We start from the raw sequence: 59,386 nt of genomic DNA, 5'->3' as shown, positions 1-59,386 counted from the left end.
CCAGGAGAGCTGGAGAGAGATTTGGGACAAGAGATGGAGGGACAGGACAAGGGGGAATGGCTTCCCACTGCCAGAGGGCAGGGAGAGATGGGATATTGGGAAGGAATTCCTGGCTGTGAGGGTGGGGAGGCCCTGGCACAGGGTGCCCGGAGAAGCTGTGGCTGCCCCATCCCTGGAAGTGTCCAAGGCCAGTTTGGAAGGGGCTTGGAGCAACCTGGGCTAGTGGAAGGTGTCCCTGACAATGGCAGGGCGTGGCACTGGATGATTTTTTTAAGGTCTCTTCCAACCCAAACCAGTCTGTCATCCCATGATTTTTTTTAGCCTTTCTCCCCATGCTGGTACAAGGAGGGTTTTCCTGCCTCTCACTCCTGTGTTGGGAGACAGAGGCTTTGCTTTCCTGGGTTCTCATTTGCTATTTAGGGATCCTTGTTCCCCTCAAGTATGTTTCTACTTTTGTGCAATCATACAATTTCTTAATCTGCTGTGTTGCTGTTTTTTGTTCTCATTCCCCATCTGTAGTGATTACACACTTCTGCTTTCTGTTGCCAAATTTGTAATGCCCACAGACCATTTATTCCCTTGCTCTATTGCTGAGGTGTACGATGTTGATATTTCAATAATCAATTACTAATCTGAGAGGTAACAAAAGTTAACAAGGATGAGTGAGAGAACACCCAGACCTGCTCTCACCTTTTTTTTTTTTTTTTTTTTTTTATTTTAAGCTGAGTTGGCTCTTTGTTTCAAATGAGTGGGATTTGTGAACGTAATGGAATAGGGAAGAGAACTACACACTAATTGCCTGAAATTCTTGCCTTGAAGTTTTAAATGAACAAATTTTGTTCCTCTCTCCTGGTAGTTGAATTACAAGACGACGCTTTCCTGGAATAGAAAGCAGAAATCATGTTGCACATGTTAAATTTGTACAAATCAGAGTGTGAAATGCTGTGTGTGGATATTGGTGCTGGTGGTGTTTGCATTCTGGGAAAGGCCACGGGCACAGCTCCCTTTCCCTTTGCTCTCCAGGCTCTGCTCCAGCCATCCAACAGCAAGGACAGGTCACTGATCCCAGGCAAATGGCTTGGGGGCAGCTTTATTGAATATTTTATATAACAAAGACATCCTTGGGAATAGCCACCTGCTGATGTTTATTCCATGGAGAGAAACCAAAGGGTGCATCCAGCAGGTAAAAATCTTCAGGGAAAGCGTGGATTTCTCCTGACAATGTGTGGGACCAGGATGTGGTGCCCTGAGGGCAGCCAATAAATGGGAACTGATCTGCACACTGAGATGAAATCCATGCATTAAATATCCAAGATCTCACTAGTTAGGAGGCAGAATATGCTCACACCTCTGCTGAGATGTATCCTTTTAACTTGTTCCTTATCAATATTCCAGCTGCTTAATGTACTTGTGTTGGAATTCTCCTTAAACCCAGATTTTTGACTGGAATCACTGATGTTATATCAATCCTCAGCCTGCCTGGGCTCTGGGTGCCCACGAGGCTCCCCAGTTCCCTGCAGCACCAGGTTATTTCTGTGTCCCCGTGGCCTGTGATGTGCTGACAAACCCCGCGTGATGGCTTGGGGTTTTCCAGGGTTTCCTGTTCCTGCTGCCCGCAATAGCTGCGGGTGGGATCCTTCCCAGAAGGGGAAGTGGGATGAGTGGTTTGGAGGTTTTCAGGGTAAGCTGAAAACAAAAGGTTTACTTCTAAAAAGGGACCAAAAAAAAAGAAAAAGCAGTAACACTAAAACATCACCTGGGTGCTCCCAAATATTATCTGGCTGATCTCTGTCCCAGAGTTCAGCATGGAGCACTGAAGGCTTTCCCTAGGGAAAGCCAAGAGCTCCCTCACGGATAATCCACCATGGTACTTGTGGGGCTGCCTGTGGTCAGGAGGTGAGTGTTCCCTGGGGAAAAAGGTGTGGAAATGTCACATTTTTATTGCAGGAGCCTGAATTTTGGTCACTGGTATCACATCCCACAATAACTCTGTTCTTCTCCCAGTCTTCCTCATCCTACCAGGAGCAAGGTGCCTGTCAGCACAATTGTGGAGATCAAAATCCAGCCTGGAGACCAAAAAATGTGGGCAAGAGCATTACATTAGGGAAAAAATGAAAGCCTGTCCATAGACATCAGATCAAATGGTGCTCACATGAAAAAGTGGATCAATAATATCAATAGCCATTACCAGAGGAACAGCACGAATCCTGTTGTAATAGAACTTTGGGAAAACATTTTGTCTTTGGCTTTTGGCTTATTCATAGGTACTATATAATGAACTTGATGATCTTAGAGGTCTTTTCCAACCTTAATGATTCTCTGATTTTATAAGGCTTTTTCTTTGAAAAACAGCATATTTAAAAATTATCTTCCCTGCTGACCTTCCTCTAATTCTGTCCCAGCTCTGTTGTTTTTTTTTTTTTTTTTTCTGGTTTCATTATTAAATAAATATAGATTCTACACACAAAACCAGTTTCCAGGATGCTGCTGAGCTCCCTAATGCAAGGCTTTTTTTCCCCCTCCAATATGCAAATATTTCATTTTTGGCTTAAGGGAAATGTAGGTGAGCATTAACTTTCTTGCTTTTTTTTCCTGAGAATAGCAAAAGACAAAATAGATCATTTGGGGATGGAGGGGAATGGGGGGTTGGCAGAACTCCTTTTCCATGCTGCCAAATGGAACAAGTCCTCAAACTCTTAACACCAAATATTTCAACAGAAAGAGGGAAATATGATGGCTTGGGATGTGAGCCCAGGCTCAGAGCTGCTTCCATTGTTCTTCCTCTGGCTAAATAATTTCTTAATTATTTCTTAATTGCTGTTAAGAGTACTGCTCTCCCTTCTTGAGAGTAATGAGTGATTTCTTGTTAGATACTAGGAATAAATTCCTCCCTGTGAGTGTGGGGAGGCCCTGGCACAGGTTTTCCGGAGAAGCTGTGGCTGCCCCATCCCTGGAAGTGTCCAAGGCCAAGGCTGGATGGAGCTTGGAGCAACCTGGGATCGTGGGATGTGTCCCATGGAGAGTGGGTTGGAATGAGATGAGTTTTAAGGTCCTTTCCAATCCAAACCATTGCATGATTCCATGAAATTCAAATGAACCCTGGTAAAGCAGAAAGCAGTCGCTCCTCGAGTGTATTGCTGCATCCCTCCTGTCTTCCAAAATTTATGCCCCTCTTGCCTTACAAATGGGATGAGGAAGAGGGAACTCATGTGGTACTGAAGCCCAGGATCTGTGTCCTGGGCCTCCACAGCTCGGAAGTGGGTCACCAGCCTGTCACTGGCACTTGATTTTGGTGTCACTTAGGCGGCTGAAGGGAACAAATAGGCCATCGATCCGTCTGGCAGTAGCCCTGGGCCTCAGATTTTAATTACCAGTGTTCTTTGGGCTAAATATGTGTCTCTTGAAACGTCATCAACCTAAATGAAGCTTCACAATGGAGGAATTTGACCCAATACATTTTTTTTTTGTGTTATTAAAATCGGTTAAACACTGTTGCAGCTACCTTTGTTTTTCAATTTTTCCAACTATTCTGAGCAACTCGGGTTTTGATGCTGTTTTCAAGAGAGATGAAGAGAACTTTTCCTGTAAGTCTTTTTTATAGGAAGCTTTAAGCAATTGTAGAGCCTTATTTGTCCCACATGGGTGCCCTCCATTCCTGCAGGTCTGTATTTAGCCCAACAAACTGTGTGATCTGCTTGTTTTACCAAATGAAAACTGATTTCCAGTAATGTTTGTGTTGTGTTCTCCATGTGGGCACTGCAGAAGTCCAGGGAAGTCCTCTGTGGGATGGAGCTGTTTTGGGATGGGGTTTTTATGGGACCTGTTCTGTCAAGTCTGTCTGCTCTAACAGCAGTGAAGGTTATTTTTTTCCCCTCCAAGAAGGCTTTATGAGGGACTGGGACCCAAAATACATCAAGAGTTGGGATTAAATGTGAGTTGTGCCATTGGTCTGAGGGCACATGATGCGTTTCCTCAAGGAAGCATCCACAGGAGGAGCCCCTATTTGAGCAGGTGGCACCAAAACCCACCAGTCTCCAGTGGGATCTCCAAACTGGAAACTGATGGACCGGGGAGGGAAAACAGCCTGAGGTGGAGCATTTGCTCCTCCCTTTGCAGCCGCCCCCACCAGTGCCGGTATCTCCAGCAGCGCTTCCAACCTTCCAACCGCTCACCCACCGCAGCGGGAGCAGCCAGCGACTTCCAGGGACATGGAGAGCCAAGGACACAGAGCTGCATCTGTCCTGGCTGGCTCCTGGCTCTCCTGCATCCTCCAAGCCCCCAGGGTGGGAGCCCTGCAGGAGCCAGACATGATCCTGGAGAACATCAGCTGGGCTGCCGAGGAAGCCCAGGGCAACGACTCCTCGGAGCACGCGTTCTTCTCTCTGGATTACCAGCACGTCCAGGTGCCCTTTGAAATCACGCTCTGGATCATGCTGGCATCCTTGGCTAAGATAGGTAAGGCCTCCTGAGAGGATGAGGTGGGATGGGAATCTCTGTGGGGGTGGTGTGGGCAGGGGTGGCCTTTGCTTCACCTCCTCTCCAGTCTTGGAGCCTGAGGTTACACGCCAAACCCTCAGGATTCACACACTGTGTGCCAGACACGCTGCACAGGTGGAAAACAAGTAGCATTTTAGGCTGGAAATGGTGTTTTTCCATCTAGAAATTCACACCTGGGAATGCTGTTGCTGTTAGGAGGAAAAATACCAGGTTTCCAGGAGGAGGAATTTGATTTAACTGCAGGACACACCAAGGTGTGTGTTCAGCTTGATTTTCTTGCCAGCCACGCTCTGTGCATGTTGTCCACTGACATCTTTATCTTAAAATGAGGATTCCTTATTCTTCTAAAAGTGCCCAGTGTCTGGCCAAGGAATAATTCCATCCGTGTTCAGTTACACAGCCTCAAATAAAATCTCTTTGCACAAATTGTCTGTGCAATGACATCTAAGAAAAGTTTAAGCGATGCAAAATACCTGATCTTTTCTTTGTTTCCCTGCAAAACTAGGCACAGGAAAGTGAAAATATTTTTCTCCAGGAATTGTCTTCAATTCTGTTAAATTACTGCTATAAAAGTTATCTTACAGCATTTTTTTTAAATTTCTTTTTCTCAGAATAGAGAAGTCTCTAAGATTGAGTTAGATGAGAATTTTTCAGATAGAAATGGTCTTTTTGTCTCATTTGTGTTACATAATGAGACTCCAATTCTAGTCATATGCATGAAGACATAATAATGATCAGAGATTTTAAAAAAATTATTTCTATTCAAATTAGCTTTGTTTCGATGACTTGTTCTTTTAATAACTCACTTTGTACTTGTGGTGGTTGTTCTGATGTTGGGCATTGCACAAGACTGGCTTGATTGGGCATTTTTTAGCTTTTTAGCTTTAAATGCTAATGATTAAATAATATTAAAAGTGGACCTATGTGTAATTATTGGGAAGGCTTTTTGTGATTTTTTTTTTTTAGTGTATAGAATCTGTATTGTGTTTAAAATTAGCAGTTGCTATTTCTGTTAGTGCTGAAGATGGGCTGCTGACAAGTTTACATAATTAATAATCCCAAACACTGTTTTATTTATGCAGATTATTACTTTTTGTTTATTACCTCAATATGTCTCTCTAACCTTATGCAATGATGAAATCAGGTCTGAACAGACATTAATTTGAGAAATTTTGGTATTTTCCGTAATTTTTAGATTTTCTATCCTATTCCTGAGCGACTTCACCCTCACTGTGTGAATTTATTTGTGCTACTCTGAGGTGTAACCTGCTGTCAGTGGGAGCGTGGGCACCTTCTGAGGGTTTGGGCTGGCGAGATAACACCAGTTTTATCTGTCCATGCCCTCCAGGGTTCCATCTCTACAACAAGCTGCCTTCTGTCGTTCCTGAAAGCTGTTTGTTGATATTTGTGGGACTCATCATGGGGGGAATCATCTATGGATTAAATGATAGATCACCACCAGTGATGGACAGCGACATCTTTTTCCTCTACCTCCTGCCCCCCATCGTGCTGGACGCCGGCTACTTCATGCCCAGCCGCCCCTTTTTCGAGAACATCGGCACCATCCTGCTCTACGCGGTGGTGGGCACCATCTGGAACGTGTTTGGGATTGGCTTTTCCCTGTATGGGATCTGCCAGGTGAAAGCCTTCCAGCTGCAGGACGTGTCCCTGCTGCACAACCTCCTGTTCGGCAGCCTCATTGCCGCCGTGGACCCCGTGGCCGTGCTGGCCGTCTTTGAGGAGATTCACGTCAACGAGAAGCTGCACATCCTGGTTTTTGGGGAATCGCTCCTCAACGACGCTGTGACCGTGGTAAGGACCAGCCTGAATTGGGGTATTTAACCTGCAGAGGATGCTGCTGAGGAGGTTCAGAGAATGGTGGGATGGGAGATCTCAGCCTGCAGGTAAGGAGGCTCAGGAAAGACTTGATTTCCCTCTACATCTCCTTGATATGAGGTTGTAGCTGGGGGAGGTTGGTCTTTTCTCCCAGGGAGCGAGTAACACGATGAGAGGAAATGGCCTCAAGTTTCACCAGGGGAGGTTTAGATTGGAGACGGGGGAAAATTTCTTCATGGAAAGGGCGGTCAAGCACTGGAGTCACCACACCTAGAAGTGATTAAAAACCATGTGGATGTGGCACCTGGGGACATGGTTTAGTGGTGAACATGGCAGTGCTGGATTAATGGTTGGACTTGATGATTTTGGAGGGCTTTTCCAACCTCAGTGATTCTGTGATTTGTTGAGGGAAAAGGCATCAACAACCCCTTTTGGCAGAGGATTCCTTGTTCAATTCTCTGGCCTGAGGTCCTGGGCAGCACTCATGTGAACTTAGAAGTTTTCAGGTTTCTCTTTGACTCCATGTCTGGGGACAGAAGTGTCCATGGGGACCACCGCAGTGCCCTGGTGGGAGCCAGACCTCCAGGGCAGGATGTGACGCTGCACTGGCAGAAATCCCAGCAGTGGATTTAGTGTCATGACCACATCTGGTGGACATCCTGTTAATAGCTGTTTCCCTCTTTCCTTTCCACCCCAAGGTGCTCTACAAGCTCTTCCGCTCTTTCTGTGAGATGCCGACCATCAAAAGTGTGGATGTTTTTGCCGGAGTTGGAAAATTCTTTGTGGTTGGGCTGGGAGGAGTTTTAGTGGGGCTGAGTTTTGGGTTCACCGCCGCCTTCACCACGCGCTTCACCAAGGACATCCGCGTCATCGAGCCCCTCTTCGTGTTCCTGTACAGCTACCTGTCCTACCTCACTGCAGAGATGTTCCACCTCTCTGGGATCGTGGCGTAAGTGTGGCCCAGCGGCTCCTCTCTCCAGGAGAACTTCCTGCCTATATTCACTGAAAAACACCCAGAATGTTTTTAAGTTTGGAAATCTGTGTATGACGAGAAGCAGGGCTCTCTCCAAGTGTAACTCTGTTTCCTAAATTGCACACTGATGGCTGCTGATGGATTTATGTGGGTTTTTGAGGAATGTTTGTTTGAGCTCCATGGTTTTTGTTTGGAAAGGCTGAATGTTCCAACAGTGGGATGTCTGGTAGGTTTGGCAGAGCCAGAAGAAGTTTCTTGGCTTATTTTGTTATTTTCCGTGTGGCCTAGTCAAAACCAACATGAGAAGAGTTACAAGGAGGATTTAGTCAGCTCCTTGGAATGGTTTGGTCTTGGTTTGCAGCAGGTCTGTTCTCACATCCACTTCCCCATCCGCGTGTCCTGCCTGGCAGCCCTTGGTGTGACAGAGCAGAGAGTGATGGGATGGGAACTGAAGCCTGAAAGATTCTTGCTTTTTGGGAGCAGAGGATTCGAATGGAAACCTCTGCTTAGGAGATTCTGACTTGGCTCTAGAAGCTCGGACACAGCTCATGGGCTCAGGTGCCACACAATGTCTCTGTCTCTGGTACCACTGGAAATCTGCTGGTGAATTTCAGCCAAAGCTGCCAGAGATCATTCAGTTCATTTATTTTTCTTTTAACTGGGTAGGTCTTTCAATAAAATGAATAGTTTTGGGCCAGATCCTTCAGTTTTAAGAGACTGATTAAGCTCTGTGCTTACCTTGTTGGGAATCTCACTGGCAGAGCAGATGCTGAGACAAAAATAGCCAGAATGACCCCAATGTTGACCAAAATCCCACCTTGGAAAGCAGAGAGGGAGGAAAACCAGAGCAATCCAGCCCTTCTGGATTCTGTGGGCTGGTGTTTGTTGAGTGTGGTTGTCCTACCCAAACTGAGTCAGCTGGTGCTGAGGATCACAACCACTTAACTTTCCCCAAGGACTCCAGAGTGCACCTACCCTGCATCCGTGGCTGCAGTGTAAACAACTGTGCAGTTGATGAGAAGAAAAATAAAAAGAAAATAAAAATATGAAGTGGGCTCCCAGCTCGGCACAGGAGTATCTGGGAGATCTATTTTAAAACTAATGATGTTGCTTTGGATATAAACCATTCCTGCATCTTGCAGATTTTGTTTCCTCGGCTGGTTAATAGGAGCAATATTTGAGTGTTACTGAAAACAATTCCAGCTCTGGGAATAGGTAGGAAAAGCCTATTTATAGGAGTGCAAGGCAGAACAGTGAAATAAATATGCTGCATAATCATCGTGGAGCAGAAAACATTCAATCCTAATGGTGTCTCCTTCTATCAATCACAATCTGCTGTACCCATTATGGAACCCATTTGCTGTTCTTTTGAATAATGCATTTTTTTCTAAAGCAAAACAATGGCAAAGGCAGCTGATTCCTGCACTGTGCCCTCCTAATTGCCAAATTATAAATGCTTCTCTTATAGATCTGGAGTTCAAACAATTCATTCTGCTGTGGCCAGGGAATACTGTATTATAAGGAGCAGCTTTTGGCAGTTTTTTTTCTTTGAAAAATAATTTGATTGCCAAAAAAATCAATTCTGCATAGTCCAGAAAAATATTAAAAATCTGCATACGGCTCAGTCTGTGAAACTGTTCTGCAAATGGGTTTTAGTTTGATTTTTTCCTTTCTTTTTCTCTTTTTTTTTTTTTCCTGCTCCTTGCCTTGGTGGCAATGTCCGTCTTTAGCCAGGACAAGACACGTTTATTCCCTTTCCGTGACCCTGCTGTGATCCCATGTCCATTCTGCAATAAGCATTCCCAAACCACAGCTCTGGAAGTTACTTGCCCATAAATACTTGATTTCTTAGTTTTTAACTGGAGCTGTATTCCTCACTATTTATTGAGGCAGACACAGAAATCAAAGAATTTATTTATTTTTTTTGGCTTGTGGTTCAATCCCTGTTGCTCTTTCTGGCAAAGCAGGTCAGACCTAAAAAGGATAAATCAAACCAGACCACTTTTAAAATATTTTTATGTATTGGTAGATTTTCTTAGGAGATGAAATAAGTGAACTCAAACATTTGGTGAAAAAAGGATTTGAATCTTGGTCTCCTGCTGCTGGATAACAGAGGATCCCATTCCTCAGCAAAAGCATGGCAGCTTTCCCAATTCTGACCTTTCCTATACTCTGCTTTTGCCACAAATCCTCTCCCTAAAGCCCAGTTTTAAATTCGGACAGACCCAAATGTTTGTGTCTTCAAAATAATATGAAGAGTTTGTGAAATTCTGGGGTTAAATGGGGTATTTTCAGTGTAAAGCAGTAATTGCCTGGCAGTTCTCTGAGCAGCTCTTGGTTGATAGTTCTGGGTGAGCCACCACCTCTCTCAACACCTTTGTTTGGGTCACTTACCTGTCCTGGTCACAGCAGGTGTGACCAGATCTCAACCAGAGCCAGGGACAAGCCACGGATCTGCTTCTCTGTTGGCTTTTCTGTGATCCAACATCGTGATGTTCCCCGTGGAAGCCATTTTCAATGCAATAAAAATACGGATGGCCTTACCAAGCAGCAATGGAAGTCAGATCTTGGAAATCTAAAGCCCTTTGTCTATTGCTGCCGCAATATTTAGAACAAAATGTTTTGGTCCAGATTAAAATATAAAAAATGGAGCTTCAGCGCTTGGAGCACTCAATTGTTTTGACCATCTAGGATTGCTGGCCTGAAAATGTATTGATTTGAAAAGGTGATGAATTAGGCTAACTCCATGTTCCCTGCAACTTGAAAAACCAATTATCCATGAAACATTGCCAGGCAATTGCAAGGTCGGAGTTTGGTGAAGTAAGGAACTGGCAACTCTGTGTTGGGATGGGAGGAGTTGGATGTTAGTTGGAGGTGTTGCTTTGTGGTCTGATAAAATGCAACAGGTGATGAATTGTTTATCTGTTAAACACCAGATTTGGACAGTTTGGGCAATCTATAAAGTATTTTATTGCCCTGGTGGTCCTGATACTCTTGGCCTGATGGAGGAAGCGAATCACCCCTCAGTGAAATGTCTGCAAACATCCAAGACTTGATGAAACCCGCTTTTTTCAAAACTGATGTGTTGATTTTCTGTTTTAAAGCAGAAAAACATATTGTTTCTTTTCCATTGTTTGTTTTTCACTTCCTCAGCATCATTTCCTGTGCCATGGGCATGAAGCGTTACGTGGAGGCCAACATCTCCCTCAAATCCCACACCACAGTTAAGTACTTCATGAAGATGTGGAGCAGCGTGAGCGACACCCTCATCTTCATCTTCCTTGGAGTTTCCACCATCGGAGAAAACCACGAGTGGAACTGGCCCTACATTTGCTTCACGGTCATTTTCTGTCTCATTTGGAGAGCACTTGGTAGGGGAAATTGTAGATACTGATTTTTTCATGTATATTATTGTTTATGGGAGTGAGGAATGGGATTCCATTCGATGAGAGGATGCTCTGCCCCTCCATCATCCTTTCCTGCTTGCTCTGCATGTGTGATTATTCCAGAGGGGAATGCTAGGACTGATCTGAGACATCTCAGCTAGTGCTTCCCTACTCCTCCTCTTACTCAATTCCAGGTCTTGCATCTTGCTGCAGTTCCCTGCTCTGGGGACTCACTGGTGGTAGCTAGAAGCTCTCATGAGATCTATTTTATCAATGCTTCTGTCTTTTTGACCTCTTTTCCATTGCCATGATCTCTTCCATTGCCATGACCTCCTCTTCCATTTCAGTGTCTCTTAGTCCCTTGATATTCTCCCAACAGGAGGGAATTTGTAGGCACATACCTTGGGATCAGAGATCCGTGAAAAAGCACGGAGCCTCTGACCCATATTCTGAATTGTGGCAGTTTAAGGGATTTAATTCATAACAAGCTTGTGTACTGCAGCATCCTTCACTGGGAAACTGGAGGAACATTCCAATAGCTGTCCTGAGTAGATGAGGTTTGGGACCTCAACTGTGAGGATACTTCTGCTCCTACTCAAGAATTTCAGGTCGGGGCTGAAAGTGACAGAATTGGGGGATTGTTGAAGTTGGCAGGAATCTGTGGAGATCATCTGGTCCAACCCTCTGCCTGAGCAGGGTCAGGCAGGCAGGACTGTGTCCGGATGGCTTTTGATTATCTCCATGGATTGGGACTCTACAGCGTCCCTGGAAAACCTGTCAGGGTGTTTGACCAACCTCACAGCAAAAAAGTGACCAAAAGTTGGTGATAATGAGGAGCAAGGCATGAAAACACTCTCTTGATAACTGATCTCTGCAGTTTCTTTAGCCACAATTACGATGAAAACCCAAGTCCTGGTCCCAGAATTCCCTGGGATCCCATTTTCATGCATTGTAAATGACCAGAAAAAATAGATGTGCTGTTTTTCCGTTCTCCTCAGTTGCCTCTTGTGCTGATTCCGTGTTGGGAGAAGCTGGACCTCCATTCCTCCCTCAGTGTTTGGCACCTAATGAGTGCAGAGTGCCTCAGTTATGGGTATTTTTATATATTAACAATATTTATGAGTATAACGGCACACATTTTTGGCAAGAATTTGAGAGCTAAAAGACGTAGAACAGGATTTATGTTTACAAACCAGTGAGTCAAGCAGTGAACTCGAATTTGACAGACACATCAAGAAATTGTTTAAATAGGTTAGGCCATGATTAGCAAGGCAGAGCAGAACGGGGTTTATTAGCTGTTAGGACATGCCAAAATTTGTTTTAATAACTGTGCACCATACTTGGAAATGTGCTCATTAGTCAGTTTTTTTGTACATTCAAGTGTTTTATTATCATTAAGTGGTTTCTCTTAAATTATTTGCCCAGATAAAAGGAGTTCTGAGTGAATTTGGCTTTTCTTAGTTCAAAAATTCTTCATTGCAAGATATAAGAACATAACAATGCTACAAAAGCACCCCAAAAATCCTCCCTAAGCACAGCCCTTCTGAGAGCAGCTCAAATTATGCAGCACATTATTAGAGAAGGGCTCGGGCTGCAGCTAGCAGAGAAAACCCTTTTCCACTCAAAATCCCCCTGGAATTAAATAAGAGCACACAAACCAGGGCTGGAAGTTGCCTGAGTGGTCCTGAACAGGGTGTTCCTGTCCTGCAGCACCTTCCTGGGAAGCTGTCAGGGAGCTGGGATGGGGAGAACTGGGAAGGGGCTGCACCAAGCCGGGCTGGGAAGCTCCTGCCTTGGAGATGGTGGTTGAAATTAGACTTTGGCCTGCTCAGAGCCATCCAGCAGCACGGGATTAATTGATAATTAATTAATAATTGGGTAGTAGGGAATATTTCTTCAGGGAAAGGGTTGCCAAGCATTGGAACGAGCTGCCCAGGGCGGTGGTGGAGATGCCAGCACTGGAAATGTTCAAAAAATGTGTGGGTGTGGCACTTGGGGACATGGGTTAGTGGTGGCCTTGGCAGTGCTGGAGGAATGGTTGGACTTGATTATCTTGGAGAGCTTTTCCAATCGTAACAATTCTGGGATTCTAGGATTCTGGAGGTGCTTGAGGCACTGATCCAGAAATGGGAGGTACCCCTGCATTTCCTTGCAGGAATTGGGGATTTTTGGGTGGGCAGTGGTGTGTAAACTGTACCCCAGTCCTTCATAGAACACTCCCAGTGCTTTAAATATTTGAGAAATGATTCTGCTGAAATCTGGGGAATTCTTTTCGCATGAGGAAGATCATCTAAAAGGAAAACAGAGCCCTTGCATGGAAGCACTGGGGCTCTGCTGACATCCAAGCCCTGGGGAGATTTCCTCCTGCTCTTTCCCAAGGTATCTCCAGGAGAAAATACATTCTGCTCAGAGTGATTAATTGCATGTCGTCTCTTGGAGCAAACTGGCCTTGAATTAGTTTAGGGAATGCTAATAATAATTTATGAGGAAGGATTAAATTAAGACAAAGGCCAGGATATCAGCTCAAGTAAATTTTGTTCCTTTAAATCATTGGCACTGCCTGAGCTGTAGAGTAGGGGTGGATGTGATTCGAGGCAGGCTTTGTTTTATTTATTTTTTAAGTTACAAAGAGCCTTGACACCCAAGTGCTTCCCATCTGCTGGTCTGGGCACCAGTTCTGCAGAGCTCCAGAGATGGGGAAGGTGTCACGAGGTTCAGTTTATTGGGTTCCTTATTCCCAAACATCCCCAGCTTTTTGTTTTCTTCAAACTCCTCCAATGTACAGTCAAAATTCAGATATTTTTAGCTGGAGGTGTGTGGGAAGATATTTGATATGTACATATTAAATGCACTGTTTTTATTTCTTTTACAAACACCCTCTAGAAAAGCAACAATGCTGTGGCTCCAAATAATTCCTACCAAAAGTCAGTGGCAGGCACTGCCATCAATTCTCACAATGGCCATTAATCTTTGGGAAATAAGATGTTTATCACATCCATTGGTATTAAAATCACGGCCCACTGATTTAAGGCCTGACTTTTTGCACCTTTCTGCATCTGTTTGTGCATTTGCAAATGGCTGTAAATCACAGCAATTGCTGTGTCACCTCACGTGGCCTTCAATGTGTACAGTATAAATCTGAGGGAAAGAAATAACATTAACACAGGTGGAATATGGCTACTTATCCAAGCTACTGCTTGGAAACTTTGGGAAATAGGAGGGTAATTTGTGGCTAAGTTGTTGCTGATGATTTGCCTCAAAAGCATTTGTAATCTGAGCAATTCAGTCGTTTGTTATCACCAATTAGAATGAATCAATTAATCAATATTTCGGGACTGTGGCCAGTCAATATTCGTAATCCCCCAAATCAGAAATATGCTGAGGATTAAGTTTTGTCTGGACAAAGCAAATTTCAACCTGTTGGATCAGACTGGAAAAAAAAATTCTCCAGTGGCATATTGGGAATGTACCCCCTTGTGCCATGGCCAGTTCCTCGTGGTTGATGTTTACCAATTCCATGATGTTTCACTGGGAAACGCAAGATTATGAGTTTTCTCTAACTGTTCCATTTGATTGATGTGCCTCAATCTTCTTTCCTGCTTTTTCAGGGGTTCTGGTGCTGACTTTCTTTGTGAACAGATTTCACGTGAACACCATCACCAGTAAGGACCAGTTCATCATTGCCTACGGGGGGCTCCGAGGGGCCATTTGCTTCTCTTTGGTTTTCCTGCTGCCTGACTTCCACAGGAAAAAGCTCTTCATTGCAGCAACAACTGTTGTCATCCTCTTCACCGTGTTCATACAGGTAAAACCAGTACTGGGCACAGATTCGGGATTAGGTCCCCTCCAGGAGTCTGATGGAGAAGGTTCCTCTCCCTCACGCTGGGGCTGTAAGTTCTGGTGCTCCAGCACTGAGTTTTAAGGAATTCTGGTGCTCCAGGGCTCGGGAGGAGCGGCAGCTCTCGGCATTGCTGTGACATCTAGTGGTAAAACCATTCCTGCAGCTTCCTGTGGGATGAGGGTCTTGGATGTCTCCTTGCTCTTCTCTGACCAGCTGCGAGTCTCGAAGGGCTTCTCTAAAATACAGCTTTTAGTTCATCTGGCAGACACAGCCACATTTGAAGGAGAATGTGGTGGGTAAATTGGGTTTGTCTGGTGCTGAAGTAAGCAAGGCTGATGTCCACCTGGTGTTTATCCCAAAAAGTGAAGAGTGGGTCTCCACAGGACTGAAGTGAGTGGAATGTGGAGGTTTGGGAAAGATCTCACGTAGAAAAACTCCCTGGGAGCTCCTGGTGAAGGACATGAGGTCCTTGTGGAGCTGCTGACCAGGAGCCACCCCCCTCCTGCCCTCGGATGGAGGGAGCTGAGATGTTTCTGGGCCTTTGGGAGATGGTGGCAAGTGGTGGCAGCTGCCAAGTGGCACTGAGGCTGAGCATCACCCCCAGAGAAAATTCCTTCTGCTTTTCCTGACTGAACCCCTCAGGCTGGTGTCGAGCACTTGGACAATGTGGAGGGTTGGGGTTGATTTTTGTTTCCCCACATCCACCTAAATGCTCATCGTGAGCTGGAAAAGTGTGGAGGAGGAATCAGAGTGTGTTGTGCCGATGGGATCGGAGCTGGGAGCCGCAGGGCAGTGGGACTGGGCACAGCCTCAGCCTGAAAGGAGAGAGCAGGGGCCAGGGTGGGGGGGGATGTGCTTAGGTGGAGCTTGACAAGTTTTAAGATGCAAATGTGGGTGAGAAATTGAAAAGCCCCGGTCCACAGGCACGTCCGCTCATGCAGAGCAGCTCTTGAGCCTCACACAAAGGTTGTTCTAAGGCGGCAGCTCCAGGCTCCGGGAAACCCTTCCCTGGGCCGGGAAAAGGGCTTTTGTGTACCCTCAAAGCTCAGCTGGTGATGTCATCCCCGTGCAAAAGGGTGAGAGTTAAACAGGATCCCCGTGTCGCCGGTGAGAGCCCCTGACCTTCAGCCATTCACGGGAACGTCGTGTCTGCAAAGAGGGGCTGTGCTGGGGCTCCAGGGACCTGCAGTGCCGGGGCCACCACGAGAACAGCAGGAGAAAAAAACCAGGAAGCTTGCTTAAAACCTGAGGCAGAAAGATATTGCTGGAGCTCAGCACAGAAAAGGTGGGTAAATGTAACAGAAGCAGGGATTAAGGTGAACCTTCAAAAACCTGGGTTTGCAAATCAAGTTTGTGGTGCTGCTGCCAGACACATGGATGGATGCATTATTGGGGAGGGAATATTTTTACCATCCCAGCCTCTTTCATGGTCACTGTGTGTGGAAAGGGCAAGAAAAATATTTGCTGTGAAACAACTTCTTTGCATAGTGAACATTTCTGTTGTTGTTTTGTGCAAAATGTTTTCTTTACATTCACAGTGATCTCTATAATGACTGGATGGGGAGTGTCTGTGTTAAAATAGGACTGAAACCAAGGCAGAGATCCTTTGGGACCTTTTAGGGTGGTTTTGGCCAGCAAAGCATCTTGTCAGAGCTCAAACCCACTTCATCCTATGATTCCCTTGGAAATCCTGCTCCTGCTGGCTGGAAACCCTTGTGCTACAGAGGAATGGCCAACCCGTGAGCAGTTGGGCTTGGCTGCCCATGGCTCTATCAGTGCATTCCACAAGCCAGGAAACTCCTCTCCTTTGGCCTTCCTAACCCAGTTGCATAAGGCTCTTCCCACAACAAGCCTGGGTAATCATTTTGAGGAGGTTCACTGAGCAATTCTCAAGTCCTCAGTGCTTCCAGGCAGGCTGGATATGTGCCATGTAGACCAGGAAGTCCTCCGGGGAGCTCTCTGGGCTTGTCTGGAATGTCACAAACCCACTCAATTGTTCTGCCTCTTGGTGTGGTTTTATGATCAAATACTGTTGGAAGTTCGCTCTCCCAACTTACTGGCCCCTGACCTCTGCCATGAAATTCTGAGCAAATATAATAATTGTGAAGGGGGGAGGTTGTTTGATGCCTGCACTGTCCCATTGGATTGCTGGAGGTGGAAAACGTGTGAGCTGTGATGGAGCTGTTAGACACTCCCTGGGATGAGTTATCCCTGGTGGGTGGAGGAGCGTCACGGGGGACCTGCAGGTGTGCTGTGAAATGATGTGTGGCCTGAATGACACATGGGATTCCCATAACAGTCCCAAACGCTGCTTTAAAATGGAAACAACTGTGCCTGATTATCCAGGAAGGCAAGAGGCCAAATTGCACAGTGTCTACTTAATTTTTGTAATATCTGTTATTTCAGAATTTGTGAGTTCTGTGTTATTGACTCTGAATAGCGACACATTTTTTATTGCTATTAGCTATTAAAATGACACATTAATTGTTTCTCCAATTAAAAATGTGTTCAACTGTCCTCCGTGCCAGCATTTGTGACATTCAGAACTCATAAACATCAACTACTCCATCATTTTTGCTGTAAACATGTCCTGGAAAAGTCATTTCATACGGAAGCCAGACTAAGAAACACACCACAGCAGCATTTTAGTTCTCTCACGAGGCTTAAAGGATATTAAAACTTTTCCCTTGACCCTTCCCACCAGGTGGATGCTTTGATTAGGAAACTTAGCCACTGGCTGGCCATCAAAGATCGCTGGAGTAATGGTGTGTGACACACAGTGCTCAAGGAGTGAGCAGACAATTGCTGGCGGAGGCTCCATGCTGAGAAATCTCAAGGATTATCCTCACTTCAGGCATTTGAACTTGGATTGTTTCAAGCCCCTTTCCGTCTGGAAGGCCACAAGCAACAGCAAACCACAGGCTTGACCTTGGAATTATTGGTTGGCTTTTTGTGGTCTTGGAGAGGCCGGAGGAGGCGAGCGGAGGTTTCCCCTTGGTGCCTCCCCCCATCCTGAAGCCTCTTCGGGAGCTCCCGTTGGCAAGTTCCTATGAGGCACAAACAAAGTGTTTGGGGTACACCCGGGAGAACAGTTTTTAGTCCTGTTGAAGCTTCGGAGGTTTTATCCTGCCAGGAAAGCAGGGCAGGTGAGAGAGGCTGCTCGAACACCAGAACAAGGTTGCTGTGGCTCAGCCCCATGCCCGTGGCTTTTGTTCCAGTGTAGGAAAACCAGATGTGAGGAAAGGCTGATTTTAGTGTCGTGGTTACTTTGCAGGGAATGACCATCCGTCCCCTTGTTGACCTGTTGGCTGTCAAGAGGAAAAGGGAGAGTGCTCCCACCGTGGGAGAGCAGATCCACATTCGGGTAAGTGGAGCGTCCATCAATACATGGCCAGAGCTTTCTGATACCTTCTGGAATGTGTGTGTCTCCAGGGACCCTGCAGATCTGCAGTTTTACCCAAATCCTCTGCAAGTCAGCCCCTTTCCATGTTGGAAGTCCCTATTCAGCTTCCTAACCATGGGTTATTTTAGCATTGGAAGAGCAGCCACCAACTCAATCAGGCTGAGGTAGCATCAGGTAGTGCACAAACATGAGAGAAGATGATTTCTTGCCCAAAACTTTAAGCTCTGGCCTAACTCCTGTGGATACAAAAATGCTGCTAGCAAGGATTTTCTTGCTATTTTCTAAGTCTGTGAGAGACTTTTCTTTCTCACAGAAGAGGTAGCAGAGTTCTGTAAATAATGAAACACCTGCAACCTTGAAAAGTCTTGTTTATGGTACAGTAGAAAAATATTTTGACAATGGATGTTTTAGGATTTTAGCCAATCACCCCAAGGGGTGGCTGATCCTTGTCCAATTAGAGTATGAAGAAAAAAGTCTATAAAAGAGTTTGTAAAATAATTAAAGAAATCAATCTTGCTGCACAATTCCTGCCTGCTGGATCTTCTCTCCTCCTCCTCCCTATGGCTGCAGGACACAGTGATATACCCTAGGGCATTTTAATAAACTCCAATTTCTCTGGTCTCTGGAATGAGAGAAAGAAAGAAAATGAGGCTTGGTTCTTTCAGGATTAGGAACCTCCATGTGTTCTCCAGTCCCATCACCACCATTGGTTCAGATATTTTTGCAAAAAAATGAGGAAAGGGAGGATAAAGGTTGGTGCTGTATTGGAGGGAACCTCTGAAGTGCTCCATCCCTGGAATTATTCAAGGCCACGTTGGATGGAGTTTGGAGCAACCTGGGATAGTGGAAGGTGCCCCTGCCCATGGCAGGGGGTGGAATGAGATGAGCTTCCAACCCAAACCATTCCATGATTCTACATCCGTAACCCAAAGGTGGGATTTCATTCCCTTCATTCTCACCATCCAACCATTGGTATTTGTAGTCATAGAGGACTTCAGGGAGAGGCTCAGCTCCATGAGATCAGCTACTCTCCCACTCAGCTGAGCCTTTGCATTTGTGTCTGTGTCCAATGGAAAATTAACATATTTCTGAACCTAATTGTTGAATCCCAGCCACATTTCTGTGGGTATGGCTCCTTCAGGAATATTCTTGTCGTTGTCTTCTTTAGCAATAAAGCCATTGGGGCTGAGGACATTTGTAAAACCTGTTTGGCACCCTCACAATGGGGTTGGACTGCAGGGCTTTGTCTGAGGTTAACACAACAGCTCAGGAGGCTGAAGAGCCTTTTCCCCGTCGTGAACAGAGAAGATTTTGTTCTTTTGTTAGGGTGTGAATGGTAAATCGTCTCAGAAATGTGTTTATTAGGAGGTGTGAGTTGAAAATGGCCATGCACCAATTAAGTTGAGAAGGTAACAATGCAGATAGTTGGAAATCAAAGATGTAGAAGCCAAAACCAGCTTTCTTCCTCAAATTTATTTTGCCATCTGGATAGTTGGGGTATTCTGGCTCACAGGGGTGATGATCAAAGTGTGTGAGTGTAATTTCATGAAATCAAAGTAATTTGGGTTGGAAGGGACTTCAAATCTCATCTCATTCCACCTCCTGCCATGGGCAAGGACACCTTCCCCTATCCCAAGTTGCTCCAAGCCCTGTCCAAGCTGGCCCTGGACACTCCCAGGGATGGGACGCTTCAGTGCTTCCCTCCAATGTCGTGTTTGTGAAACACACAGCTGCCAACAGCCATGTGAGGGCACTAAACCCACACCAGGCTGCAGGGCTGAGCCAGTTGCTCTGAAACTCTTCTGTCTCTGACCCCCCCAAAAAGATAGTTTTACAAAAATTTAGAGCTGTAGGAAGTTCCAGGGTCATCAGTACCTGAGTGTGGAGGGGGCAGAGCAGAGCCCTCTCCCAGTTTAGAGATGCCATTAGGAGAGAAAGCAGTTTGGGAAATTACAGAGATTTAACTTTTAGGTGGAAAGCCCAACTGGTCTGGGATTTTTAATATAATTTTAAACAATGATAATGTATTTATATAAAATATGATATGCTGATTTCATTTAGTAGGAATTGTTCGGGGGAAGGCAGTGTTTATTATTTGAGTCAAAACTTCATTTGTGAGTTACCTGTATTTGTATCCTAAAGATACTGATTTCCTGAGACAAATTTCCTCAAAAAGCCCAAAATGAGCCTTTGCTGCTTGTCAAGGCCCAGAAGGCAGGACATGGGAGCCATCAGCCACCCTTTACATATCACAGAGAGCAGATTCATGGCCCTCAGCATTTATTCTCTGCTTGCCCGCACCTGAGAGCAAACCACTCCTTGTACTCCAGCACCAATGGATGAGTGAATGGAGAATTATCCCAGTGTCTCTTCTTGTTTCCCAGCTCCATATCCCGAGCTGGAAGCATCCCCTGCTGTGTGTGTGGCTTTTGCTGTTTGCTGGCTGGGTTCATCACGTATGCAACCGGCGTAGAGTGAAATCCTCTCTCCTCTTTAGTTCTTGGATCATTTGCTGGCTGGCATTGAAGATATATCTGGACACTGGGGACAGTATTACTGGAAAGACAAGTAAGGATTTGCCAAAATACAACTGTGTACATGTGTAGGGAAAAAAGGAGGTTGGTTTCTATTCCCAAAGTTTCCGCTGTGGGCAGCTGGGCCTTGCTCATCCTTGTGGCACGAGGGAGGTGATGGAGGAGCAGCTTCTCCTTGTCCAAGCGGACAGCAGGTTTTCAGGGCGCTTCCATGCTTGCAGACCCTCCTTGTGCATCACCCTAAAAAGATCCTTTCTCCTCTCCTGTTGTGTTTGTCCCTTCTTGCCCAAAGAAATCTGCTGAAAGTGCCATGGCCATGACACACAGCCTGTCCCAGACTGTGCACAATTACCATTAAAGAGCTGAGTTTGCAGCACTGCTTGTTGTGGACTGAAATTACAGAGGATCTCTACAGATTTCTGTAGTAAAGTGTTCAATTTTCATCAAATTCTGGGAATGTGTACATTTTAAAATTTTAAAAAATGCAGCTAGATTTAAAAAAAAAAAAATCACAAATACCATAAAATATACTAAAAACAAGCTACCAGGTTTAATTCCTTGCTGGTCTAGACATAGATGTAGGGGGGTAGAGATGTTTTTAGGAATGCCCATGCTTGGAAGTACCACTAGAGGGTATGGGAGTCACTGCTGTTGAGGAGCATCCTGGCTCCTTGTGAGCAGATCTTAGAGAGATTGATGATCTCAGAGGTCTTTTCCAACCTAAATTATTCAACAATTTGAGCAGAAAGGAAGAGGAAATAGCTCAAGAGGGAATCTGGGAGTGTTTAAATCTGTGGCTGCTGCTTGTGCCTGTAGCACTTCTAGAAGAGTTCATGATATATCTGGCACTTCCAGGGAGTTTTTATTGTATTTAGTGAAGTTTTAATATTTTGACTCATGTACTGTAGTGCAGAAATAACTAAGGGCTGACCTCTTGGACCATTGATTCCTGAGGAGGAGTTAATGGGATATAGTGGGATATAATGGAATTTAATGGAATTTAATGGAATACGGGGCAGTGGTAGGCTATGACCCTGCTGCTCTGCTCAGGTCTGTTGGTGCTGGGGAGTCGGGGGGAAGCTAAGCCCATCTCGTTTTGTTCTCCAACAGATTGGAGTATTTCAACAGCAAATACCTGCAGAAGATCCTGCTCAGGGAGTACGACCAGCCCAAGTCCAGCATCGTGCTGCTCTACGAGAAGCTGGAGCGCAAACACGCCATCGAGCTGGCCCAGGCCGGGCAGCTGGGCCACGGCCCAGCCCACCCCTCCTTTCTGTGAGCAAACACCAGTTAAAAGTCAGCAGCTGGGGGCTAAAAGTGATGGGATGGATGAGCATCACTCGGCACTGATGGTGGTACATGGAGGGTCACTTGTTTCCCCATGAGTTACAGGGAAATGGTGCTCTGAGGAAGAGGCTCCTGCCCAGTTTTGGATGGGTTTGCACTGTTAAATGTTCTGAATGGCCACTTCAGACCTCACAGATGGTTCTGCTCTGCTGCAGCTCCCCGTGGCTCTTTTATCCACCAGGGAGCACATGGACAGCCCAGCTCTGTTGCAAATGCCAAATTCTCGCTTTGCCATGAGCTCCATCTGCAAGGATGAGCTGTTGGCCCTGTTGGCTGTGGTGGGATCCCAAAGGGGCACTGAGATTTGGGGATGCACTTCTTGTTCATCTTCCAAAATAAGGTGTTCTGCTTTCCTTTGCAGCAGCAGCGACAGGACTGTCATAACAGACCAAAAATTGGATGACACTCCAAATCCCAATGTCCTGGACAACATAGAGGAAATATTGGCGAGGAACCTGTACCGGATCAGGAGGATGGTATAACTTTTCCCTCAATCCATATTTTAAGTGTCCAATAACGCAAATTTCCTCGGTTATCCGAACAGCCCGAGCAGATGTTATGAATATTTCCATAATTACCCAGGATGTCTCTTTGTGAGCAGAGAATAGTTGGCTGTGTGGAGCCAGATCCAGTTTCCAAGTCAGTGGCACATTTCTGTTTGCTGCCTGACAGCTTTTGAAAGGTTCACCCAGTCAGCCTATAATTTCATGGAATATTTTCGGCATCGGTACCCGGCAGCGAAAAGGAGAAAGGAGGAGCACGTGGAACTTCAGGCGTTGGGTTAGCAGATCCAGCAGCAGCTCCTGGGGCAGAGCAGGGATGGGGTTATCCTCATGGTACATTTTTTCCCATGGAAGAGATCTGTGAGTGAGAATTAATCTGCAGAGGTTTTAAATCCACCCAGCAGTTTTGCCATGGAACAGGTACAAGTGGTTAAAGGGCGTAAACCCCACTTGCTGTTTACAGAATCATGGATCATGTCTGGGGTTTCACACAGCGCCTGGGGCTGTACAGTGGAATTGCTGTTCATAGGGAGATTTAGCCTTAAAATCCACCTAAGCCTTTGCTTTAAGGATTGCACACAAAATATGGAGTCTGTAGGAGTGGGGCTGGTGTGGGCAGCTCAGCACAGAGGGATCAGCCTCCCCCTCCTGTCCCTTTGCTGAGCTGAGGGAAGCAATGGGATAAGGCTGGGAAGAAACCTACGGACATGGTGAAGGGATGAAGGCACAGCTCCTGTTTGCACTTACTCCTGTGTTAATCCAGCCTAACCCCTTGTAGTGACAGAGTTATCCCAGCTCCCACTGGTGTTAGTGGGAGACTTCAACTTGGGAGCTTTCAGCCTGGGTGGTGGCTTTTGAAGGAGGATTTATGGCTCCCACTGTTTGCATGATTTATATGGGAAGGTGGGGTTGATATAAAACATTAGAGGGGCTGAAGCTGTGAAGGCACCTCGAGCAGAGTCATTGCACTCATTCTGTCATCTGCACTATCAGCTGTAACTCAGTCTTGTCATTCAGTGATTTCTTGGCTGACTTCATGTAAAAAACCACAGTTTGGAGTCCCATCTCCCTTCTGTGGCTCTTTCCAGCCCCATCTCTCCTAAATCAGTGTGTCCCCATAACTGGGCGGGATGGCTGCAGTGGGGGAAGGATCCTGGAGGCTCTCCTGAAGGGAGGGCAGGGATGGTCCCGTGTCCAGCAGCCTGTGTGGTGTCCCTGCAGGGCCCGGCGTACAACAGGCACACCCTGCCTGGGGACAGCGAGCCCACGGAGCAGGCCAAGGAGATCCTGATCCTGCGGCACAAGAGCCTGCTGGTGGAAGTGAGCGGGAGCGACACCTGCAGCTCCAGGAAGGAGGTAAGAGGGAGCACAGGTGAGCAGGACCATGCACAGGCTGCTTTCCCTACAGCCTGGTTATTGCTGGTGGTGTTTCCTTTGAAAGACAAATCTTGTTACTTTAAGTTAAAACAAAAAAGGGGTCTCAATCCCAAATCGTGTTCCAGTGAATAGGAAATACCAAGGGAAAAACTCCCCAACCCAGCTCCTGGCAAACCAAGCAGCCATCCTGAGCACCCCTTTCAGAGCTTTGTGAACACAGATTTCCACCCTGGGAAAAGTGCTGGGAAAGCTCTTTACTGAGCAAATGTTACTGAGTGGGCTGCCCTCTGTAGATCCTGAGGTCTGGTTTCCCGTGTTTTCTTTTCTGGGTGATTTCATCAAAGACAGGATTTTTGTCTCCCTCATTGTCAGTGATCCAGAGGGACTGTAAATATTTGAAACTGCTCAGTGTTTTTTTCCCCCCCAACTCTTTTGAAAGGACAGAAGCATTTTTGTGATCTTTCTTATTCATTCTGGAGGTGAGGTTTTTTTGTGTTTTTAAACACATCTACAGTTCTGGGCAGGCTTGAAAGAAGTAAAATAGAGGGAAGTTTTGCTTACCAGATTCCTGGGAGAACGAAATTTTTTTCCAATTTACTACATGGCATAGGTCCGTGTTGGTTCATGTTCTGAATCAGAGGAGAAACAGGGTTAATACAGCGTCTGTGCCTGGTGAAGACTTCTGCTCTTTTGAAATTGGTGAGAGAAGCTGGGCCAACATTTACCTGTGGGGAAAAAAAAATATTCTCAGGAATGATGCACGAGGAGCAGGCTTGGTCTTTTCAGTTCCTCCCATCCTCCATAACTCTTTAGAGGAAAAGCATTTAACCCTTGTCATATTTTGCTCCCAAATGCTCAGGTCAGCAGCAGTGCAGAATCACAGAATATCCTGAGTTAGAAGGGATCCATGAGGATTATTAAGCCAGCTCCTGGCCCTGCACAGGACAACCCCAAGAATCCCACAATGCCTGAAAGCGTTGTCCAAACATTCTTTGAGCTCTGGCAGGGTTGGTGCTTGCAGTAAGTTCTGAGCCATCCCTAAATTTCACTCACTTCTCCCAGTTTTAGGTTTTGATGGCTTGAGCTGGAGCACTGTCCCAAGCTCTGAGCTGTGATCTCTAATTTGGGCAGCTGAGCTCCATCACTGAGGAGAACAAAATGACCTTTCAGAAAGAAATAAATCACCTGTCCCTATTTAGACAGTCATTTTCCATGACAGCACAAGAACTCTGGAGTGCTGTGGACTTTTTTCCACTCCAATTTCCTTGTGGAAGTGCCAATCATGGAGGAGCCCACCGAGAACGGCAGCACCACACCAAGTGCTGCTGCTGCTCAGCCCTTCCTTCCCAGAAAGGTGTTCTGGCTCTTGCAAACAACTTAAAAGATTTAATTTGATCATTTACATGCTGATTGGTACTTACAATTCAGAATAGATAGGCAAGAACATGGCATGTTCCTGTAGAACATTTGGTATAATTAAACTTCAAAAGAGCAACATCAAACTCCGGCTGATTTTGAGCACGACGTTCCCTACTTTAAGGATATTTGACTGTTAACCCTTGTGCTCCTGCATTCCCCTTCTCTGCTGCATTTGGTAGGAAATTCAGGAGCTTTGGGAAAGCTGTTTCTCCTGTTCCTTTGAGTGCTTGCAGCTGGGTTTTGGGGGAACAGAACATTTACAGGGGAATTGCAAAAGCAGTAGGATTCACTCTGTCTGTACTGACTTGTGGATGGTGAAAAATGCCCTCTGAGGGTGGGAAATGCCCTGGGGATTGTGGAAAATGCCAATTAGATGCTGAACACTGACTGTTGGGTCATTGGAGTCACTTGCTGGTGCTGCTCACACCCCTTCACTGCAGCCGCCTTGGCTTTGTGCCAGGCAAAGGGAAGCAGATGGAAATCCCAGAATGGTTTGGGTTGGAAGGGACCTTAAAGACCATCCACTTCCAGCCCCTTGCCATAACAGGGACACCTTCCACTAGATCAGGTTGTCCTGTCCAACCTGGGAGATGATCCCAGTGACACTGGTAAGGGTGGCTCTAACCCAAGAACCATCCCTCAGTGCCCCAAAGGAGAAGCCAGACCTGTTTTGTGTCACCAGCAGCTTTTCTGCTAATTTTTAAGAATAGCTGCCTCATTTACTGTGAATAGAAATAAAATGATGCCCCAAAGTGAAGGGATAATGCTCTAACAGAGCCCTGAAATATTAACACTGTATTAATTTTATATATATAATATTATATAATATTAAGGAGGGTGGGTGAATGCTGTTACTTTGTGCTGTAGGAGGACAGATTGCAGAATTTGTCAGCAGAAAGAAGGAACACTGTGCTAAAAAGTAGATTTTAGCCTATTCTAAGCAGCTCAATACTTACAAGTTTTTGGGGAAAAAGCAGCTACTCATGTTTCTTTGATGCCAAGTTGAAAAGAAAATGGTGTTTTCCTGATTAAAAAAAGATATTAATGGAAAGTGTCTATAGTTGGTGTTAGGGTTTTTCCTGATTGCCAGATATTCCATCCTTTGTAGTCCCAAAGGAAAGGCTTGGCCTTCCAGGAAAGGCTTGGCCTTCCAGGTTTTCAGTCAGCAAGAAAAACTCGGATGCTGTCGCTCCCCACGTTTTTCTATTCTACATCTCACCACGAGATGGAGGCATTACAACTGTGTTTGCAAATCCAACTGGAAATCCAGGGACGGGAAACAAACTTCCAGCAAAGGGCCCCTGAAACCCATCTGGTGCTGGTGAAACTCCTGCAATTCCATTGCCAGTCTTGGAAAAAGCTTTGGTGATACCTTCAGCATTAGGAGCTGAGGGAATAATTAAAAAATCCCTTTGGTTCAGTAGAAATCCCATTTTTTCTGCTCGGTGAGTGTCTGTTTATCTTTTTTAGTGATGCTGGTGAGAGCTTTGCTGTTAAATATGAAGCTGTTGTTGCTCAGCTAAACTCATATTTTATTAGGGGCTGATTGGTCTTTTGCCCCCAAACAAAATCAGGGATGTGTGGGAGAACATCCTTGTGTGGGGTGGTGGCTTCACCCGGCTGGGGAGGAGCCAAGTTCCTCTTGGCTGCTGGATGATCCATCTCCTTCCACAGGAGAAAGCAGTGCCCTCACCAGGATGGACACAGGTCTGTGGCCAACACCAGGCTTCAGCCAGGGGGATTGGGTTTGGAGCTGGATGATCTTTGAAGTCCCTTCCACCCCAGACCATTCTGTGACTCTGAATCACCTCTCCTGGGTGGCTTTAGGTGCCTTAGGGGTCTCCTGCACTTTAGGTGCTTTTCCAGCACTGAGAGGGGGCTCTTGGGCTGTGTTAGGAGCCTCCACCAAGGAGAGTTTGGAGAGCAAACGGGGAAAAAGCAGGGAGAAACGGCAAGAAAAGAACAATCCTCCTCCCTCCGGAGCAGGTTAAATGATTTACACCAGGCAGAAGGACCTTGGCAGGAGAACGAGGTGACTTCAGCTCTGAACCACAGCCCAGAGGATTAACTCCAAGACTATCTATTTCCAGCAGAAAGTTTGCCTTCCTCTGCCTAAGGACAAAATTCCTGCTGAAGGCTGCTGCTTCCTGGAGCTGTGCATCATTGCTGGCTCCGAGCACCGGCTGCATTTGGGGCTTGTCTTATTTTAGGCAGGGATCCAGCCTAGCCTGCACTGGCAGGGTGGATTCTGAGACCCAGGACAGCTTTTATTTACCACGGAGCACCCAGAAAATCCTCGCACCTGTAGCCAGGCAACTTGGTCCTCTTTTCTCCTGCCAAAACACGAGTGCACTCCCCCAGAAGGAGCTTATTTGGAGCTGCCTGTGAGCCATGTGCGTAAATGACACAGTGCCTTTGGTAATTATGCCGGAGCCCTTTCATGGAGCATGCTCTGAGAATCGTTAAATGCCCCTGGGAATGGCTTTCCAGGGAGCCGGGCGCTGCTGCCGGAGCCGGGAAGGCATTGTTATTAAAATGGTCAATAAAAGTGAGAACAAGGGATGGAGGGCAGCGGTCCTCGTTAGGGGAGGGAGGAGAACGAACCAAAACAAAACAGAAAACCAGGCTGGGAGGTGTCCAGAGTTATTTTGGCAGTCTGGGTTTCTGGACCGAGGTGCCAAATCACAGCTGCGTGAGAGACTTATTCCCAGTTTGCAGAGGCACCGAACAATCCAGGCAGCATTGTGCTACCTGATTTTTATTTTTTTCATTCCTATTTTTTTGTCCTGGAGGGTGGAGATTAGCACTGGAGTGAAAGGACAGGGAGCTCGTTAGTGCCAGCTCGTTACCTGCCTCCTTGGCCTGCAGCCAGCGAGGGGAACAGCCAAGGTGAGAAACATCCATGTCCTGGGGACAGCTTTGCCTTTCGAACTCCCTGCCCCATTCTCCCAGCTCCAGGGCTGCTCCTTCCCATCCTCTCTGCTGAACCATTCCTGGGGAGCTCAGACCTCTTCCAGAATTCAAAACATAATTGCTGTATTGTGCAATTTTAATTCTTTAAGCCTCTGACAGTGGCTCAGTTTTACTTCTAAATTTCTGACGGTCCATAAAGAACTTCCAGTGTTGTTCAGAGGAGCTGTGGATGCCCCATCCCTGAAAGGGTTTTAGGCCAGTTTGGATGGAGCAACTTGGTCCTGTGAGAGGTGTCCCACCCACAGCAGAGGGATTGGAGTGAGATGATCTTTAAGGTCCCTTCCAATCCGGGCCATTCCATGATTCTATGTTGTAGCAAATCAGCATCTGCAAATACTTCCTGCCATCTCTTCAGTCTATTTTTAGCAATCCTTCTTTTTTTGTTGTTTGTTTTTACATGGCAAAAGTTAAACAAATGGGAGTGGAATCCTGAGGGATTGCAGAGGGCTGGCTTATGAGGCAGGCGTGTGGTTAACAGATTTCACAAAGCACTAAAGTCCTTCTCTCCCTCAGTCCCAGAAGGAGGACTCATGTTCGGCGCAGGGCGAGGCCACCCCGCAGCCCAAGCTCTGCCGCTCCTTCACTGGTAAGTTGGGGAGCTGGGGGTGATTCCCTGCCCTCCTCTGCTCACCCTCATCCCTTTGGGATGGCCCAGCAGGTGACAGGAAGGATGTGGGATGGAAGTGGGGCTCCTTAAATGAGCCTCATGAGTGAGCAAGGAGAGCCAAGGGCCTTCTCAGCCTGACCCGAGATTGGTGTGAATGGTTTGGGTGGGAAGGGCCCTTTCAAAGCCATCTCATCCAACCCCTCTGCTACAAACAGGGACATCTCCAACTAGGTCAGGTTGCCTCATCCAGCCTGGGATGTAGCTGTTTTAATCCACAGTTTACCAGGAATATTTCATTTATGTTCTTCCTGAAGAAAAGCACGAGTGTAAGCAGAGAGAAGTGATAAAAACCACTGCTTCTGGGTAAGTTTTTTCCATCCCAAGGAACACACGAGCACCGTGGCCCCTGAGATACAGCGGTGACAGAGAGGAGATTGTAACCCTTCTGTTATGGTTGCATGGTCATCCCCCCAAAAAGTCCCTTAATGTGACAACATGACATTCCAGATGCTCCAGCAGGACACCTGCATTTTCCAGAGCTGGTTTAAGGTAGCCACTGATGGGAATTTTTGTTCTGCAAAGTTGCAGGTGAGAACTGACAAAAGAATGATGATATTGATCCAAATTCTTTACGTATTTCAAAGTATAAAACTGGGCTTAAATTGCCTTTGGGCTTTTTCTTCCATGGAAACACTGACCTTCGTCTACTGTTTTAAAACTGGGAAGTGATCCTTGGAGTGGAACAGCTCATCCCCAATGAGCACATGGACACCTTGGTGTTTCTTCATTCCTGCTGACCCACAAAGAGGGATGTTTCTCATGGTTTTTCTCTTCCCACAGTGGGGAACACAGAGAAGGCTCGGGAAGGGAAGGAGAGCCGATCCAAGTCCGTGTGTGCCATCCCACCGCCCCAGCCCACCGGCGTGACCGTGGGGAGGAAAGACGTGAGGAAAGAGCTGACTCTGGAGATGTACAAACACAAGGGATGCTCTGGCTCCCCATGAGGGGTCTGGCTCCTTCACGGAGGGCTGCTCGATGTGTAGATAATGTAAATAAGATGCATGTTGGAAAGGACAGCATGAACAGGGTGGAATATTCAGAGTGGTTTGCGTGGAAAATTGCTCTTATTGCCCAGGGCTGGGTTTTTAGTGGGAACTGAGGGAAAAGATGTCCAGCTGAGCACCAGCAATGCCAGGGAATGGCTGAGGGAGCATTTCTAAAGAATTTCTAGGAAAAATTAGCCTGTTCAGTCTGGGAGAATTGCTGAAACTGCCTACAACTGCAAGGAAGGATGTTTTAATAAGGTGAGATACGGGATCTTCTTGTTAGTTTTCAGGGACAGGCTAAACAGCAGGGAGCATTTGGATTATAGGTTGGGAAGAACTTGATAATCTCAAATGAGGTTTTATTAGGGGATGGAGGAAAGAGCAGAAACAGCAACAGATCTTTTCTGTTCCTGGGGAACGGATGGATCCTGGTTATGAACTTTAATCTCATGAAGCCCAAAATTAAATGGCGTGGTTAAATAAGGGGTTGTGTCTTACCTGAGGGATTGTCCCACACCCAGCCACAGTTCTGCTAATGAAAAATTATTGCAGCTGAGCTCAAAGGGAGAAATATGTTCTTACTGATTTTTAAAAATTTATGGAAGGAATGGTTCACCTCAAAGTTAAAATGAAGAAGCTCCAAATCCAGTGGTGATACCAGGAGATGAGGGTGACAGCCCTTAAATAGATGGGAAAGTTTTCTGATGTGATTGGTTGGTTGCATCAATGCTGTAAAGATATTTTGGGGTGATCTGTGCTGCCATAGCTGGGAGCTGTGGGATCAAAGGGGTTTGAAAGTGCCAAGAGGGTGACCCAAACCCTGGCTGCTTCTCCCAGGAAAGGTGTGAGCCCTTTGCACAGCAGATGCAGGTAAACTCCAGGGATAGGACCTGAGGAAGACACATAATCCCAGCCTTGGGTAATTTTCTTTGAAACTCCTGGTACGTTCAAGCCTTTGAATTCTTGTCCTTACTGAACCTGACAGGACAAGTTTTAGTTTTGCATTGACATTTTTCTTTCTCTCCTTCCTCTGATCCAAGAGTGTTTAATCTGAGCAAGTGGCTCTTTTTGAAATGGCATTGAAAGAAGCTGTAGGAATTCACAGGCTCCCCTCCATGATATTTTTGGGCTCACAGAACCAGTCTCCTGTGTGCAGAAATACTCCCTTAGGAGGCTCTTACATGGTACATTGGGGCTTCCATTTTAAATTAAAGGCACAAATTTGTGTGTATTTGCTTTGCAATGATCCGAGGTCTCATTTTCTTCTGAACAAACACCTTTACAGTGTCCTGGCATAGGCTGAGGTGGTTCATGTTGACTTGAAGGTCACTCTGTCACTGGAAATTCACCTCATTGCAAAGGAAAATTGGAGCTTTTAGCAATAGATGTGTGTTTTATGTGTTTATATACATATATGTACATATGTATTGATTTTAATATAGGCTCGTTGTCTTCTTCAGTTAATTGATTACAATTTTGGTTTGTTTCCTAGTTGAATCCATCATGCATGGGAGCCATGTGGATTTGGCTGTACTTGGTTTAGAACACAGCCCATCTTCGAGTATCCTGTAATACATTAAATAATCTATGACATTTATGAATATGTTGAAGTGTTCTACGTTTCTATTTCAATTAAACGGGGATCATCTCTGAGTTATTCCCTCCTTGCATCTCCAGTATGTTCCTGGTGACATCATCAGGAGCTGGGGACACTCAGGGGTGTCTCTGGGTGTCATTCCAGGCAGATCTTCTTGGAACAGCAGCTCCTTCAACCCTTGGCCAGTGATCCCAAGATCATGAGTGAGGAAAGCGATTGTATCGAGGGAATAAAATGGGCGGTTCATTGGTAAAAGCCACTGCATACAAGGGAGAGAAAAAAATACTGAGCCTGAAAGTCCTCAGCTCTTTGGGGCTGGAATGTCCCTGTTCACCTGCAGTTTAATGTCCTCAATGTTTTAAATTTCTCCTTAAATTCTGCACAGTAAACATTCATAGGAGGATTTAACTAAGGTGGGTAATTTTTATTCTGTAGTGGGAGAGCAAAAAGGAAATTAAATCAACTTGCTTGTCGAGGAGTTTTTAATCAAGGATAGAAACTGTGATTGGCTAATTCTTGCTTGGGTTTTGTTTGGTGTTTTTTTGGCTGTTTTGTTTTGGTTTTATGCTTTTGCATCTGAACTGTGGGTTTTTTTGTCCAAAATACCTGGATGTCTGTACCATCTTTGTCTTGCTTCCATCCTTGTCATCTTTGTACAGCAGCCATCATTTTTCTGGGCATCAGGCACTTAAATAAGGAGCTTTTTCCAATTGAGATTCCCATTAGTTCTCTGCAATATCATTATGGGTTATCAAGGACCTTATAAAATGGTGGCTTTTTTGGCAGGGGTAGATTTCTTTGTAATACTGTTGCAGACAACAGAAGTGGCTGGAAAAATGCCAGAAAACGGAATGGAAATTTTATCTGATGTGGGAAAAAAAGGTAAAAAAAATTCCTTGCATTTTTTTGAAATGGTACATTTTCATCTCAGTTCAGCACGAGGGATGTTTCCATGCCAGGATCTCCCAGTTTCTGGCAATTCCAAAGGCTGCTGGCTCCAGGTGTGCAGTGGCTGCAGAGGCTGCTCCTGCCAGCCCCACATTCCCATGCACAGGCACTGGCTGGATCCTTCACGGATCCCAGTCCATCATTCCCTTCCAGCCCCACTTTGAGTGCTGGACCCATCAATACCTCCCTGCTTCATGAATAATTTGCTTGATCTGCAGAGAGTACAATATTCCCTGCAGGACATTTTTTCCCAATGAGTCACTCTGCCCTAAATTTAACCTTCTGGATACTGTGGATTTTTTCTTAAAATTTCTTTACAAAATATAATAGCCCAGCTAAAGCTTTTATGAAGTATTTTCCAGTCACTTAGTGGCCAAGCCCTCTGACTAGTTTGTATTTCAGCCCAGAGTACCTTTGATAATCTTTGCCAGTATCCAGTGTTGGTGGTCTTAAAATTATACAACCGAGTGGAAAACTGTTAAGTGCTCAGGCTTCAGAGCGTGCCTAATTAATTCTTTCCAGGGTTTTAGTCCTTTAAAAAGTGTTAAAAACATGGATTCAGTGTATCATTGAATATTGCATGGTTCTGTGGAAATAAATTGCATCAGTTTGATTCCTTTAGGAGTTCAGAGAGTTTTTGCTCTGTGCTTACTCTGGAAGTTTACAGGAGTATGTGGAAAGTTCAGGTTAAAATGGGCAAAAGTTGTTAATGAGGGGGAGTAGCTCAATGGCAAAGTTAGAGCCCAAAAACCACATCAGAAAACTCTGTGCAAAGACATCAATCAGCTGCATTTGAAAATCAGGCAAAATCTCCCTTGTACCCACAACTCCAAAAGCACTTCCTTATGTGAACTTTAATATTTTTATTTTGAGCAGAAAACCACACTTGTGTTTATTTTATTTCATGACTGCTTAAGGAGATTATAATGACTTAATCCTGGAAAGAGCTGGCAGAGCTTGAGAAGCAGGTGAGGCAAATTTGAGCTTTTTTCTCTCCTGACATCAAGTCCTGGAGGGGATTCAGCCTCAGAAGAACCATTAAGGGTCTTTCAACATCCAGGCTTATGTGCTTCTTCCAAGAGACGTGGAGACGGGAGAGATGAAAAGGGAGCATGTGATGGAGATGAACTGGAGATTTTCATTTTAATGCAGAATTAAAGGGGCAAATGTCAACATGGGTATCTATTGCTCCCCCTTCCAGCACAGCTCAGACTGGGGGATTGCTCTTGGTGAAACCATCGGGGACGTTGGTGGCTTTATCAAGGTAAAGCTGGCAGTGCTTGGGTGCTCTTGTTGTGATCTGGTTTGCTTTGCTGTCCTTGGGTGTCTTGTGCTGAGGTCTGGGGAGAAAACAGTAAAAGAAGAGACTCGAAAGAGATTCACTCGCCCACCTCAGGAAACGCCATGTGGAAGGAATATCTTTTGGAGCAGGACAGATCATAGAACCATGGAATCGTTTAGTTTGGAAAAGACCTTTAAAAACACGGAGCCCAACCATTCCCCCAGCACTGCCAAGGCCACCACTGCCCCATGTTCCCAAGTGCCACACCCACGCAGCTTTTAATTCCCTCCAGGAATGGGGACTCCACCACTGCCCTGAACAGCCTGTTCCAGGATTTCACCACCCAGGGTCGTCAGGCCAAGCTCCAATGAAGAAAGGTCTGGAAATCTCCAAAGGGACTCAGGGAAGTCTCCAAAGGCAGCCCTGAAAACTCATCTCTTTATCAAATTCCAAGAAATCCTCTGCTTTCCACATGAGAGAGTGAAAATATGTTCATCTATCTACATAAAATGTAAATTTTTCTGGGAGCATGGATCAAACCACAGGAAATAATAACACAGACTGTGCTGATGGAGTCTTTGATCAATCCAAAGGTAAAACACCCAATTCTGTGAAAAATCTGAGTTGACTTGCCTCAGGTCTTTGCTGGAATATGTATGTTTGGGAGAGTCACAATTTAGGTTTAAAAGCTTAAGGGAAAAAAATTCTTCAGGGTCAATTAGGAATTAAAAAAATTCCTCAGGATACAACTTTCCCTTCCATCCACTACAGTCCTGGAGCTGCCCATGGTGGCACTATCATTTGACCTCTATGGATAAGAGGATGCTGAATGAAGGTCCCTGCTGGCACCAGGAGAGGCAAGGGAGGAAAGGGAGGGTTGTTTTCCTTGGAAATTAAATCGTATTTGTGTCTGCCTTTGCATGGAATGTGGTACTGGTCTGTTAATTCACCCCCTGGCTCGGTGTGGCATTCCAGAGATCCCAACACAGGCTCCACAGGACAACCAACATCATTACCACTTTCTACAGCTGTGGGAGAGGCCACACGGTCTCATTGCCCAGGAATTTTTTGGACCCTGAAGGTGATGAGCACATGCTTGGGGCTGCAACAAGGAATCACAGAATCATCCTGGAATCACAGGATGGTTGGGGTTGGAAGGGACCTTAAAGATGATCCAGTTCCAAACCCTGCCATGGGCAGGGACACCTTCCACTGGACCAGGTTGCTCCAATCCCTGTCCAACCTCTCTTTGAAAAGAAACACCTGTCAGGAGTGGGATTTCAGTGCATGGAGAGACATTTCAACTTTGGGAACTCAATTCCTGTTCCACAGCCTAGGAATTTGGAGGATGTTTGACTGGGCACCAGCTGTCCTGTGAAGAGCCAAGGCTGGGCACCAGCAATGCTCTGCTTCAGCCATGCAAGGTTTTTCTGCCAGTGGGTCCCAGAATTCCTGAGGACACTTCCAAATGGCAAACAGCACTAACTCGGGATGTGCAGTAGCACAAAAGCAGCAGCGCCAAACACAGCTGGCTCAAAACACACCCAGAAATGGGGAAGTGTGCATTAATCCCTTTTTTAAAACAAAAATACACAAGTACCCACTTTGCATTTTAATTTTATGTAATTGCAGTGTGAGCTACAAAAAAAATCCTCACTCCTGGTGTGCAAATCCTTGTTTTTACCCAGCTCCTCTGAGCGTTGCCAAAGCTCCTGTCAGTCGTGTCCAGCTTTGAGGAGATCACAAGAAGAGATGGCAACCACCTGTCCTTGTCACTTGAGACAAATTTAACCAGGACTGTGTGGTAGTTAAATGGCAACTGGTTGGAATCGCACTAATGGATTATTTAGGTGATAGATAAGTTATACTTTGTATTTAATCAACCATTTTATGTTCAATACAAAGAGCTCGCCTTTGGTGTAGTGGAGCACCAGTGACTGTGAGATGGGTGTGTTATTGCTGTTCAAAACTATGGGAAAAGAGTGGATATGCTGGGATGAGGTGGGAAAGGGAAATTTGTGTAGGAATGGGACGAGTGCCGGTTCAGGGAGAGTTGATCCCAAGAACCTACAGGGAGACCCATTGCAGCAGCTGGGAGTGTTTCCAGTGGAATGGCAGGACAATGGGACGGACAGAATGTGTTTATTCCTGCAGAATCCCAGCTCTGTGGCTGAGTTTTGACCCTGCATGATGGTAAGTCTGCACCCTGTCCCAGCTCTCCTTTCTCCCTGCGTTGGTGAAGAGAATTCTCTGGATCCTGGATCATGTGGAATTCCTCACGTGCTCACTGTCAGGTTAAACCAGGAGCAACTCTGCCCCTGGGACAGTGAGGGGAAGAGGTCTAACGTGTTACTTAACAGCTACCCCTGTGATATTTAAGAAAGACAGTGCAGAGGATAAAATAAATTATTATAATTTAAATTTTTTTGTGCTTATAGAAGATTGAGTACTTTCATCACTCTGTATGCCTCAATAAGAAATGTAGTCAAAATTTTTGTCAATCCTCTCCAGGTTCCTCAGCCAGTGTGCAGTTGCTTTGAGATGCTCATATGTTCACAGGTAACTTTAAATATTAAAATTAATTTGGCAACACAATTTCCCATAGGATAGGGAAGTCAGCATCATTTCTTCCCCCTGTTTAGAGCAGGTCATGACTAAGGCTAAGATTAGAAAACCAGAACTTGATTTTTGACTATAATTTAAATTTCTTCTCCCAGCCTCCTGGCATGTCACAGGAATATAGTTATTGCACTACAGAAATTATAATTTTCCTAGTCTGGCATCCCATTCCTGGCAGTGATCTGCAGCAGATGCTCCAGTAGAAGCCAAAAACATTAGGAAGTAAATGGCAGTGAAATTCCATGCAGGAATGTTCCCAGGAGACACTTCTCCCATGGCAGGCTGGGTGGGTGTGAGGGGTATGGATCCATATAATCCACTTTTCTGTGGCAGGAGGGAGAACATCATTTACAACTGCAGGACACCCCCGGTGTGTCCGTGTGTGCACCTGGTTGGATGCTCCTTGTCCAGCTCCATGTGGACCTGCCTGGTGCAAAGGTGGTGATTGCATCACTTCCAAGAGGGCTGGGATATTTAAGATCTCCCACTGTTTTAATGTTTTTCTTGGATCCCTGAGGTTGCTTTCTGTAAAAGCTGCATCAGAGTTTTGCTCAGAGGAAGAAGGAGACGCAAATTCCAGAAGTGCCACCTGTGGGACACAGTGAGAGGTATCACTGCAGTGCTTGAGGACACCACGGGCTCCATGGTGTGGGGAAAACCTTTGAGTCCACCCCTGCTCATCCATGCAGAGAGGGATGGGAAAAGCTCCCCGGTGGCCTGGGAATTCTGCACTCGTGACCCAGAGCCGTGTCCTGAGGGCTCCCGGCTCCACTCCTCCGGCAGGAGCAGCCATGTGTCGCCTTGGATGGCTCCCTGCTCTGCCTCAATAGCTGTTTGTCATGATCCTTAATGCCACAGCTGCTTGCTTGTGCCAGGTCATCTGCTTTTATTAGTCCTGCTCCACCACCCACTGAAACTCACACCAGCCAGGAGATCGTTATCCACATCCAAAAATAGCAATCCTCTGGCCCTGCTCTTCCAGAGACCTGGGAAACTTGGGGGTTTTCCTCCTTTTCTCCAGTTGTGCTGGTTTCCCCCCTGCTGCCCCATGAAGGCCGGAGCAGCCGCCCTGGCAGCCGGGATCCTCGGAGGCACCGGGGTGTTGCTCTTCCTCATTGCCTTTGGGACGGATTATTGGCTTCTGGCCACGGACACCTGCGCGGTCTTCGAGCATGGGAACAGCACTCTGAGCACCGGAGTGGTGAGCTCTGAAACCTTGTACTTTGAAAGAACTTACCTAAATAATTTCAAATCGAAAATTTTGAAATCTGTGATAATATTTATGCTCAATGAACGTGACCTGTTAATGTTAAACATCAGCCTGAGGTAAAACTTTAAATTCTTTAAAATCCTAACCAGCTTTTCCATAATATTGATTATTTTGACTTGAGTAAAGTGTGTCTAGGAAACATTAAGACGGCACCTCTGTAATCTGGCAGATAGGAATATTAGAGAATGAAAGGCAAAAATGTAAGAGCTTTAGTTGTTGACAGCATTTCCCTCTAAAGACAAAAGATATCTCCTGATATTTGCCATTAAAAGATTTCTCCCTCTCTAGGTTCTTCATTTAAAACTAGTTCATGTTTAAAAGTGTGGGGCTTGGCAATCACTTCCATCTGAAGTGATACAGCTGCAGCACAGACACCAAGCAAAAGTGAACATCAGACACAGAGCAGAGCAGATGAGTTCCTGCCCATCCAACCAGTGGCCTGGATATCCTCAGAGTAAGATTTGTATAGGATTTTAGTTAGCAGGAAATGTAATTTTCAAGGGACAGTTTGATATTTTAGTGCTAAGGGCTGGTGTCGCTCGTTTATAGATCCCTCAAGCTGGATTTTTGCTGCACTTGCTGTTGTCTAACTCTTCAATGAAATAACAACCAGATCAGTTCCTCGAGCCACCCACTCCCCCGAAATGTTTTTGTGCCAATCAATGTGTGGTTTCCATTACAAAATGACAGGAAGATCCTTGTTGTGTGCAGACTTTTTGTTACTTCAAAGTTCAATCCAATTAGGTTTGATTTTTTTCCTGGTGTGGTGAGTCACCCTGGGTAAGCATCATGATGCCAGCAAGAAATATTTTTCTTTCATTTCAGAATCCCATAATCAAATGTAGGGCACTGTTTGCTTGAGTCATGGTTCCAAGCGACTTTCCCTACTGAAAAGAAAAAAATTATGATGGAAAAAATGCTTGGAGAAGTGAAACAGAAGACGGGGTCTTCAGTTTTGAGCAGCTCAGTAAAGCCCAGGGATGGCAGAGACAGAGAAGTGCCACTTGTTTTTCGTGTTCTTGGGAAGTGACAGTGTTAATTGTTTCACATTTTAGTTGTTTTTTAAAGTGGAGAGAGCAGAGATTGTGCACTGCACGACATGAATAAGCATCTCAAACATTTCAGAGATGCTCTTGGCCAAGTGTTGGGGAGCCTGACACTGAGGCGGTGACTTCAAAAGCACCAGGCAGAAATAGGAACTGCTCTTACTCTTCCCTCTGAGCTATTTTATTTCTATTTCAGACACTGTTTCTATTATTTCTATTTCTGTTACTGGTTGTGGATAACAGGCTCTGTTTTTACCTTCTCTGCCCTTGCTTAAACTGTCAAATCCTGTCCCTTACAGATAAGGATGGGCTGAGTATCTGGTAAACTCAGTGAAATGTGCCTTGGATGCACCAAGTCAGAGCCACCAGCTGAGGAAGTTTCAGGGCTGAATGCTCCCCTTGCCATAGTCAGGATTTTATCCTGAAAGTAAAAGGAGAATCAGGTCAGAGCTCTGGAAGCTGCCACAACGTGATGCATAAGAACATCGAGGCGAGGGAAGGCTGAGATCTCTGGGGAGAACCCAGAGCCCCTTCCAGTGCCTAAAGGGGCTTCAGGAGAGCTGGAAGGTGACTTGGGACAAGGGATGGAGGGACAGGACAAGGGGGCATGGCTTCCCCCTGCCAGAGGGATACTGGGGAGAAATTCTTCCCTGTGAGGCCCTGGCACAGGGTGCCCAGAGAAGCTGTGGCTGCCCCTGGATCCCTGGAAGTGTCCAAGGCCAGGTTGGATGGGGCTTGGAGCAACCTGGGATAGGGGAAGGTGTCTCTGCCCACAGCAGGGGGTGGGACTGGATGGGCTTTAAGGTCCCTTCAACCCAAACCAGTCCGTGAGAGGCGTAAGTACCTTTGGCACCTCCCATCTCCTTTCTCTGGTTCACAGGGCCCATTCCTCTACGGACATTCCCCATGCATCATGAAACATAATTTTGTCACAGTCCTGTCTGAGGCAGATAAAACTCGTTTTGAGGATAATTTTAATAAGTTCTTTGGTAAATCTTCCATGACTAAACTTTGCAATATCCTTCCTCCAAGAAAGACCAAAACCTTGTGCTGGCAGGTCTGGTCTGGGGGTTGGAGGAAGGTGTTTGAGGAGTAGAATACACCCAGAAGGCCCAGCTCCCTGACATTCCCATCCAGCTCAGTCCAGCTGGGGTTTAAGGACAGCAGAGAAAGAGGCAAATGGTTTGTGCAGGTCTGCAGGACAACTTGTTATCACAAAATTTCGTAGCTGTGACATGGCAGAAAGTCAAGGACAGCAGCTCCTCCGTGTTCTGCAACCCCTGCAAAACTGACTCAAAAAACAAATGAAAACCCAATAAAAACTAAATCAATGTCTGTCTAAGCAAAATATACACTGTTTGCACCATGATCTTCCCTGTTTCAGCCTGGACTTTCATTCCTCCCCAGGCTGAAACTCCAACAGAGGTTGGGAAGGAGATCCTCACTTTCCACCACGAGGGTTTCTTCTGGCGGTGCTGGTTCTTTGGCGAGGGCCACCCTGAGACCATCTGGACCTTCTGGTACAGTGAGTACAACACCACCACTCTGTATCCACAGCACTCCCTCACAGTTTAATGGGAAACAAACATAGGAAGTGCTCCCAGGGATGCAGAGACAGTTTTTATTTCATTTTTGTCATTCTCATCGTCTCTCAAAAGCAAACCTGGGTCACTCTCTTTGTGCCCTTTCTGTGTTGTTTTTTTCTTTTTTTTGACTTGGATTTTGCTCTCAGAGGGTTGTTCACAGAAATGTTGCAGCCTCTTGATGCCATTTAATTTATTGCCTACAAAGCTGTGTGAAGTGGTGTCTTCCACCAGCAAGGAGAGCCCTTCCTTCCTCCCCCTCCCTCCCAATACCTCTTGATGTTTGTGTTCAGCAAAGTTCTGTAAATCCGAGCCCATGCCCTTCCTGGCATTGCTCTTCTGTCCCTGTTTTCTGCCTTCCAGGTGCTCAGCATTCCCAGCTCCCACTGATTTCAGCACTGGGAAGGCTGGAAGTGCACGTGTGGTGTCCCTGGGTGCTCAGGACCAGTGGTGCACCATGGAAGGCCATAAACACATCTGTTTATACTCTTTAAGATCCTGCTGGTTTTAAGGTCATTGAAATTACACTTGAGAATAATCAGAGAGGGATGTAAAATCCTTTATTTTTTGGAAAACACATTCACTTTTCAAAAACAAATTGAAGGAGAAGGTGAAACCTGTTCTGTGACACCAGTGGGTGCCAGCCTGGTGGCCTTTGTGCAGTGAAGGGTTGGCCCAGTGAACCAGGTGCTCCCACAAGGAATAGGAAAGGAGTGAGACCACCCCAGGACATGGCTGGCACCAGCCCTGCTGGCAGCCACAACTCTACAGTAGGATTTGGGATAAAACCCCCCAAATTTTAAATAAGTTCTGCAAAGGCTTTAAACACCACAAAAACCTTGGGCCTGTGCCCACCGAGGCCTCGGTGGAGGATGTTCCTGTGGTTGTGGAGCAGCACAATCACCTCAGAGGGCACTTCTCTGCAAATAATGCAGGTTCCCACACTAAATTTACTCTGCAGTGATTAAAATTTCAAATGACTTCGCTGTCCCCCAGTCCCTGACCTGTTTCCTGTAAAATCTTGCAGGAATAGTTCCCGCCACCATTCAACTGAACAATGGGAGGTTTTTCACACAGAAAGTTTGTGATAAAAAAGGACAGGCTTGAGACAGGGAGTTTGCTGCTGAATTACATTATATGGAAATACATAATATAATTTTACCTGAAGTAAAATGAGTCACTCTGATAACTGGCAATTTTTTTTGCTACTTCTTTAGGTATTTATTATAATAGGATTGATCATGGCAAATTAATTTGCTGCTCTTGTGGATGTAATAATTAATTCAATAGGTATTCCATAGTCAATTTAGCATGAACTAATGTCCACCTATTATAAAGTGCTCCTTTGAGCTGGGGAACATATTTAAATAAGTGGCCAACCATTAATTAATTCATTTAACATTCATTCTATTACTGTTAATCATGATAAGCCTCAGTGGTATTAATATTGATGGGGCACTTCCATTCTAATTGTGCTTTTCCTTCTCACCAGCTGGAGGTCTTGGAAGTACCTTGTTCTGGTACCCAAACACTTTGACCCTTCCAGGTGGTCAGGCACATTCTCTGGAGGAAAACAGCAACGAGAATATTGACACTGACTTCAGTTGTTCCATCTTTCATGATTTTTGTCCACCTCAGACTCAGGTTATGAAGATGAGAGGATGTGCAAGGAACAGTGTCAGATCTTTCGTAACTCTTATTTCTATTTTTATTTTCCTCTCTAACCAAGATTCATTATCTTTTTTGCCTCCCCAGCATTCTGATGTCACTGAGGGTTTTGCAGGTTTTGCACAACAGCACATCACCATCTCAATCCTGTAACTGTGATTCTGCTGGAAATAAAAGCAAACAGGGATTTAATTCTTCTTTTTTTCGTCTTTTCCAGCCAGCCAAGCACACTCCAAGTTCTGCATGCATGGCTACCTCTTCCCCATGCCCATTGCTCTCGGACCTTTCCCCCATCCCTCCTACGACACAACTGCAGGTGAGTTTCTTTCCTTCTCCCCCAGCAGCTCCTTTTCCAAGGAATCAGGCAGAGATTTGGGGTGTGTGTCAGTGCTGTGGTTCTCCTGTTGTAAATGCACATGGCCAAGCATGGCCAAGACCTTTGGAAAGCTCCTTTACAAACAAGTCCTGCTTGGTTGGCTGCCCCAAGCACACATTGAGATGTTCTCCCACGTTTTCTCTCCTCCAGCCCAGCTGTGCTGGGATGGGCTCTGCTGCCTCCCGCTGGGTGCTCAGCACCTACTCCTATGAGTAAGGCAGGAGGATAAATCCGCTCTCTCCCACCTCCTCACTCACTGGGAAGAGCTGGAGCCAGAAGACCCAAACCCAGTCTAGTGCTGACTTGGTCCCAGAGTCTGGTTTCCTGGGATAGCTCAGGTGTTGAATTGTTGCAAGACAAAATAAACAAGCCCTGGAAAATCAGTTAAAGACCAAATTGTTAGAAAACCCTCGTGACTGACTTATTTTTAATGCACTGAACACTACGCAGTTGGAGAGCTCCCTTTCAACTGGGTCCCTTTTTATTTATGTTTCTCTATATTTTCTGAGTTCTTTAATGAATCAGCTGCTGTTAGGAATTTTAATTTGCTAAATTGGTGGCAGCAGTTAGAATTAATTAAATGATCTTTTTTGAAATGAATTGATTTCTTTAAATAGTGTGCATCAGTCTGCCTTGCCTCCGGGGAAGCAGGGCAGACGTTCTGCACAAACAAACATCTTGACCTTTTCCTTAGCCTTTAGCAGTACCTTTTTTTAGTTTTATTTCATTTTTTTTTCCTCTATGAGAAATTAATTAAAAAAAAAAAAAACCATTGTCAGTAGGAGCATGTGAGGGAGAGCAGCTCGTTTCTTTGGCTGTGCTGTGCAGGATTCCCACCCCGAGGAACGCTCCGCGGTGTCAAATGGATACGAGGGACCTGTGGAGGGAGGAAGAGGAGGAGCTGGTGCAGGATATGCGGGATAAGCTGTGGGATTGTTTCTGCTTGGGAGAGACGGGCACAGCGTCCAGGTTCTGGATGATCCCGCTGATCAACACACACTATTTTTTCCGTCCTAAATAAAGGGCGCTGGAGGCATCTGTCCCTGCCTGTCAGCCCGGCTATGGAACCCTCCCCAGCTGCCTCCCAGGCGTGTCCCCTGGGACAGTCCCGGCTCGATCTCGATGTTCACAGAGGTCTTTTCTGACCTTAAGGGTTCTGTGAAGATGCCGGGAAGGGGGGGCTGCGCCCGGGGTGCTGCGGGCTCTGCCTGTCCCTGTCACCCCTGGGGACGTGGGGCGGCTCAGCCTCCACATTTTGGGCAGGGCTCCTCCCCTGCCCCAATCCTGTGCAAGGCCCTCGGGGGGAGCAGCCACTTCTGTCGTGAACACCCTTTTCTTTCTAACCAGCCCATCCTCATCTGCAAACGCTGACAAAACAGGAGGCTGTCCAAGGAGAGGGGTCCTCCAGCTATGACCTGCTCCAGAGATAATTCTGCCTTATCTGCATCCTCTTAGGCTCCCTGAGAGAAACGGGTGACGGGAGGTTAAACATGAAAATGAATTCTGTGGTTTTGGAGAGTTCAAGATACTTATCTCTCCCTAAGTGGCTCTCCTGACAAAATGGTTTCAAATGAGGAAAACGCATCTTCTCTGTATCATTTTTCTTTCAAGTGTGAATCATTTCAGCATTACCCACTTGCTCGTGCTCGGCTTAAATCGAACTGAAGCTTCTGGAAAACAACAGGCAGGGTGAGATGTGGTGGTCCAAGGGGTCAGATTAATCAGGGGATGGGGAACAGGGTATCAGAGGGTCTCTACTGCAAAACCACCACCTTTGGATAAGGTTTATGGCAGTGTCTAGAAGACACTTGGCTACTGGGAGACTTATATTTGTGGGCTACATCCCATCCTGTCCCATCTGGTGGGATGCGATGGACCAAGCTTGCTCGGCTCCGCCTGGGATGGTTGTACACAACAAAACCCCAAATTCCTTGGATGGAGAGGCAGCTGCTCCCCGGCCCTGTTCTCTTTCCCGGAGTCAAACAAGGCCACTAATGGGGGAGCTCATGAGCTCCTGTTTTCCCTGCAGTCCTGCCAACAAACACCGCCTTTATTTTAAACCAGGAGCCTGGCACCTTCCCGAAGTGTTAATTAAAGTGGAACAAAGCTGTGGTCTGACTGCACCTCTCCAAATTTTGCTATTTTCTTTCCTTTCTTGCCAAGGTTTTCCACACCCCCTGGCACAGCTAAGAACGGTGTCCTTTCCTCCCACCGCCTTTCGTGGTGTGCTTCCTTGGCAAGCCTTCCCAACCCTTTGGCCTCATTCCAGTTCCATTCTGTAGGGCATGACATTCCCCCTGAACCCGTGGCTGTTCCAGGTGCCCTGGCAAAGCCGGAGCCTCAGCTCTGCCTGTCACAGCAGCGTCACAGGTTGTTGTTTTTACTGTTGCTAAAGCGGGAGTTAAACACGGAATCATTAAGAAAAAGACTTCTGAGGCTGTACAAAGCCTCTTTCCATCTCCTTTCTCTGACTTTGCTCCTGTTGCAGTGTACAGAGGCTTTTGGACGGCGTTCATCCTGCTGGCCGTGGCTGCTGGGCTCGTGGGGGGGCTCCTGCTGGTGTGTGGGGTCCCCTTCTCCAGTCCCCGCTCCTACAAAGTCGGGGGAGGATTCCTGCTGCTCTCAGGTGAGGCAATACGGCCGGGGCAGGGTGGCTTTGGAATGGGAGGCAGGTGGGGATGAGGTGCTGCTGTGGGAGATGGGGCTCTGATGGGAGCAGCAAAAGATTTCCCTCTTCCCCAGTGGAATTAAACTCCTGTGAGCTCTGACTAACCTGGTCCAGTGGAAGGTGTCCCTGTCCGTGGCCTTTATGGTCTTTAAGGCCCCTTCCAAACCAAACCATTCTGTGATTCCATGATTCTATGCTCAGCCAGGCTTTAGCAAGATAATCCTTAATCCTGACAAGGCTGAGATTTTTGAAAATCACTATTTTTTTACTATTCCTCTATGCAACCCTTTTATTTCAGTAAGGGCTGCAGGTGTGTTAAGGCTGGGCAGCATCAGCCCCGCTCAGTTCCCCAAAGTCAGGCTTTGCATTTGGGCTGCTCCTGCCTCTGCCGCTAGCTTTGATAGAGCTGGAAGCCCACAGAGTGATGAAAGGCAAACCCCGTGATCCAAAACGAGAGGGCTGGCTTAAGGAGACCTGAAAAGATGAAACGATGGCACTGCAGGAAAATGAATTAAAAATAGGCATTTATTCATTTTTCCCACTGCTGTTACCAATGATTCTACTGAATTATCACTTGGGCTTTTTCCTTTTCTGTATTTGAGAGGAATAACTGGCTTCAATAGTAGAAATACTTGATTTATACCAGTGACTCAAACTCAGAAAAAAGCTCTTTTATGACTCAAGCAGCCACAGGCTGGAGCTTAGTTGAGCTGCGCCAAGTGAAGAACTTCGTAATGAAATCAGGCTTTTCTCTGAAAAAACACTGCTTAATTGCAGATCCTTCACCAGCTCCTGCTTCCTCATATCTGGCATTAATCAAACATGAGACACTGTCTTTGCTCTCACTTTGGGCTTTGAGTGTGCCCAGATTTGGGAGGCCTGAAAACATTAATGAAAATATCTAACAAGAAAGGTCCTGACATTGACCCATGCCCCCAGGTGCCACATCTACACAACTTTTAAATTCCTCCAGGGATGGTTGTTCTACCACTGCCCTGGTTAGTCTGTGACAGAGATGGACAATGCTTTCCATGAAGAAATTCCTCCTGCTGTCCAACCTGAGCCTCCCCTGGCCCAGCCTGAGGCCGTTCCCTCTCATCCTGTCCCTGTTCCCTGGGAGCAGAGCCCGATCCCCCCGGCTGCCCCCGCCTGTCAGGGAGTTGTGCAGAGCCACAAGGTCCCCCCTGAGCCTCCTTTGCTGCAGGCTGAGCCCCTTTCCCAGCTCCCTCAGCCGCTCCTGGGGCTCCAGACCCTTCCCCAGCTCTGTTCCCTTCCTTGGACACGCTCCAGCCCCTCAATGTCTCTCCTGTCCTGAGGGTCCCAGGGCTGTCCCCAGCACTGGAGGTGCCCCAGCAGTGCCAGCACAGGGCACAGGTAATGCCCTGGGCCTGCTGGACACACCTCGGCTGGGACAGCCCAGGAGCCATTGGCCTCTTGCCCACCTGGGCACCTCTGGGCTCGTGTCCAGCTGCTGGCACCAGCATCCCCAGGGCCTTTTCCACAAACAGATTCCCAGCCACTCTGCCCCAAGCCTGTAGTTTTCCGTGGGGTTGTTGTGATCCCATAATGGATAATAATCCAAGGGCTGTACCACGGCAGGGAGCTTTCTCTTCCCATCTGTAGTCCAGGCTCCCAGAAGGCAGCAGATGTCCCTGAGGAGTGGGTCCAGCCTGCACGTTAGGCAGAAATATCACAGAAAAGGATGCTAAGTAATACTCAACCATCTTCTTTTTTTTTTTTTTTCCATTGTTTTTCCACTTTATTTGACTATTCCTTGATTAAAAGGCTGGGGCTTAGAATGTGACACTTTTTAGAAGAGCTGATTATGCATCACATAAACCTCTTGGCATCAGACAAAGATGCTGCTGTTAAAATTGAAGTTTGTATTAATGCAGCTTCAATCTGAACAGCAATCATTGTTATTAACAGTCATTCGGGGGAACGAGTTCAGCTGGAAGACACTTCCTACTATATTTTCCATTCAAATGATAGCAGAAGGATTCAGTGTTTTTTTCAGCAAAGTTTCCTTAGTGTTTCAACTGATCCTTTTTTTCGGGGGGGCTTATCCTGATCTCAGACCTCTGGATCCTGCTTGGCCCCGGCTTCTGGATGGATTTGGGTTGCATCCCTCCATGGTTATTTTCTTGTTATCCCTTCTAAAAATATTTTGCATAATTGCGCTAAGCAGTAGGAACAATGGATTTAACACAGCCTCAAGTCTCCAGCCATCCCTTTCCTTTGGATAGCGGGATGTGGAGGGATGATGCAGGAGAAAGCGCCTCTTCTCTTCTAATCATGGCCTGCGGGTCAGTGTTAATTAACCTCCCTTGAAGAAATGATCTCTCCTTGAGGAAGTGTGAAAAAGCTGGCAATCTGCAGGGTGGGAATGTGGTCTGGCAGTCGATGGGGAGATGGAGCACCAGGACTGCGGGATGTCCCGGACTGGAAGGGAACCTTTCACCAACAGCTTTGTTCTGCCCACGAACGCCCTACTTTGGGACAGGTCGTGGTTATTCATTGCAAAATGATGTCACTTTTTCTACCAAAAGGCTTTAAAGGCACTATTGGTGCAAATGCATTCCCAGACATTTATGGGTGACCAGCCTGGCATGGTCCTGAGGAGGGTTGTGTGTCCCTCTGTCTCAGGGGGAATCTGGCACTGAAGGGCAAGAATTGTTATGGCTCAAGTGGATCCCTTTGGATTTCCCTCTGAGATGCCTTTTATTTACTGTACATTCCAGAGGGCAAATCTGGCTGTGCCAGCTCCCATAACCAATGGACTGCTCCTTGGGAGGCGTTGCTGAGAGCCCTTCCAAAGCATTGGAGGCATTTCTCTGGATTTCCTCCACTGGGTGACTGGAAAGAGCTGGAGCCCATCTGACGTTTGCTGGTGCTGCCTTTGCACATCCACAGCCCCAGCTGAGCAGTTTTCCCTGCCAGCCTGCTCCCAAAAGCACCTGGAATACACAAGCCAAGAGCCAGCATGCTGCTTTCCTTCCAGCATTTGCCATCTCAGAATGAGCTTCAGTGCTTCCAAGGGGTGGCAGATCCTGCCCAGTGCCTGATTGTCCCCTTGTTTCAGTAGTCAGAGGTTGGTTAATTGTCACTACAATGTCACCAAGAGGGCTGGATGAGCTCTCTGCTGCAGCTTCTGGAAGCTCTTTGAGTTGCTGAGACAACTTTCCTCGTGCTCCTTCATTTTTCCTACCTTGTGCTCCTCAGTTTTCTTTTCCTTTGGGCATTTTAGAGACCAGACTTAGAAGTGCAGCACTGGCACGGGTTACCCAAAGAGGCTGTGGATGCCCCATCCCTGGAAGTGTTCCAGGCCAGGTTGGATGGGGCTTGAAGCAACCTGGGATGATGGGTCTTGTCCCTGCCCATGGTGGGACCAACCTGTTCTTCAGTGTGACCCGACAGCATGGAAAAAAAGGCAGATTTCCCAGTCCTGTCAGTTAAAGGGCTGAGTTTTTTGCTCAAATTCTGCTTCCCAAATGGAGCTGCTCCACTTTGGCAGTCTCAGGCTCCCCACGTGCAGTGAAGGCTGACAGTTATGGAAGGGCAGCTGAAGGTCATCCCTCCATTTCCTCATTATTAACATCCTTTAAGAGGAAACGAGTGAGAGAGGAGAACGAGTCAAAGTTCATTATTCTCCTAATTAGCAGATTACACAAAAGTTCAGTAGCTTCCCCAGAATAAGAGTTAAAGATTGAGTTCACTCACCTGTCCCCACAATTAGCAGCTATAAAGGCGTCACAAGGAAATAAAGTGAGAGAAGGGAAAAGCTCCACTTCAATTTACCCACACGGAAAACGCAGGTCCGCTGGGAGAGGGGGATGGAGCTCCGGGCTCCCGGATCTGCAGCTCACAAAGGAGACAGATTTAATACCCCACTGCAATTTTCTGGCAATTAGCCCCTCCCCAGAAGATGCCGTTGACCTCATCAGCCTGGAGATGGAGTTTCGCAGTTAATTTTTCCTAGTTCCATCCTAATGAACAGAGGCAAAAGGAGGAGAGGGAGAAGGAGACAAGGGAAGGGATCACTTGGGTAATTTTCCAGTGGAGAAAGCACAGGGATGCTGAGATGGGCATGGGGAGGAGGTTTGGTGAGGTCTTCACTTACCCAAACCCAACACACACCCTTGTGTCTCAGGTGTGGGTGCCAATGACGGTCTCATTTTTAGGGCAGAAAACAACATTTTTTTAGTTTTTCATCTTGCTGCCCAAAGCAGGAAGGAATTGGTTTCTACATCCAAAGCTGGCAGGAAACAAAAATGATTTTCTGCTTTCCACTAAAAGCCCCAGAAAGGAGGGAGTGAAGTGAAACCTGTTCAACAGATGAAAAATCCCAAATACAACAGCAAAAAACCAAAAATGCCAAACACTTTGGTAATATGGGAGTGAAACTTCCTGATTTTCTCATGATGAAGACTCTGCTCATGGCTGTAAGTGTGACAAATTCTAGGCAGGTTCAGGGATACTTGTGATTGCTCCAAACAAGGATTTCTGGCTGAGCAGATTTCAGTAAGCTGCCCTTTTTGAGCTCCCACCATCCTTTGGCTGCACCTGCCCTTCTGATTTTCCTTTCCCACCGAGGACATGGTGTAAATCCCAGGGATTCTTCATCGCTCAGCTGTAATTATTCCAGGGAAGAAGGCTGCTTGCTTTACATATTCTTGTCATTTGCCCAGAGTGTGAAAACATTCTTAATTTAGATGCCATGGCCATGCCATCACCTCCAGTACCTGTTTAATAATAAATCCTTCCATACAAGACCTGGAGCTTCTCCTGAGGACAGAGCAGGGGCCAATTCCCATTCCTTATCTCATGAAGAGGTTGGGGATGGCACCACCCACACGTGGGACTTCCCACACCCTTCTCAGTAAGAACTGGAAGGTTTTCATCTGATTACCTCAAAAAATGAGACTTAGGCCATCTAAATTGTCCTGGGAGAAATCAGCACAGAATTCCTGGTTATTTAAAGCAAAATTCCAAAGTAGTTTTCCATACGCACGTTCTCTGTCCCACTGGGGCTGCACTTTCATTTGCGTCTCTTACGGTAGGTATTATAAGTTAATGAAATAGAAATTGATCTTTAAAGGAGCACTTTTCAAGGTTCAGTTGCTATCTAATTAATTTAATTTTAAATTACATCAGTAATAAAGACTTAATTGCCTTCTTATCAATACATTGTATTTTGTAAGGGACATGCGACTATTTGAACACGCCATCGTTTTCTTATAGTAGAATAATTGGTATTTTAAGCATACAACTATCATAGTAAGTGTAAAATATTTATTTGTGCACTTAATTTCAAGTGGTATCAAAACCTCAATGAACATGCAAATGTTCCAGCAGCTGCTGTTTAACTCCTCGCCTGCCTCTCCAGGAAAAACAAGGACTCCTCCGCGTCAAGGAGAACGGCTGGAATATCAGCATGGGGAGATGTAAAGAGTATTTGTATGGCTACACCAATTTTTGATTGATAGGGTTGCACTTTTTTAGAGCATGGGAAGCAGTTTAGCAAATGTGACAGCTTAGGGTGGGGAACTGCAACTTCTCTCATTCTTAGTGAGGACTTTGAAGCCTCTTACCTTCTTGTGAGTCTTATTTTTGTCTCTGAGATGTTTTTATAACCGTTATAAACAGAATCACAGTAAAACACAGACGTGTTTTCTCTGACTGAAGATTCAGTAACCTCCCTAAGCAGATAAATCAATGTCAAGCTTTACTCCTTTCCTTTCCTTTCCTTAGTACAAGAGCTGGATTTTGGAGTGTATAAGCTGCCAGGAAGAATAATTAAATACACCACAACTACCTTTGATTTAAAAATGGCAAGGGGAGAAATTAAATCCTGCAGAAGCCACAACACAGCCACAGAACTGTGTGGCAACTTGTCAACTAAATTAATTTCGAGCTGTTCACTTCAACCATAAAAATAATATAAGCTGTAATGTATTTCTTTCATATATGTGTGTGTGTATATCTATATGTTATACAGCGCCATTTAAAAATAGCAGCTTCTACCTGTGAAGTAGGAAGATCAGATATTTCTGAACTGCTTTCAGACCTGTCATCACACCATCACTGTTCAGCTTTAATGGATGTTGAGTTTAAAATGCACCATAGATATATATTTTTAATGATACACAGTAAATGAGATTTGTGCCACTCTAATTTTTGTCACCTGCTTTGAGCCCTGTGGTATAAGCTGCTTATTATTCTTGTTGTTATTCTGGTATTTAGTAGCCCACCTAAGATTAATATCTCATGGCTGTGTCCCTTTCCCACTCCATAACGTGTTGGCCCTGCAGGCTCTGCTGGCCCTGGGGGTGGCAGGTTCAGTGGCAGAATTTTGCCATCATCAGGATTGATTCCTGGTAGGAATTGGCTATGACACTGCTTGGAAGGGCAGATACAAAAAAGGAAGAAGTCTTGGTGTCTCCTCATTCATGTCTGAGTGGAAAAGGTGTAGCATTCCACCTCTGAGAGAGGAACGCAGGTCCCTGCTGGGAACATCAGCCCTGCTCCTCTGGTTTCTCCATGGCCATATCCCGTTGGAGCAGAGCCTTCAGAAGTGCTGGTGATCAAAGCACAAGGTGTCAGAGGGCAGGAACTGATCACTGTGGTGTGGGGCTCTCCCATGGCGAGTGGCCTCGGCTTCCACAGGAACCTGCAGAGCAACATCAGGAGCAACAATTCTGCAACGCAAAGTTTTGGTGGAGAGCATGGATGAGAAGCTGCTGTGATCTTTTCTCACCTTTATTCCTGTATTTCCTGCACAGAGAATAACTCAGTTTTCTCTCTCTTCCCAGGAGGTTTGTTCCTCCTGCTCGTGTTTCTCTTTGTGATGTGGAAGGAGTTTGCAGCTGACTTCCAGAAGTACATCCTCCTGGAGAGGAGCGAGAAGTGCCTGGATGATGTCCCTGTGCACGTCTACTATGGGTGGTCCTTCATGTTTGCTGCTGCTGGGGTGCCCCTGGTGTTACTCTCTGGACTCCTCTTCTTCCTGGTGGGCAGAGACATTATGGATTCCCTGCAGTAAGACAAATGTGGAGAAGGCTTTGAGAAAATTGGTGATGCTCCTTGGAAAGAAACACGCCCAAATTCTGAGGACTTGATAATTTTTGTAGCTACAATTATCAGGGTAGGTTACATTCACTCTTATGGGGAGGCAGGGATGGAGAACTGAGCATCCATAGAATCCCAGGATGGTTTGGGTTCAAAGGGACCTTAAAGCCCCTCCCATTCCACCCCCTGCCATGGGTAGGGACATCTTCCCCTATCCCAGGTTGCTCCAAGCCCCTTCCAAACTGGCCTTGGACACTTCTAGGTTTGGGGCAGCCACATCCTCTCTGGGCACCCTGTGCCAGGGCTTCCCCACCCTCACAGCCAGGAATTCCTTCCCAATATCCCATCTCTCCCTGCCCTCTGGTAGTGGGAAGCCATTCCCCCTTGTCCTGTCCCTACATCTCTTGTCCCAAGTCCCTCTCCCGCTCTCCTGGAGCCCCTTCAGGCACTGGAAGGCTCTCCCCAGAGCCTTCTCCAGATGAGCACCCCCAGCTCTCCCAGCCTGGCTCCAGAGCAGAGGTGTCCAGAGCACTGCCCATCCCAAACCAGCCTCAGCTGAACATCCAGCTCCAGCCTTTTTCCACTTTGGAGATATTTCAAGCACGTTTGTCGGGTTTGCACCAGTTTTCTCTGCAGTCCAAGGGAAAGCAGCTCTCTGTCAGCAGAGCTCCACATCCATATTCAGCAGAGCTGGAGCTTTACAGCATTCCCAGCATCCTGGTTTCTTGTAAAAGGAAATCGAATCTGGCTGTGATGGTGCAAGCAATAATGTCTATTTCTAAAAAGCAATTAAGGATGATTTTTTTTTTCTTAGCTGGCTCTAATTGACATCAAAGGACAACCATTTTAATGGGATGTCGGGAAACATGAGAAACTTTTTTCTTCCTTAAAAGCCCTGATTCCGAAGATACAAATATACCTGGACCTAAGCTAACTTTCATTAAGGGAATAAACCAATTTCTGTGGCTTGAAACATAACATGAATTAATTAGTATTTCTTTACAGTAATGTTTTACTCTGCATTTAATATTTTCCCTGGATGCAGTTTTGTGGGGACTCCCAACCCAAAAACTGAAAAATGATCCCGGTTGAGGGAAAAGGAGGGGGACAAGGGCATGATACTGTGATATCACCTTGGGTTGTGCCTGTGCCCCATCAGTTCTTCAAGTGGAAATTTCTCACTATAAATTTATTTTGAATAATTTTTGTCATTACTCTGAATTGAATATTTTCCCTAGGCACAGTTTTGGGAAGTTTCTCAACCAAAAAACTGAATGATGGTGGCAGCTGGGGGAATGGGAGTGGGGACAATAGCATTGGTATTTTTTTGGCTTTGTTTTGGTCAATGCTGTCAGGCAGCTCAGCTGGGACCTTGTTGTATTCTACGGACACCTCACAAGAGTCAGATCCAAAAAGACAGATTCTATAACATTTATATACATTTAAATTCTTGCAGTGGCTCAGGTGATTGGCTGACGTGGCAGTGACCCTACGAAGAGCAATCCCCTCCTAATTCTCCACCAAACTATCCGGGTACTGGGGCTGAAATAATTTATCCTGAACGTGCAGAGCTTTGTAAAGACACTTGAGGAATGACACAGATTTGATCTCGTCATGTTTTTCGGGCTGGAGCGTGGTGCTTTGAAGTAGTTTGTTGGGTCCTTGCTTGCTGAAATCATTTGCATAAATTTTAAATCAAACTTCTCAGATGCGCCGTTCTTGTGGATGTCAGAGTTTGTGCTCAACTCACATCTCCTGAGCTTTATGTCACACTATTGACTCAGCGCAGTTAATTAATAATGGAATGTAAATCTCTGCTAGGAAGCGCTGAAGATTGTTGGCAGTGTAAAAATGTTTGTTAATGCTCTTCCTAAAATATTATTCAAGTCTGGCGTTTCTTTCCTTTCGGAGCAAGTTCTAATTATTCTTTTACAAGATTCATGGCATACACAGAGTGAGAAATTGTAATTCCCCCATGTAAAGATTAGTTCTTTCATATGAATAACAGGCTTGGCCTACAGTTCTTAAGCAATATCCACACTGCTTTCCCTTAATAGAAATTTTGTTTGAATAGAATTGGGATATGCAGGTAAAAATCATGGTTTTTTCCCAGTGAATGGACGTTTCATGACTTTCCCAAATACACAGAAATTTTAGTGTTTTATTTGGCCATTCTAAACTGGGGTTTTTTCCTGATTCTCCTTGGGTTATGCCTCAGTTCTTCAAGGGATAATTTCTCACTATAAATTCCCTTTGAATAATTTTTGTCATTTAATTATCTATTCAATGTGGAGATGAACACTTATGGTCACAGAGAATAAAAGTATATAATCCAGGAGCAGAAGAGGTCAAGATTTACAGTCACTTGCCTTTCACTGATCCCATAAAACAATCCAAGCATGCAGAAATGATGATCCCATAAGAGACACCAGGGCAGAAGAATGAGAATGCAGCAAGAAATCCATCAGACTTATTGATATCTGTGAAGCTGAGGATCCCTGAAGTTGTGAATATAGAAGTGAGTTTTATATTATGGAATGAAATATTTATTAACTTTCTCCATCTGTTCTTTAAAAAATTTAGTTTGATGTCATCAAGGCATTTATGGAATACATTTACCTTAATCATGCATTCGTGCCTTAGAGAGTAAAGCATCCCTGGAGACTTGCTCTTTCTGGATCAGCTCTAGAACAAGCAATAGTTTAAAATTCCATCATTCTTTGGAAGGAAACCACATGGCTTTGAATCATTCTTGAACAGAAGGTGTTTTATCTTGAATGGTATTGAGCACACTCCACTTGTTGTCTGGTATTGAGCTTTTTGGGTAACCTCATCAAATCTCTGGATCTTCTGCAGGTTTGGAAAATCTCTCAATATTAGATATATATCTAATAGTCACAACAATAAGAAAGAATCAGATTGTAGAGTTGCATAATCAAAGCAATTAATTCCTCCATTAAAATTCTGTGTTTATTGCCAGCACAAGGCCAAACACACCATTTTGGTGGATTAAAGAGTCCAATTCCTTTGCTCTCAAGTTTCTTGTGGCAAGCATAACTCAAGCAGACAAAATTTGCTGTGAGAGTCATCATTTCTGTAGGAGAAATTTCAAAAAAGAAACTCATTGGCTCAGTGGTGGAGATGGAAATTGCAGAAACCACGGTTGCTTTCATCTGTTGAATGTGAAGTTTGATGAAAGGATATTATAGAGTAGTGACAAGGACCTAATTCTGATCCAAGTTTTGTCATTATAAATCATGAGTAATTCCAAAGGCTGCAGCAGACCCTTATCGCTGCTAAACATCTGTAAGTCAGATCAGAACCGGGACTAATAAATACATTCAAAATGCATAATTAAAACAGTGGTTTCACATCACTCTGATGAATTTTAGTCAAGGATTTCTTCAAGGATGCTTTTCTCACATTAGCATTTGATGTTAGTAAGCAATGAATAATTCCATTTTTTCTTTCCAACATCTGGGACACTTCCTGCTTTATTTGCTACTTACTGAGCACTCTGCAGGAAATATTAATGAATCCTGGGTGTTGAAACGTGGGCCCTGTGGATCGTGCTCAGGAGGCAGCCTTACGTAGGAGAGGAGAGGTGTCTTGAGATTAAGAGCTTGATTTTGGTGAAAGATATTGGGAGATTTGCCAAACCTGAGGGAGACACAGGGATTTGGGGACATTACCCACAAGTCCCTATACCACCTTTTTTCATGCCATGGAGCTCTTCCCTGAGCTCTTCCCTCATTCCTAAGAGACAACAAATAATAATAAAAGTCTTTCCCCTTGGTCAGATCAGCTCTTTCTCCAGTGATTCTGAAAGCCAACACCCAAGGATGCCCCAAGGCTGGGAAGGTGCTGGTGCTTGGGTCCACCTCACCCAAGGAGACATTACCCAGGAGCCCAGCACACCCTGAGAGCATCACAGCCTTGCCCAGCTGCTTTCTCACACCTCCAGAGGATGGGAGGTTTCTGTCTTTCTTGGGAAAGGATGAAGTTCTGTGTTTGGAGAGCTCTACTGGCCCTTCAGAGCAACCTGTGGAGGAGATCTGAGCTCCTGAGCACCAGGAGAGCTTCCAAAGGAGGAATTGAACATTCTTCTGTATTAATGTGGAGTGACTTTGGAGGTTCAGCGTCTGACCAGGGGGTGAAAGCACCCTCTGCCGTGGAGAACAGGTAAATTGGAACTTACCTGCCTTCATTCCAGCTGGGTGTGGAACATCCCCTCTGGGATTTATTACAGACCTTTCCAGTGTTTCTTTTTTGTCGAGAAATATCCATCTTATCTGGGCAGGTGTTTTTTTGACCTTGGTCAGACACGTTCCTGCTGCCTTGGTGGCTCCTGTAACAAAATGTGAGTGTGCAGAGCCAGGATCCCACCTGAGCTGCTCCCCAAAGGTCCCTGCATGATGCAGGCATTGCTGGGGATCCTTGTCCCCACAGTGCCCCCAAAACACGCCGGAAAAGGGAAGTGCTGGGGTGTTACAGCCCTGTGGAAGATGCCCACGGCCCCTTCCTGCACCAGTCCCCCTCTTGCTGGCTCAGCACCTCCTGAAGTGCCCCTTGTCCCTCAGACAGTGCTGGGGGAAGGCTGGGGGGAGAGGGCACAGATGTGGTGCAGCAAATGAAGGCACAAACCAAATTAAAATAAATGGGGAAAGGGGAGCAGGCTCCATGCTCAGAGCACGGGGCTGTGCATTACGGCAGGATTAAGCCATATCACGCAGAGTCCCTTTTACAAGAGTGCACAGCACCTCAATCCCAGAATCAATAAGCTGTACATGCTGCAGCACAAAGAGCTCTTATCTGCAATACCACTTTGAATTTAGTGAATTTATTTAATCCCTGATGCCTGCAGAGTATCAGTCCTGTCTTCTGGGTTAATTTATTTATTCCGGTGGTGTATTTTTAGTCTTTCAAGTCCTTGACATTTGAGAAACAGATTTTTTCCCCCCTCGTTTCCTAAAAACATCTGAATTGGAAAAAAATTATTTACAGAAATGTATTTTTTTTCCTAATTCATTTACCACTTTTCCTTTTGGGAGCCAAGAGAAATACAGTATCAATACTAATAACCATAAAAGGAATGGATTGGGAAAGGTTCCTTTTCCCCCTGCTTGGCAGGGCCTGTTTCTAAATCAATGCTGGACATTCACTGATCTTCTCTCTTCCTTCTCATCTGTTCTTTTTTCCTACAGGTAGTCTCTCCTCCTCTCAAAATTAAAAAAAAAAAAAAAAAAATCACCTTTTTTTGAGATAAAGCCAAGATTCTGTGCTGCATTCAGTTTGGGAATTGTCAGGAGGGCAGGTGATGCTCTTATCTCCTGGAACTTGATATTTCCAGGTGGTAGATGAACCCTTGGCTCAACCCAAAAGAACCAGTGGGTTAAAGAGCAGGACTACTGTTAAAAAGAAATACCAAAGGAAAAAATGGTCTGGCAGGTACTAAACATTTGGTTATGGAAGAGTAGATTGAAGCTTTATAAACTTCAGGTCTGCAAAGAAGGAAGAAGTCTCACCTGACCTTGGCTGAGTCAAGGATAACTCCAGGAAATCTGGAAAAATTAAAAATAAAGTAGCATGAAGGGTGATTGTTTGAAAAAACAGAGGGTTTATTTTATATTCCTTACCTATTTATTCTCCCTATCCATTACCCAGTATTTGCTTGTGTTTACATCAAGAGAAGCAACAAACACTGAGCAGGAGAAGCCTCTCCTAGAACAGGGACTCTGCAAAAATGTATTACATGTCCTTAAAAATAACTCTGTAGTCACAGGAAATAATTGTTTTTCCATTTCAGATATTGTAGGAATTTTTTTGTATTTTCTTCTATTTAAAAAGCAGTCCATGGGAGAAGATGTTCAGCAAACTATCAGTGCTCGAATAACACGGGCTGAACTGGCTGATTTAAGCTTTTAATATTAATTAAACCTCAGTGGTTACAAGCTGGAATAATTTCAGTGCATGGTGAATAAATGCGGCTTGTTCTGAAACAGAGGCATCAACTTTTGGGCATCCCTGCCCCTCAAAATAAGGGAAATGTAACAATTTAAGCAAATCAGCTTCAAAATTGGTCCTTCTGGGTGTTGAGGTGGAGATTTTGAAATGCAGGCAGAGGTGCTGCCTCTCAAATGACAAGCAAGGTCGTTACATGAGCCAAATAATTAGCTCCAAAATCCAACCAGTAATCAAACGTAATCAAATTTAGTGCAGGGCTCTTGCATCACATCCCCCAGATAAACTCGGGGGGTTGTACCAGCTGCCCTGTGGGGATGGGCATCCTCAGCCCCTTGGCTCCTGGTGCTCCCATGCTTTTTTGGTGGCATTATTTCCTCTAAGGGAATCCTGGTGCTGGGAGAGTGAATGAATCCTATTGGCACTAAAAAAAAGGTTTTGGTCCTTCTGAAGGTCAAATCATTTCATCTGCACCTTCAGGATGGTGCTGATGAAGGCTGGGAAGCATCTTAGAGGCGCTCTCAAGGTGATTTTTCCTTCAATTTTGTTCTGCAAGTCAAGATCCCGTCCCTGTTCTCCCACCTGCCTTGTGAAACCCCGTTATCCGAACCCAAACACAGGCAGACACTCTTTGCACATTAAATATCTGTAAAATAACTGGTTCTCTCTGAGGAGAGACTCTTCCTGTGCCACAAACACTTCAAAGGCTTCAAAGCAGAGGTGCCTGCAGCGAGGGCTGAAGCTGAGAGCACAAGTGCCCGTTTCAGCTGACACCAGAGGTTTCAGGCTCTTAGGGCATAAAGCACTTTTCACTCAGTTTAAATTAATTTAATTGGAAAAAAAAATTGAAGGAGAAATAACTCAAGACATTTTTGAAGGTGGGGGGTTTTTGTGTGCGTGTGATTTTTGTTTTTAAAGCAGAAAATGCTGTTTTGAGATTAAACCTGTTTTTAAGCAGTTATTTTTAAATGAAAATATCTTCAGTGATTAAGAAAGGACTGCAGAGACCTTCCCTTTGCAGCCATCTTAGAGGAGTGTCTCTGCTTTCTCTTGCTTTGCTGTTGCTCAAAGGATGTTCCAGCTCCAGGGCGAGCAGCAGCTCCAGGCTTTCGTTCTGCTGCCCCTTCTCTCAGTTAATGCATTGGTTCTGCAGGCAAAAAAAGACATTTTTAGTATTCCAGAAGCCAAAAGGCTGTCTGCTGGATGGAAGGATTTGCTGCACATCCTAGGCAGGAGATGCAAATCCAGTTTTATACTGGGAATGCAGCACCCTGTGCCCGGCACCCTCCTGTGCTCCTGCCCAGGGGAGGCTGACACAGAGAGAGGACATTCTGCTTTTATGTTTTTACAATTTGTTTTTTGTGGAAATACCTTGGTTTTGATATTCTTGGCATGGGAATCTTCTTACATTTTTAAATGTATTTATTTATCTGCTCACTCAGAGGTAGCCCTTACATGATCCATACTTCAGCAAAGAACACACGAGGTTTGGGAGCATTTTCTGGTGCTTGCTGGTGCTTTCAGGTTGTTGCAAGAATGTGAGTGGGGTTTGGATGCT

The 59,386-nt window shown here is 45.7% G+C and overlaps 2 protein-coding genes across 6 annotated transcripts; both read left to right on the top strand.

Moving 5' to 3' along the window:
* Positions 1-4,104: 4,104 nt before the first annotated feature.
* Positions 4,105-33,793, top strand: LOC125333402 (sodium/hydrogen exchanger 2-like). 3 transcript variants are annotated; one of them, XR_007206842.1, is made up of 13 exons: positions 4,118-4,455; positions 5,846-6,309; positions 7,032-7,282; positions 10,460-10,677; positions 14,301-14,497; positions 17,808-17,897; positions 20,434-20,504; positions 21,581-21,745; positions 22,179-22,293; positions 23,542-23,676; positions 28,603-28,675; positions 29,537-31,303; positions 31,725-33,793. XR_007206842.1 is itself a non-coding variant. In XM_048319271.1 (12 exons), exons 1-12 carry the CDS (start codon positions 4,209-4,211, stop codon positions 29,698-29,700), a joined length of 2,187 nt encoding a protein of 728 aa, XP_048175228.1. In that variant the 5' UTR covers positions 4,105-4,208; the 3' UTR covers positions 29,701-31,399. The 3 variants fall into 3 exon arrangements, 2 of the variants coding, with proteins under 2 accessions (XP_048175228.1, XP_048175227.1); XM_048319271.1 differs by lacking the exon at positions 31,725-33,793 and having other exon boundaries at positions 4,105-4,455; positions 22,182-22,293; positions 29,537-31,399; XM_048319270.1 differs by lacking the exon at positions 31,725-33,793 and having other exon boundaries at positions 29,537-31,399.
* Positions 33,794-36,036: 2,243 nt separating this feature from the next.
* On the top strand, positions 36,037-52,845 carry LOC125333401 (transmembrane protein 182-like). 3 transcript variants are annotated; one of them, XR_007206841.1, is made up of 7 exons: positions 36,037-36,128; positions 36,522-37,389; positions 39,912-40,029; positions 41,973-42,071; positions 44,620-44,757; positions 51,612-51,943; positions 52,682-52,845. XR_007206841.1 is itself a non-coding variant. In XM_048319268.1 (6 exons), exons 2-6 carry the CDS (start codon positions 37,237-37,239, stop codon positions 51,839-51,841), a joined length of 738 nt encoding a protein of 245 aa, XP_048175225.1. In that variant the 5' UTR covers positions 36,037-36,128; positions 36,522-37,236; the 3' UTR covers positions 51,842-52,041. The 3 variants fall into 3 exon arrangements, 2 of the variants coding, with proteins under 2 accessions (XP_048175225.1, XP_048175226.1); XM_048319268.1 differs by lacking the exon at positions 52,682-52,845 and having other exon boundaries at positions 51,612-52,041; XM_048319269.1 differs by lacking the exons at positions 36,037-36,128; positions 52,682-52,845 and having other exon boundaries at positions 36,396-37,389; positions 51,612-52,041.
* Positions 52,846-59,386: the final 6,541 nt, after the last annotated feature.

The sequence above is a fragment of the Corvus hawaiiensis genome, chromosome 14, assembly GCF_020740725.1.
Source record: "Corvus hawaiiensis isolate bCorHaw1 chromosome 14, bCorHaw1.pri.cur, whole genome shotgun sequence".
NCBI classification, from domain to species: domain Eukaryota; kingdom Metazoa; phylum Chordata; class Aves; order Passeriformes; family Corvidae; genus Corvus; species Corvus hawaiiensis.
The sequence above is the reverse complement of the archived record's forward strand: the minus strand, read 5'-3'. Positions and strand labels throughout refer to the sequence as shown.

Excerpts from the sequence above, each read along its gene's own strand:
- LOC125333401 (XM_048319268.1), top strand. The coding sequence starts at position 37,237 with ATGAAGGCCGGAGCAGCCGCCCTGGCAGCCGGGATCCTCGGAGGCACC. Across the intron at positions 37,390-39,911 it reads GCACTCTGAGCACCGGAGTG|GCTGAAACTCCAACAGAGGT; the intron begins GTGAGCTCTGAA and ends ATTCCTCCCCAG. Across the intron at positions 40,030-41,972 it reads CATCTGGACCTTCTGGTACA|CCAGCCAAGCACACTCCAAG; the intron begins GTGAGTACAACA and ends CGTCTTTTCCAG.
- LOC125333402 (XM_048319270.1), top strand. The coding sequence starts at position 4,209 with ATGGAGAGCCAAGGACACAGAGCTGCATCTGTCCTGGCTGGCTCCTGG. Across the intron at positions 20,505-21,580 it reads CAGTATTACTGGAAAGACAA|ATTGGAGTATTTCAACAGCA; the intron begins GTAAGGATTTGC and ends GTTCTCCAACAG. Across the intron at positions 28,676-29,536 it reads GCTCTGCCGCTCCTTCACTG|TGGGGAACACAGAGAAGGCT; the intron begins GTAAGTTGGGGA and ends CTCTTCCCACAG.